Consider the following 62,337-nt stretch of genomic DNA (forward strand, 5'->3'; position numbering starts at 1 on the left):
AAATGCCGAGACAGGTAGGAAGAAGTTAAACGAAACACACATGCTAGGGTGGAGTTTGGACCTGGCAGTTGACTGTGGTTATTGTTTGATCTGTCCAGAGGCAGAGGATGCCGTCCAGCTGTGCAGAACTTCGACCCCTTCGGAGAGATACAGCCTATCAGCTTGGTCCGCCGGTCTACCTTATCAACAGATTAGTTGGAGAAAAGACGGCATTCTGTGGCTTTAACCGGTCAACTTGACGCTTAACTCTTAGTGAGAGGAGCAAGCCTGATAAGGACGGACACAGATCCACTAAGGAGCAGAGAAGTCCCGGACAGTGCTTCGGATCTCTGATGCAGAAAGCAACAAGAATCTCCAGAAGATCTCCACAAAGCTTTTAGTCCCCCAAACCCAAACAGAAGCATCATGTTGAGTAGAGACCTTCCAGACATTGAGGTACATTGTTGTGTGTGTATTTGAGTCTTGTTTTAATACTTGCATATCTGCTGGCAAATAGCCGTGTGATTGTAGGGGAGAATGGGGACACGTTTGCATTTCTCTCAGTATCTCAGAGACTGTTTTGGATACAGTATATATATATATACATACCTCTTGTGAGTCCCCTAACTTTATGAAAGTGCAGGAACACATCCCTGCAGAATACAGGAGAGGTTGACATACTTTGTAGTGAACTAAAAAGTCCTGAAACATAATTTCATCAAATTGCACAAAGTTGTGTTCCAACCTGGGTGGGTGGTCTGTGATACTGTAAAGCTAACGTTATAACGGTAGCTAATGTTCATCAAAGGAGCAAGAGAGGCAGAAGAGCAGTCCCTTTCTGTTAGTGACCACACTAATACCATGAACAAATAGAGTTGACTTCGAGTCAAAGATCAGTCATTCCTGACAGGTTGAACATGAAAAACTGATGTTGGACCTACAGTATACACCACACCAAGACTATGAAAAGGCCTTTCTGCTGTTTGCCAATGCAGTTGGCTTTTTTATGAGATGACAGCAGAGCATGCATGCACTCATCACCCTCTGCTCCCGTGCTATAACGTTACATATGAAAGTACTTACATTTGATCTCTGCTCTGTGTAAACAGCCTGCAGCTCAGCCAAAGTTTCCCAAAGAGTGTTTGTCACGTGACTGTTGGTCTAAGCTGAGTCATTCATGGCTTCCCCCCATCACATTTTGAGAAGAGCAGAATTGAATGGACCTTCATTCGATGGAGGTAGAGATAGCCAGAAAAGGGGAAGAAGGGGAGGGCAAAGGGCCGTGGGTCGGGTGTGAACCGGGCTGCTGCAGTGTGGACTTTGTACAGAGAATGTTTTTCACAGTATCTTTACCGACGTTTGTGCAACACTTTATTTGGGGCGACATTTTTAATGACACATGTAGAATGAAGTGATTTTGATGAAATGTCACATTTTTAAGCTTCGATTTAGTTGCGTTTCTTTTCGGACGCTTTTGTCACACATGATGTGTTCTTGGACCGTCAGAAAGTTGAAAATCCGACATAAAGCCTAATTTATGCAGCTTCTGATAGATGGTGTTATTGTTTTTAAATTAAAAAAAACATGCTTTTCAAACAGGCATTATGTGGTTCGGAGGGTTTAACAATAATTCTGCCACATGTCACAGCAGTGAGATAAAAAAAAAGATGAATATGGCCTCATGGTTTTATGCAACAAGCCATGTGTTTTGTTGTACAAGCTGTATGACAGTGAGGTGCAGTCAGATGGGTGTGTACGTGTCGAGATGGGCCAATAGTTTCAACTCTATGTTTTCAAACTGAGATGAGTTGAGCAAACGATAATGTCATAACTGCCAGATAGTGTAACAGCTTAAAAAAATATTACAAACTCCCTCTCTAGATGGGTTAAAAGTGTAAAGAAACGTGGTTAGAAATGGATTTTAATAAGTTGTTGAGCTCCGTCTCCTTATCTGACTGGTAGGGCTTTTAGGTAAGGCCTCAAACAGCGTAGAACATGTGCTGATCATATTTTACATTTGGATCTTGATTTCCTAATTGGACATATTTCCTGTTGTAACAAGACGTCAGTACAGGATATCATTTATACCTTAATTTCTGCTCTTATGTATTCATAGAACATAAGCATAGTGACATAAGCTCAGTGCACTGACCGTCATTATCTTATCATTCTGAACCCAACCATCCAAACAAGCAAACTTCCTAGAAATTTCAGGGGGGGGGGGGGATTTAAGGACAGATAACAGCAGTGGTTTATGAGTAACAGGTGGAAAGCAACATTGAGACGTTTAAAACGTTTGGGTTAGCAAAAGTCTTGACAAAGTTTTAGAAATGCAACCCAGTTGCCAGAAAAAGCACTAGCTGGCATTGTACATTGTGTAATTTCTGACGCATTACATCTCTAATTAGCCTCATATCACACAATGCGCACAATGACACGGCGGCGGATGTTGGGAAACGATTGTTTAGGAAAGACATCATGGTTTTTGTTCAAATGTTAAAGTAACAACCGCAACAATGTAACTGGCGTAAACAAATGACAACCGCCCTTAGCAGACTTTCTTACATAATGTTGCGTATCGTAAAGTTAACATTAACATTTGGTTTCACATGGGACACGAACAGCGGTCTCCTGGGTGAAAGTTCTGTGTTTATTTTACAATCCTTAAACATATCCTTACCAATAGTTATGATGATGCCAAACATTTTTGTTTCTCAATTAAATAACAAAAGGAGAAAAAAAGGGTCACCAAAAAACCTTTTCGAAACACAGAGTGCCACAGAGACCAATAATATATTCAGATTCTCTTTTTGTCAGTCAGAATCTAATAATTATGGATGTGATTATCTATTTCCCTTCATTTGGTACAGAGCATCCTGGCTCTGAATCCAAGGGTGAAGACTCACACTCAGGTTATGTCCACGGCGAGCAAGAAGAAAGAAAAGAAACACTGGAAGAGAAACCCGGAAAAGAACTGTGATGTAAGACACACACACACTCTGCTGTAGTCCAAAGCATTTATTCAATATTTTCTTCCTCCACATCTGCCCACCCACACATTCTTTCTTCTCCTCTCTTCCATGTTTCCGTGACATCATTTTTCATCGTTCTATTTCGCCCACTCTTCAGTCTTGTGTGAAGTTGGAGAACAACTTTGACGATATCAAACACACAACGCTGAGCGAGCGCGGAGCTCTACGGGAAGCAATGAGGTGAGAATGAAATACTTTCAACTGACATCCAACCTCACAACCTCACTCATTAGCAGGCTAATGATATCCTACAAGGATGAGCTGTTTGGGCATCAGCACACCAATTCTACACCTGTTAAGTTGCTCCACCTATAGGACAAGAAAGTAATAGCACATCAGTTCAGAACTGCAGATGAGGACGCATTGATGTTGCAGGGACGGTCTGTCGATTGGTCCACCACTTTGGTCAGAATTAGATGTTGTTGTACCAACTACTACGAACAAATGGATAGATTGCCGAGAAATTTTGCTCCGACATGCATGATCCCCGTTGATGATCCTATGTTTTTTTTTCTTTGGGCCACCATTTGGTCAACATTTTAGTTTTCAGTGAAATACCTCTAAAGCTGCTGGAAGCATTTCCATGAAATCTGGTTCACACATTCATGTCCACCTCAACATGAATTGTAATCACTGAGCTGATCCTTTGACTCTTTCCTCTCGCAGTAACCTACATTTTTTTAATTTATTTTAATTTATTTAGTTTATATCTCTTGGACAATGCATATTAAATATCATTACTGTAATAGTAATATAATAATTATCAACGCGTCACTTCATTCTCAAGCCCATATATATATAGGGTTTTACTTTTTGGACTGGTGATACTTCTGGAGACTTGTACATTATTGGATGTTGCTGACTTGGCATTATTGTTGCCATGATGCTTGCTGCTTTCTTTGACAAGTCTGAAACAAAGATTTTTCAAAACAAAGTGAACTGTCAAATAAAAGTCAAATCTGTCTTTAGGTGTCTAAAATGTGCAGATGCTCCCTGTCAGAAGAGCTGCCCCACTAACATGGACATCAAGTCATTTATTACTAGCATCTCTAATAAGGTAAAGCAAAATATATACACACGAACACAGTCACGCATCCATGCACAAAGTCTTCTTTTAATGCCGTCTCCAAAGAAGATGCGAAAGAACGAAGAATGAATGAGGAATTCTAAGGAGCAATACTAATGACATGATCTTATCGTTCATGTCTGTGTGTGTACCAGAACTACTACGGGTCAGCGCGGGCCATCCTTTCTGACAACCCCCTGGGTTTGACCTGTGGAATGGTGTGTCCCACGTCAGAGCTGTGTGTGGGGGGCTGCAACTTATTTGCTTCTGAGGAGGGGCCCATTAACATCGGAGGGCTTCAGCAGTTTGCTACCGAGGTACAACATTTATAGCTGTCAAGTTTTCTGTATAAAACCATAGCCTGTATCAAAGAAGCAGACGTAACTTCCGAGTCTGAAAAGTGAAGTGCAGAATCTGCATTATTTCTACTGACCATCAGGGGGCGACTCCTCTGGTTGTATAGAAGTCTATGAGAAAATAACTCTACTTCTCTCTTGATTTATTCCCTCAGTAAACATTGTAAACATGAGTTTATGGTCTCAATCTCTCGTTGCAAGTCTTCTTCAATACAGCATGATGTTCATTTAGTACATTATGGTCCATTTAGAGTCAGACAGACCATGAAGCAGGGGATGCTTTAGGGCGGGGCTACCACAGCAACTGTTCAATCAGGATAGAGGCGTATCCCTCCGCAGCTAGTTTATGACTAAAATAATCATTTGTTTTGCATTAAGGTAAATGTTAAAGCGAGACTTCGTAACTTTTAAGCGAAGTAACACATTCATTATTTTGAATGAAAATTTAATTCATAAGCAATAAATATCACCATTGCTCAATTCAGCACCCTCAGGAGTTTTGCAGATGCAGTCTTACTTGCGTGTGGTATGAGCGCTCAGCTTAGAGTTGCTAATGTTAGCTAAAGTTAGCCGGCCATTGCTGTGTAACTGTCATTATTGAATCTGTGAGCTGATTATGTGATTCTTGAGAGTAAAAGTTCATTCTTGACCTAGCAAATTATAGTTTGACCAAATAATCTTAAATTACAGTCAACCACATCTCACATCAATAGATTGGATGTGAATGGATTTTGCTCAGTTATCAGTTGGGATCGAATGTTCAGGAACGGGAAAATCTCATCAATGGCCAATGAAGTAGACGCTTTTTTGACTTGTAAAAGCATTACAATATATTGTGAAATGAATAACAAGTTGATTAAACCCTCTAATACCAACCACAGGTGGCAGGAGATCAACACGTCCTCATACCTAGACGTTGCGGTTTTAAACCTGCGGTTAATATTTCCAATTTGTCCCAAATTGGTTAGGTCTGGGCAATAAAAGTACATTTTGAGGTTTTTGCAAAAGATAATTGTTTTGGGTTGAAATAAGTAGACTGTTTGTTGTGTAATTTAAGTTTACGTACATGACATAAGTTAAATTGGTTTTGTGAGTTTACTTTCGTACGTAAGTTAAAGTAAGTCAACGTTTTCTTCCACACGGGAGACGAACTGAAGTGTCCTGGGTCAAAGTCCTGTTTGACCCCTCCATCCTCACCGACTCCCTCCCAACACGGACTTTGTCTCTTTTTATACTACGTCACCTGATGTCCTCCTTTGTGCCCATAATAATTACTACACCCGCCTAACAATATATGTAAATCATTTTTGGGTTTGTAATAATTTGCTTGTCCAAACAACCTTTCTTATGGGAGAAGACAGTTTTAAAATGAAGCATCATCACGTCATTGCCAATTGTGGCCACAGTAGCCATTGCTCAGGAAATGCTATATAGGCTACACATAGTCAGCCATGTTGTGTTGAGAGTTATACCAGTGTTATGGTATGAACAGTCTATTAATGGGCTTGATAAGTGTATTATTTTAAATATGGGGGTGTGTTATTTTCTTCCCAGGTGTTTAGCAAGATGGGCATCCCTCAGATCAGGAATCCTGAACTCCCACCAGCCAATGAGATGCCAGAGTCTTACAACGCCCCTATAGCTCTGATTGGTTGTGGCCCAGCGTCAGTCAGCTGTGCCTCCTTCCTGGCCCGTCTTGGATATGATAATATTACGATATTTGAGAAACAGAAGTACATTGGAGGGCTGAGGTAATGTGCCATCATCATGTTGTGTGTCATACTGCATCATATCAAAGATTGTTAAGCATAATATTAGTTGAAATTGTATATTCACATACACACATTATATATATATATATATATATATATATATATATATATATATATATATATATATATATATATATATATATATATATATATATATATATATATATATATATATATATATACATATATATATATATATATATGTATATATATATACATATATATATATATACAGTTACAAAAATACTGATGAATAATTGGACAAAGCAGGCCTTTAGATACAGCAAATGCTTTTGTGAAATGTAGAAAAATGTAATTCAATTTCACATTTCAAGCAAAATAAAAACAAACTTCTGGCATTTATTCAGCAAAATCTAAAGTGTGGCAAGGCCATCTGACGATTTAGTTACTTTGCAACTCAATGTTCAGTCATTTTGGGAAATTGTTTGGTGTTAATGAAGGAGTGTTGGGTCTCTGTGTGAGTGAATGTAGGCCTGTTAAAAATAATCACAACCAGAAAGCAAGGCAGACTCACTGACACTGTTGAGAAGGAGAATGAGACAACGTCAAACAAGGCGGAAAAAGAAAATTCAACAAATGTGTTTTCCTCCATGCAGCACATCAGAAATCCCCCAGTTCCGGCTTCCCTATGAGGTGGTCCAGTTTGAAATACTGCTGATGAAGGACTTGGGAGTGAAGGTATGACTCATAGAAACTCTTATCATACACACACATTTTGTTTTAGTGTCCGTACTGTGTCCATACTATAAAATGCTGAAATACATACAACAATAATTGTTTAGTCTTCTGTTGGTTGTTAGATGGATTTGTAATTATCTTAATGGAGTCAGTGTGTACTAAGATATGATACCATACCTTATATACCTTAAATACCCGATATATTGTCAGTCCCATATTGGAATAGAAAATGGACAATGTTGATTCTTGATATTGGATATTCATGAACATTCAGCCAATAATGATGATCATTTCAATCCCTACACGTTGTTGTTAAATATGTGTGTGTGTGTGTGTGTGTGTGCCAGGTGGTGTGTGAGAAGGGTCTAGGTGTTGACGGAATGACTTTGACGTCCCTGAAACAGGAAGGATTTAACGCTGTCTTCATTGGGATTGGTGAGCGCGTCTTCTTTGCATTTGACCAAATGGATGTGCATTTTAAACATTCATCCGTTTTTACACATTTGAATCCATCTTTAACAGTGGTATACATATAGTATCTGTGTGTGTGTGTGTGTGTGTGTGTGTGTGTGTGTGTGTGTGTGTGTGTGTGTGTGTGTGTGTGTGTGTGTGTGTGTGTGTGTGAGACATAGTGAATTTTTGAACTGTTTCACTGACAATCATATCTGTTCAAACAGTTTGACTGTTTTTTTGTCCAATGTATCTGTGTGTGTCTCCAGGTCTCCCTCAGGCCAACAGAGCTAACATCTTCCAGGGTTTAACTATGGACCAAGGCTTCTTCACTTCCAAAGACTTTCTGCCCATGGTGGCCACTGCCAGCAAGAAAGGTACTGCGGTGAATACACACCCATCCCTGTTCTTCCATCTTTGTGAGGACCCTCATCTACATAATGCATTCCCTAGCCCCTTGCCCTTATCCATCATGACTTAATGCCTGACCCGAATCCTTAGCATGAACCGTTTTCTAGCCTGAAGCTTGAAAGTAAGTCCTAACCCTCAAACAGGCCTGGGAGGAGGTGAGGATTGGCCATAATGTCCTCACTTTCCAAAAATAGCCTCATTGGTTAAAAAGTTGGTCCTCACTATGTAACAAGTAGAAGAACATACACACACAAAAAGCATGGATATAGTGGACATCAACCATTTACAGGAAATATACAACACACACACACAACAGTTTCGTTGGTGACATCATTTCAATTAACAAATATTTGTAGGTATTAAGAAGGAAATCGAACTAGTTCAGATATAAAAATGTTTCAGCGGTGAAAGGTATATTTGCGCGTCAGGGACAGTCTCATATTACTGTGTCTCTCTGTCTCCGTCTCACTCGGTCTAGGGATGTGTCAGTGCCGCTCCTCTCTGCCAGAGTTAAGAGGTATCGTGATAGTTTTGGGGGCCGGCGACACCGCGTTTGACTGCGCCACCTCGGCTCTACGCTGCGGAGCCAAGAGAGTCTACGTCTGCTTCAGGAAGGGATTCACTAACATCAGGGCTGTTCCTGAGGAGGTACGGATGGGGGATGGATGGACAGATATATACGCAGATGGAAACATAGAGAACGCTGAACACGTGTTTTTTTCCCTGTCAGATGGAGTTGGCTAAGGAGGAGAAGTGTGAGTTCCTGCCCTTCCTGTCTCCTCGTGAGGTCATCATGAAGAACGGTCGGGTTGCCGGGTTACAGTTCTGTCGCACCGAGCACACTGAGGAAGGTGATTGGCTGGAAGATGAAGAGCAAGTTGTCAGGCTGAAGGCTGATTACATCATCAGTGCCTTTGGTTCCATGCTCAACGAGCCGCAAGGTAACTGACCAATCAGACGGACTGGCTGACCAACAATTAGCCTCTTTGCTTTGCCCTGACAAATCAGTCAACTAATATGTGTGTTAAAAATGAGAAGATGTGTGTAAACCTCTGTATCTTTGTATTTTGTGTGTGTTTTTGTATTTTTGCAGTCTTTTGTATGTTTATATGTGGTATTTGTATTTTTATAAATATAATAGAATTAATATCGGTATTTGAAGGCTAACTCATACAGCTGATTTGTATCCCATCTGAATTTTATGAACTTACATTTTTTTTAAATTTAATTTATTGAGCACAGGATGACCAGCATATGTAATCAACCAATATGGCTTGTTACAAACTCTTGGTCTCTTGGTCTGTCCGACTTTGGAAAAGGTCCTAGAAAATACATATTTGCATTGTTACACAACAGCTTTGAGCTTTTCATAATTGCAGGAGTTGTTACTGAGTGATGCTGTAGCTGAATGCAGAATATTAAAGCTACTTCGAGGAACTTACATTTTGTGTTGATTGTGGTTGTCCCTGTGGACAAAAGCAGTAGTAGTGTTCCCTTGCACCAGACTCCCTTTAGAAAACCTCTTATTTTCTTGCAGCAAGGGTTTGATAGTCAGCCCCGCACAGTCCTGGTTCTGGTTCTCCCGTGCCTCCCTTCCCCCCAGCGGGCTCAGTAATATGGTCTGGGTCAGCAGCAGCTTAACATCAGTGTTGGTTTCATTTACTGATGAAGGTCATATAGAGGCATCGGTATTAAACTGAGACTGTTTCAGAACCAGGTGTAAGTTCGTCATAGTAACCTTAATTTGGTGATAACATGTTTTCATGCATAATCAGATCCATATTCCGAATGTGTCTGTGTGTAGTAAGTGAGGCCATGGCTCCTGTGAAGATGAACCGCTGGGGCACTCCAGAGGTGAACACCGACACCATGCAGACCAGTGAGCCCTGGGTGTTTGCAGGAGGAGACATCGCTGGTTTGGCAAACACCACCGTGGAATCGGTGAACGATGGCAAACAGGCTTCGTGGCACATTCACAGATACATGCAGGTAAATTGGTCTCAGCCTGAAGCCTGCCCCCCCCCCCCCCCCCCTGCCCAGTTTATTACTGAATTAAACATAGGCTGTAACATATTCGTCCCATCTCTCTTGCTCCTGCAGTCTCTGCATGGACAGACAGTGGACCCAGTTCCGAAGCTGCCGCTGTTTTACAGCGCTATAGATCAGGTGGACATCAGCGTTGAGGTGTGTGGAATAAAGTTTCCCAACCCGTTTGGTCTGGCGTCTGCTCCTCCCACCACCAGCACTGCCATGATCAGGAGGGCTTTTGAGCAAGGATGGGGCTTCGCTCTGACCAAGACATTTGGACTGAATAAGGTAGAGTAAACACACACACACAATATAAAGTACCACCAGGCAAGCACTTAGAGTTGCAGATTAGTAAGCAAACATAAGGGATTCTTACCCACTTCACTTTGGTTATTTTGTAGTTTGTTGTGTGACTTTGTATAGTTTGTTGGTCTAAATGGCAGCACTAACAGAGATGGTAACCAGCAACATATTGTAGGGCTGCACCCAACAATCATTTTCACTTTAGATTCGTCTGCCAGTCATTATTATTTGGGAGATCATGTGTTCGGTCATGTGTGCGTGTGTATCTGTCACAGCTAGTCTCACATACAACTGAACTCATCAGCCTGATTTTAGTCGTTTAATCTGTAAATTGACAGAAAAAAACATCCATCACAGTGTCATAAAGCCCAATTTAGCCCAATTCAGATTGCCTGTTTTGTCCAACCAAAAGTCCAAAGCCTTCTTATTTTCAGTTTACTACTATGATACAATCATACAATCAGCAAGTTTTCATATTTAAGAAGCTGGAACCAGAAGTTTTGTTGGCATCAGAATTGTTACTGATTGATTTTTGTTCCACTGATTCATGACCTGATTGTTTCAGCTCTGAAGTAATGCCATTGTTTGAAGTATTCCGTCAGTAAAAGCTCAAATAAATGAGTTTTAGCTTCTGTTTCAGGGAATGCCGTGTGTTATTAGCTCCACAGGTAATATGTCTGCATTAATGGAAACATGCACATACATGCATGACATGGAAGTGGATTCTGAGTCTATTTACCAATGGAAACCCAGTTACATAAAAAGAACCACTCACACAGACTCCACTGCCTCTGTGAATCTGTGCCTGCAGGATCTGGTGACCAACGTGTCTCCTCGCATTGTGCGCGGTACCACCTCAGGTCACATGTACGGACCGGGTCAGGGCTCCTTCCTCAACATCGAGCTCATCAGCGAGAAGACGGCAGCCTACTGGTGTCAGTCAGTCACAGAGCTGAAGAGGGACTTCCCTAACAATGTAAGTTTCCTCGTCACGGTCAGAGTCATGACTGCACTTTACTAAGAAACATGAAGAGCGTTACTAACAGCAGGCAGAATGTTGCCAAGTGTGGTGACTGCCTATGTGTGTTAAAGTGTTAAAGCTAGGGCTTGGCCAACTTGACAAACCAGCAGGAGCAAGAGTGCGCTAGATTTAAAAAATATCCAACATAAAAACTCAGCCCAGTGTTGCAACAACACTGACAGCCCGTCATTTTGGGCATCCCTCCAAAGCCACGACCCCCCAAATTACCATAATGAACCTAAACAAACATGGTTATTGTTAGTAGTCACAGCTGTTAAGCTAGCAGCTTGTGGAGGACTCTGGTGGCGAGCATACATTCGGGCCAAATGAAATGATTGGAGGAGCTTAATAACGTCCTGTGACAGCCACAGATACCAGATCTCTTTCCTTTTTCCCCTTTTAATTCATTGGTTGCTGTCAGGATGTGATGAAACTTTCAACAAAAATATCTAAGATGTTTTTTAAGAAGATTACAAACAGACAGTGGCTATTTACACTGTCTGATCCAACAGCATGGTGAGATTCATCTTCCACCCGAGTCACTGCGTGTCTGAAATATTACGTGTGTGATTGAAGAACGGACATTTGAAAACGAACCCTCTCCCCGTCTCTCTCTGTCAGGTGGTGATCTCCAGTATAATGTGCAGTTACAACAAGGAAGACTGGACAGAAATAGCCGTGATGGCAGAGGTGAGGAAAACCACATGCCGGTTACAGGATCTATTGTGTAATTATTGAATGTGCACACACAGGTTGCAACTGTGTGGTTTGTGACGGTCTGAAATGGAAATGTGTGTGTGTGTTTAGGAATCAGGAGCAGATGCATTGGAGCTGAACCTGTCTTGTCCTCATGGGATGGGAGAGAGAGGCATGGGACTGGCCTGTGGACAGGTACACACACACACACACACACACACACACACACACACTATTCCGATGTACAGTATATGCACATTTTACTCGTCATAAGCACACAGTTCATTCCGGTTTTTCAGCCTGCTCTGCCATATTATGGAGGATACCATCTCATGTAATCTTTCAAAAATGTATAATTTGATATGCTGAATAATTTGTGTATTATTGACATGTTTGTGTTTTCATGTGTCTGTGGGATTAGGACCCGGTGTTGGTGCGTAACATCTGCCGCTGGGTGCGTGCAGCCACTACCATTCCGTTCTTTGCCAAACTGACACCAAACGTTACCAATATTGTCGACATCGCCATGGCTGCTCATGAAGGTGGACACACTTCACCGCACCACGCTCACTTCTTTTTCTTTCTTCCACTTCATTTCTGCTACTGGACGTCCTTCCATCAATATATATATGGAGCAAATGATCAACATTGAGGATATGTAATGAATGTATGTGATTGTTGTTATTGTTGCGCTGTGTTACAGGTGGAGCAGATGGAGTAACAGCCACCAACACAGTGTCAGGTATGATGGGACTGAAGGCCGACAGCTCCCCCTGGCCGAGTGTTGGGAAGGACCAACGCACCACGTATGGAGGGGTCTCTGGTGAGGAAACGCACGAACATACAAACATGTACGCTATCTGGTGGTTACCGATACTGCTGTAGTAAAAGGGTACTTGTAGAGAATATGTGTGGCAGTTCTTCAATAAAGACAGATTAAAAGGAGTAAATTAAAGCAGCAGAGGATTACCCGGATTTTAGTCCGTAATAATGTGAGTCTAGCGATAAAAACACTGGATCCTACACTTCCCATTCTGCAACTTCATAGCGTCTTTCGTCAGAATCTCTCTGTTCAATTAACACCTCCAGTTCATAACACGGCTTTCTGTTATAAATTTGTAATCACCACGCCCAAGTTGAGACAACACAGATGATATCATTTCGGTCTTTTTTAAATTTTGGAACACTCTTTCCAGAGCCGATGGAATCCCTGAGAGGAAAATGAGAAAAAGTAATTCTGGTGATCCATTTTTTTGGTCTGATCTAAATCGTTTTCTCTCCTGTGTTTATGACTTAAAGGAACCGTATATAGCATTTTGGGGGATCTATTGGCAGAAATGGAATATAATATTCATAAGTATGTTTTCTTGAATGTATAATCACCTGAAAATAAGAACTGTTGTGTTTTTGTTACCTTAGCATGAGCCGTTTATGTCCACATACCGAGCGGGTCCTCTTCACAGAGCCGGCCATCATGTTTCTACAGTAGCCTGGAACGGACAAACCAAACGTTGGTTCTAGAGATGTAATCTGAACCCAAGATCCTAGAAACTAGACCTTTAAGAACAGATGAAAGACAGTTTTGCCAGGGTCACTTTTTTGATTTGCTTTATTTCCACCAGTGAAACAGGCGGGAAAATGTTTTTTTTGTTTTGTGTTCTCCTTGCACTTTAAACACAAGGCACATAGAGTGTGTGTTAGCAAGTTATGTACATTAAAACTCACTTGGAGGAAAACATAAATGCTATTTCGTCCTATTTAGAACAACAGCCTCTTGTGGCTGAAATTAGTACTACAACAACAGACGTAGAAAAATGATCCTGACAAAAAGAAAATCACCTGTTTCACAGATTAACAACAAAAAAGAATAAATTCAGGGAGATTAATCTGGCTTCCATAACAGCCACAGAAGACATTATGAAATCATTTTCACAGTGTTACTTATTGTTATGAACAAACTCAACTTACCGAGTAAACTGGTGAAGTCCATCTTTAATTAGGTAACATAGACAGTGACATGAATACAGATGGACAACAAACACATACCAATTAACATACCCACGAGTTTATACCATGAAGGGAGGGGCTTCTGCCTTATAACCAGGTGGCAACCTCCGGTCTGCTAACTGAAGCTACTCCTTCGGTTGCAAAAAGTCTGATTGTATAGAAGTCTATGAGAAAGTGACTCTACTTCCCTCTTGATTTATTCCCTCAGTAAACATTGTAAACATGGTTTATGGTCTCAATCTCTAGTTTCAAGTCTTCTTCAATACAGCATGATGTTCATTTGGTAAATTATGGTCCATTTAGAGTCAAATAGACCATAAAGCAGGGGATGCTTTAGGGCGGGGCTACATTGGGATCGACAGGTTGCTGACTCAACCAGAGCCGTATAGTGCGTCTCTACGTCACTCCTCCGCATTCCAAATATGGTAACTTCCGTTCGATTGCGAAAAAGTCTACATGGCGACGGCCGCAATCCAAGATGGCGACGGCGAGATCGCCGAACTCGAGACTTCAAAACGACAGTCCACAAACCAATAGGTGACGTCACGATGACTACGTCCACTTCCGATATACAGTCTGTGCTTATAACCAACTGTAACCGTGGTAACCTACCACAAGCAGGTATCACATTTCAGTGGCCTGAAGTATTGAAATGAACTGAAAACAAAGGTTGTCTTTTACGTGTAAGATTTGTAAATACAACAGCATTAGCCTTTAAAAGACCCTGGGATAACTGAGTGAATTAAAGTGACACATGACATCCACACTGAACTAGCTCTTAATATGAATAACAATGTGTGCAGGTAATGCCATCAGACCCATCGCTCTCAGAGCAGTGTCAGCCATCGCCAGAGCGATTCCTGGTTTCCCCGTCCTGGCCACCGGAGGCATCGACTCAGCAGAGGCTGGACTACAGTTTCTCCACGCCGGGGCCTCTGTGTTACAGGTGATGATATTGATGCAGCTCTGATTCCCTCATGCAATAATAGTTTAATAACATATTGTGAAGTTGATGAATACATCTGTTTTTTTAAAGACTGTAATCTGAATTGCCTTACAGTTTAATATCACTGTAGATGATCTTTTATTACTTATACTACAAACATATTCCTGTTCTCCTACATCTGCGCTGTGTTTTTCAGTTTCTTCGAAATAAATGTTGTCTAAATATGAATATATTTGTATTTGAATTATCCAGTTAGGTTCATACTGTCTCTTCAATCCTCCGAGTTAAGTCTTGAACAAGCTCTGTGGATGTTTTCAGCTGAGGGCACCACGGTGTAAACAGTGACAACTATTTTTAAACTCATTCATTCAATATAGCAATTTAAGGGTCAGAAACAGCAGTATTTGACAGAAATATACAAATTGCAGTTATTTGAAGCAAAATTAAATCTTACTTTATATGGTTGTGATTACGTTTTTGTTGACCTCTGTTTGTCTTCCTGCCTCTGACTCCCACAGGTGTGCAGTGCAGTACAGAACCAGGACTTCACAGTGATTGAGGATTACTGTGTGGGTGTGTAACTGTGTTTCTGTATTTATATATATTCTCCTTGGAGAAAAGACATGAAGCAGATCCAGCATATTGGACCCTGAAACAAGCAACAAGCAATAATGACAAACATCACTGGATGTTTTTTATAATGTCATGAACTGTGACGGCCTTTCATTCCCTCAGCCATTGCTGGAGACGTTCTTTTGTTTTTCCATGCATCCATCCCATTTCCATGGGAAAAAAGTTCTTTGCCATAATTTAAAAATAATACTAATTATGACAGTTTCACACAAATGTCTAATATGATAAAATGAAGTGATGATATTTTTGACTGACATTGTTAAAACTGCAACATGACTAGTTGGCTGGCGGATACAACCAAGAGGCAGTTATTCTAGTTATAACAATAAAATGCATGGGTTTAGCATTCAGTCGTGTTATTATTCTAGTTCTTGAAAATCTAAAACAATGACCCATGGGGCCGGTTAACCTGTTGTTTATCTCAACAGGTTGTACTCGAGGGTATTTTTAACTGAAGTCTGTATCGACATAACAGATTGACAAGCTACCTACATACTCATGTTGTGATTCAGCTCTGAAGAGTTCTGCATACCCACTTTGTATGTTCTCCTGAAATAACCACCAACCTAAAAATGGTCAAATGTGTCCAGATGCTTCTGCTTTCGGATATTTAACCTGCACGATGATACCATCACGGTGGATATGTGTGTTCAGGTCTGAAGGCCTTGTTGTACCTGAAGAGCCTGGAGCTGAAGGACTGGGATGGCCAGTCTCCTCCAACAGAGAGACATCAGAAGGGGAAACCAGTTCCCAGACTGGAAGACCTGGTGGGAAAGGTACCACCACTTTCTACCAATACTACTACTACAGTATTAGTATATTAATTATGCTACTATAGTACGACTACCATTGCCATCTGTGTGTGTGTGTGTGTGTGTGTTGGTAGAGCCTCCCTAGCTTTGGACCGTACCTCCAGGAGAGGACAGATGCCATCGCAGAGTACAAGAAAAGGCTGAGAAACGAAAATAATTCTGTGAAGGAAGCCGTCATCAGCCGGGGCGACGCGCCCAAAAAAACTGTCCCTGCAGTCAAGGTATGGCACACTGCACACACTCTACTCCTTCGGATGTATTATTGTTGTATATTTGTGCTTTGGCCTGTGAAATACGTTTTTAACCACTGTGGATACTGTGTGTGTGTGTGTGTGTGTGTGTGTAGGACGTGATAGCCAGAGCGCTGCGCCACATCGGAGCATACCGGGACCTTAACAACATGGAGCAGGTACACATATTCTCACATATTATAGCCCTTTTATATTTTAAGAATTAAACATTTTAAGTGAGGTTGTTGCCGCCAAAATGAACAGAAGCCCAAAGATTATGGTACACAATACATTGTTTTACAACATTCTTGAAATCTTGGCATAACCCAAATAGAGGCCAAATGACCAAATGGGCCCAAAGTGTCAGGACCCATGGGCCTTCACATACAAAATGTAATCTCCAAGTATCAACCAGGAAGAGACTCAAAATGACCACAAAGTAACACAAAACAACTACAATTAGACACAAAGCAACTTTAAAGACAGTGGGAGTGCAAATTGATTCCAAAGCTTTGCAAGGAGGTATCACATGCAATGTATAATATACTGGACATAAATCTACCTCTGCACCCTAATTTCATATTAGACACATATATCCATCCATCCATCCATCCATTATCTCTAACCGCTTATCCTATTCAGAGTGCTGTGGAGACAAATATCCAGTTGATCCAATTTTCCGAAACAAAAATAAATCACTTGTTAACATGTGCTTGCTGTTAATGTTAAACACCTCATAGCTTTATCAGGGATACATGTGAATAGGCTGCATGTAGGTCAGTGGATCAGGGAGATGGTTCCCTTCCTCTCAATGGAGAGAATCACTTATAGATCTTTGACTCTTTATGGAAAATATGGATACGTCTAAAACACTTCAATGGACTGAGGAAACAAGAAATGTTGATGTGATGAGAGGTTGGATATAAACAGGGAGGAGAATATCACCTGTTCTAAATTGTATTTACTTTTCACTCTCTATTCTATGATATCCTACTTTTTCGTTTACTTTTTGACTATTTCTTTATGCATTTGTTTTTGTACTTTTCATTTATTTGGCTTTTTTCATACAATGTTTTGTCAATTATATTTTTCAATGCTGTTTTACATGTGTGTATGTGTATTTATTTATTTGTTATTTATTTATTTATGAATTCATGAAATAAATTGATTATAAATTGATCATAATCATGATCTTTCCCTGTGTTCTCAGGTCCAGGCTGTGATAGATGAAGAGATGTGTATCAACTGTGGAAAATGTTACATGACCTGCAACGACTCTGGATACCAGGTATGTCAGTCAGTCAGTCTGTCAGTCACAGAACTCCCTGTTTTGAAGACTTAACTGGCTCAGTCCTCGCTCACACGACCCGTTCACTGTCTTCACAGGCCATAACGTTCGACCCAGAGACACACCTTCCCAGTGTGACTGACAACTGCACCGGCTGCACTCTGTGCCTCAGCGTCTGTCCGATCATAGACTGCATCAAGATGGTTACCATGGAAATACCCTATAAACCCAAGAGGGGTGTGCCCGTCAGTCCTGTCTGCTGAAGGGAGAGACGAACCAACACTGTCCACCAGTGGCGGCTGGTCAATAGAGGGCCATGGGGCCTGGCCCCACCTGGAGCCACACAACAAAACAAAAAAAATCATAAATTATACAAATTGTCAATATTTGTGTTTTTGAACTATGGAATGTACCCAGTAATGTGTGTAAAATATGATATCTGCGCAAAATATATGCTTTTCCTGCTCGTCCTCTCCGCCTGTGTGCTCTCTGCTCGTGCTCTCTGTCTGTGTGCACGACACTCTGAGAACGCGCAGCTTGGGGGGCCTGATCGTTTTGGCCCAAAAGAGACGGGTCTATGAAGCAGTTTAGCCAATTGCTGATTCAAGATATAAATGAGTGACATACAATTTAGCCAATCAGCGACCTCAAATAGATTCAGCTGTGGGCCAGAACGATCAGGCCCCCCTCGCTGCGCGTTCTCGTCAGGAAAAGTCTCTACAGGCGAGCACTCCTCCTCCAAGACCCGTTTGAGAGGAGAACTTTGAGGAGATTCTGCAGCCAACGAGCTGATATCAGATCAGCCTGACCTCACAATCAGACAGCAGACTCGCGGGAAAGGGAAGCAGTACATGCGGAGCTTCTGTACTAGCTGTACACCAGACAGGTTTGGCTAGCTGGATGACATCATGCTAATCATTTATTTAGCTTTTTAAAACAACGGGGACGGATCCAGCACGGACAGTTACGGGAGTGAGGGATGAGGAGGTAAGGAAACATGAGAACACCAGGATAGGGAGTGAGGGATGAGGAGGTAAGGAAACATGAGAACACCAGGATAGGGAGTGAGGGATGAGGAGGTAAGGAAACATGAGAACACCAGGGTAGGGAGTGAGGGATGAGGAGGTAAGGAAACATGAGAACACCAGGGTAGGGAGTGAGGGATGAGGAGGTAAGGAAACATGAGAACACCAGGACACACATGGAGAACTCTGTCAAGCTGCATATCAGACAAAGTGAACATCTTTTATTCTACATAGTTGTCCTCAGTCTCATCTGCTTAACTTGGTCATGGAGGCATCAACATGTAATAGAGATGTTAAATTCACAGTGAAAACTCATCATAGCTTAATTTAACATCAGCATTCATAATTACACTTCATGTTTACTTCTCCTGATCTTTACCTCCTATAACAAGGTCCATAGGGGCATCTCAATAAATGAACATGTTATATTATATTATATAAGTGTTATTTACTACTTTTTTCGAATACATGTTAAATATTTAACTGCAAAGTAATAATGCGTGTTTGATATTTTAATTTGTTTGCATTAAATCATGCTGGGATGTTTGCTGAAATTGATAGGATGGCCCTACCTAGAACATTTTCCACCAGCCGCCACTGCTGTCCACCTATTTAATAACGGTAATCAGACGTTATGAAGTTGGGTTTTATGATCAGATTAATCTGCCTCATGAGGTTTGACACATTTGTTGTGTCCCATTAATGTAAATCACTTGGAAGAGTTCAAAAGTGATAGAAAAATGACATCTTATGTGTTTATCTGCTTGATGGAGAGTAATAGGTGGAGTTCATTTGAAATTATGATTGTATGTACTGTATGTTAATGTGCTAATGTGAAAATAAATCTTTGATATGGTCTAATTATTCAAATAAAAGTGTTCTAATACAGAAAAGCATCTGAACACTGGAGCACAAACTAACATACGCACACTGTATGAACTGTTACATATCTTACCGTGGATCAAACTGGGATGAATCTCATAGACTTGGTCATTATATTGTACTGACTGGTCTGGTGGAATAAGTATTCAGATATTTACCTTGATTAAAAATGAGCAATGCCCCAATGAACAAATACCCTGTGGGTAAATATCTGCATTTAAAACTGAAGTCCATAAATATTATCAGCTGAATGTACTTAATGTACCATAATAAAGTATTAAAAGTAAAATAAATAATTGTTGACGAATTGTGTTATTTCCAGTGTTGGAATGGTAATATATTGACTTGTGAATTGTCATTTTATGTTACTTTATATTTCTGCTACAATCAGAATGAAATATTCTATATTTGCATCTATAGAGTCAATAATATATGTGCATATATGTGTGTTATATTACACATTACAACATTAAAATGCTGGGCACCACTCTTGAATAGGAAACAACTTGTAACACATGACTTTATTATTATGTATTCAATAATTTAGACTTAACATTATGACATCATAATGGTGTGTGGTTTATTGTATTTGAGCATTCTAGGAGATGAATAACGTTATTATTCTAACAGGACATGAGCGAGACTTATTTATTATTTTCTTTCATTTTCTATAAACGCAATAGACTAACTTCGGCCCACGCTGCATTATTTCATCATGAATCAGTCGGTCGCCCTCCAGAGCAGAAGGTGTCGCTGATGCGCCTAATGTTGGTTACTAACAGCCGTCAAAACCCAAGAAGAAGAAGAACGCCCATTTTGCTCACTCTGTCAAGGCATCGAATTGTGCTGAACTATCAACAGACAGAAGAGGACAAAGAGCTGCAATGGACGGGTAAATGAGTCAATATTACAACGAATGATTCTAGTTGGACTTCCTACTGCTGTGCATGTGACGTGGGCAGAATGAACCGTCCCCCGTGCTTAATTTAAGATGTGCTAACTGTTAGCTCAGCTGCGATCATTATACTGTATGTTACGAAGAACATGATGCTAGCTAAACAACGGCACCAATCTCCCACAGAAAGGAGGCAGTCCAACGCTGTCTTGCTAGTAGGAAACCCGACATGGTAGAACATGATTCTAGTGCACGTTTTACGTTTTCACCTGGGTCTTCTAACTTCGGCAATGTCACAGCCAATTTTGGATTAATGTCGCAGCTAATTTTTGAGTAATGTTGCTGACGTTACTGGTGAGAGGAACATATGAAGGATGAATGTTCGTATGAGTAAATGGGGACAATTATTGGCGGCAAGCATTAGTGTAACAAGGTATTCGCCCCGTGTGTCCTATCCGACGTGGAGTGCCGCGCGCACCTGTCGGTTCGGTCCTTTGTCTGGAGCTCGTGCATGCTACACGTGACCTCCACCGGATTATTGTATACAACGTTTGCTATTATATGAGAGAAGGTGACTGGAACATAAACATGACGACCATATAGGCAGAAAAGATGTGTAAAATAACATAATAATGTCATACAAAGTGAACAGCGTTCATTATTTGTCAGATAAATTGAAAAGCCACAGAATGGCTTAATTGTTACATTTGCGTGGGGAGGTTTCAAATATCTTCAGATTAAATTGTGATATTATTGAACTGGTCCGGATGTATTGTGGGTGTGTTTGAAGTAGCTTTGCCTCCATGATGGTATGAGATGTCTTTGTGATGAACAATATCTATGTGGATGTATGACAGGATATTGTCCCAGTTTATTAGTTCTGGGCAACAGCATGCAATGATGCAAATGCGGGTAAAAATAACCAACATAAGTGTGTTGAACTAATTCAGTATTGAACCTATAAAACTGTTCCATGGCTGCATGAGCTTTATTATGAGTATTAAGAGCTAGGAGTTTTAAAAACGATAATATTGCAACCTCTTTAATTGCATATTTCCTCTTATTTTGTGAAACTGTTGCACAGTTAAAAGAGAAATGCTACAACACCATCATCCAGGATAACAGCACCAGTCTCTCCTTTACTTTGAATTAAGAGGTTGCTTTTCCTTGAGGATTTGAAGTAACATTATTTGCTGTTTTTTTCTCCGTTGACAGTGATGTTGCAGTTGGTGTGAAGGCAAGTATATTTACTTTTTACTTTAGAACACACTTGCATTTACTCTGTCTACATGATTTTGTTCACAAATTCACTGGATGTCATTGGATTTTAGATTTTTAGTATAGGGGCGGGTGGATAGATTTAATACCTGTTTTTTTTTATTCGTGTTGGCTGTGATGTGACGAGATGACAAACTATAAAGATGTATGTTATCCTTTGTGTTAAATGACAGATGGTGTAATTTCATTTGGATAAATGTAAAGCCATTCAAGTAATGTTGTATTATATATTTCATTCAGTAGGGCAGACTGTGATTATACCGAATCAGTGTTTGATGAATGTTTAGTATTTTTGTTACTCTGCCTATAATCGTAATATTTTTGGAATTCGTCAGAAGTTGGGATGTAAATGAAAGTTACATTTCTTTTCCTTTTTCTTCCAGAGAGGCTCAGATGAGCTCACCATGTACAGTAGCAGCCCCACCCCTGTGACCGGTAAGCACCAACATGGTCACAAATGGACTGGACTGGTGAAAAAGACAGAAAGTAGTGCTTTTTAGTGGAAACAAATATATTGACTTAGTTTTGAGGAAAAAACTTTTTTAACACATTTTAATAAAATGGGTTTACAAATTGCGTTTAGAGGGCTTCACACAATTAGTTTCTGTATTTACCCATTGTAAATGGGTCTATGGGTAAATAATAATATTTAATATGATGAGGAAAAATGTCACATTTGTTCTGATTGGTCTAACGTCTTGAATTCTGGTCCGATCATATTTTGGGCAAGGATCTAACAGTACAACTTTGAAATTCTAGATCACATGAAAAATCTAATAAATGATCAAATCGTCAAAAGTATTAAGATTATTCATGATGGTGTGACAGTGAGCCAGCATGCACAATACCAGGGTTCTGGAAGTGAAGCAGCTAATTGGAGCTGAGTCATCATTCATTTTAGTATTTACGCTTGTGCTGTACTCTGACTTCAGCTTTATTCTAGAGTCATGGTACCATATGATCATTTGTGTTCATGTTCAGCGAACGGCAGTGACAGTAAGAAACAGCGACTGGACGAGTCCCCCCCCTCTAGAGTTCTCCACATCAGGAAACTTCCCAATGAAGTGTCAGAGACTGAAGTCATTGCCTTGGGGCTGCCCTTCGGAAAGGTCACCAATATACTGATGCTGAAGGGGAAAAACCAGGTAAACTACAGCAAGACTCCACCAGCCAATACGCTGACGTGAAGACGGAACAGGAACAGTCGTCTCCACACAGTGACACATTGTCCTGGAGCTGATTTGTCATCTATGAGAGCTCACTGTTGCTGTGTTTTTGCAGGCGTTCCTGGAGTTGGGCACAGAAGAAGCAGCCATTACTATGGTGAACTACTACGCAGCTGTCACGCCACAGGTCTGAAATACATCAGTGTGCATTCCTGTTACATGTTATTAATCATTTCTGTTCATGTTGTGAGTGCTACTAACTGAACTGTGTATTCCTCGGATCGTATTCTATTCAGGTCAGAAACACTCCCGTCTTCATCCAGTACTCCAACCATAAGGAGCTGAAAACAGACTCTGCTCTGAACCAGGTATACTAATCCACCAAGCACTGTCCTTCGCCCACACCAGGGTTACGCTGACGTGGGACTTGATGCCTTCCCGTTGGTGATGCATCTTTTCCTTTCCACCCAGAGGGCCCAGGCAGTGTTGCAGGCAGTGTCAGCGGTTCAGGATGGAGGCTCTCCGTCCTCTGACCCTGGAGTGTTGGACCTTGTTCCACCCCCCAGCCCTGTCCTGCGAATTATCATCGACAACATGTTTTATCCTGTGACACTGGACGTTCTCCAACAGGTAAAACCCAAACACCATTCAGGATGATACATACACAGTCCAGTAGTTATTCATGAGGTTCTATTGAGGTTTTTGAATGACCATTGAATGTCTGTTGTCATAGTTTCAGATATCATCACATACTTATGGTGGTTATATAAATGTAATCTATGGTGCTGTTAGACTGCTGCTCGACAGTTATTGACGGCTAAACGCCAACAAATATGGATTACAGCAGAATATTTCATAAGATAATTTATCTTGTGCATAGTGTAAATTGGTCCATGTTTTTTTGTTAGATTTTGACTTTTTGACTTCAAAACGCTCTGAAGTTATTTGAAGTGTTTGGATCCAGTCAGAAACAATTCTACGCAGCCACCACTAGAATCTAATTCGATCAATAGTATAATACTCATGATATCAGTGTAGCCTGATTTGACCTTTTTGGTACAGCCCTAGTGTCTGCATAGCTTTCAATGTGAATGTTGGAATTAGGTTTGTGATTTAAATCAAGCATGGTCATGTTTCCTAGTTATTCTCTATTTGTTGATTCTTCCAGATCTTCAGTAAGTTCGGGACTGTAATGAAGATTATAACCTTCACCAAGAACAACCAGTTCCAGGCTCTTCTGCAGTTCAGCGACCCCGTCAATGCGCAGCAGGCTAAACTGGTAGGATCACACGCATGTGAAACGTCTGGCCGTCACATCAGCAACCTTATTTCCTTTTTTATATTCAAATCCCTCGTTAAATGGCTAAGCAACAGATTTAGATGTGAATCTTTTTGCGATGCAGTAACAGGTTTTGATGGCCTGATGGCCACTCTAAGTACATGTCCAGTGTTGGTGGTTCACTCGTATGTAAAATGAGTCACATTTCAGGTTGAATCTCAGTGATTTAGCAGAAGTCTTCATTCTGCCTGTTAGTGCCCAACATTCAAACCAGTTCACGTCGAACCTTTCAGCCTTTAACATGCGCTGCAGTAGAGCTGCACCAATACATCAGCCTGTCTGACTCATAACTGTAAGATGTCCTTCTTAGGATGAATCTTTGTCACAATCCTATCATTATCTGATTATTGAAACACTATTGTGATTCTTTCTCCCTCTTCCACTACCTCTACTCCAGTCTCTGGATGGACAGAACATCTATAATTCATGCTGTACTCTACGGATAGACTTCAGTAAACTGGTCAACCTCAACGTCAAATACAACAACGACAAGAGTCGAGATTACACCAGACCCGACCTCCCGACCGGGGACGGAGAGTCGGTCAACAAGGATCATTCTCTATTGGGTAAATACACCTCTGTCTCCACCCCATCCATTCAAATCTCCTTCCAGGGTATCCTTACTACTGACCTGTCACACTGATGGCCCCGTTCATGCACGAGGTTATTCCTTTGTTAGTGTGCATCAGTGACTGTGCGTCACAATAGGAAAAAAACACAACACATACAGGGTTTCCTATTTCAAAACAATCAGCGATACCCTGGCAGAGATGCCGTGATGGCTAAATACAGCAATTTCCTGGAATCCAGTAAAATGACAGTTTAGGAGGTAAATGTGGAATTTGTTGTGGCGCGACACGAACACATGGGCTTACAGTGGGAAACAGCAGCGAGCAGAAATACTACAAAAACTTTTCTCCACTTGTAGTTAGAGTGTAAGCAGCACAGAGGCTTTGGTATGTTCATTTGTCATGCGCTTGTGGTACATTCAGCTGAACACTTCAAAAGTAGTATCCGGGACTTCACTGACGGTCGACACCGGAGCTCAGAGCGCTATTGCAGACAGACGGGTGTCTCACTGCTTCCTGTTTCACCATCCTGTCTTCAGCGCAGGCTGTGATGAGGTCATCTGGAGGCCAGACTCGGTTCCTGTGTTGCCCTGTGTACAATAAAGTAGTGCAGTGATACGACTGAAGGTGTGTTTCAGGTGGACTCAGCATCTTAACACAGAACATGACACAGCAGCCGTGTGAATGAAGCGTCCATCAGTATCTATGGGGCCAGAAGCCTGCCTCTAAAAATGCATGGTGGTGTATGAGTCCTGTATTTCCCCTCTTAATAAATAACCCCCCGTGACCACAGAGTCCTCCACAGTGGCCCTCTGCAGAGAAGGGTTCGTGGAGAGGTTAAAAGCCGATCTCCTCTCCCTTGCTGTGCTGAGCCTGTTTTTATTCAGCAACATGAAAGTGAAAGCACACATGTTTGTGATGCATTTAGAATCTGTCTGGATTCCTGTTTGCTGCGTCGGCAGATGATGCTCCTGCTGGGTGGTTTATCAATGTCATTTACATATTCTGCCACCATATATTCTGGGTTTAAACAATATTATAAAGATGTTTGACTAGGGTTGTCACGAGAACCAATATTTACTCTTTATAATACTGTTATATTTTTAACATTTACTGACTTGCTGGTTTGTCTTCTTGTGATAATTGTGCTGTTTGAGGTTAGATACGTGTTGTCCTTGTCTTGTAGGTACCCCATCCGGAGCGCTCGCTTCCTACTCTAGTGGAGGAGGCTACTCATCTTCTCTCTCCCTCTCTCAGGGTGGAGGTACTGACCTTCTTTCTGTTTGTCCATCACTCTGTCTGCTGTCCTCTCTCTTGTCCTCTCATGGTTGTCTGAATGTGCTCGGGCTGGAAAGTGTGTTTTATCTCAATGGCTTCAGGTTGGTTGATGTTCGAGCTCAATAAGGCAAACACCATGCTCAAACTACTAATCAGTGTAGAGCATGTTCATTAATGTAGTAGCTTTTGTAGTAATGTGTATTTTAATCAATATGGTGTTTTCATTTAGATTTCTGTGCATGCGTTTTAGTGTCGTAGCACTCTGGGGTAGTTGTTAGACATTCTAATGCTATTGACCTAAATCCACTGAAGAAGGGAGTACCGTAATCCGGTTTTTATTTGTTGCACTTAACATTAACAAGTGTGTTTGTCTTTTTAGTGTTAAATGTTTGCGTGTACTTCTCTGCTGCTGTATTACATGTGACATGACTCTGACCTGTTCATGGTCTCTTCTTCCCCAACAGGAGCCATCAGTCCTCTGAGCGCCGCAGCAGCAGCGGCAGCAGCCGCCGGCCGCGTCGCTCTGTCTGGGTCCGGAGTGTCAGGAGTCCTGCTGGCATCCAACCTGAATGAAGAGGTACACTAGCCATGCGCATAGCTGTGAATGAGTACTCTGCTCTGAGTCACACATTGTCTTTACTAACAGATGCCATTGGATGATTTTCTGGAGTTGATAGTAGTGTGTATTCCTGTGTGTTGGTTGTTTGTGTGCTAAGCTTCACAGCGTGATTTATCTTCCACCTAGATCTGGGAAATGGACTTTCACGTCCTCAGCACCACATGTCAACATTTACCCAGACGCGCACACATTCATACATTAATGGCAGGTCTGCCTCGCAAGGTGCCTTCTGCTCGTTAGGATCTCATCTAAATGCTCACGCACACTCACACACCGATGGTACAGCCTTCAGGACCTTTGGCTTTTCAGTATCTTGTCCGAGGACACATCGACGTACAGACTGGAGACCAGCTCCACTCTGTGTTTCGTAATTATGATAGATTCATAATAGGCCATAAACTGTCTGAGTATAATACATAGTCTTAAACCATAAGGTGCATTTAATGCACGTCCAACTCCACTTTTGCTCGTTAAATGGCACGTAATCTGGGCGCAATGTAAGGTGCAATGGGCAAATGGGTTGTCTCTTAATTATTCATAGGTGTGTTTTGAGCGTAGCATGAACTAAAGCAATCGGAGTGTCTTCTCCCATTCCTGTGAAGAGCCAGGTGCACTTGCATGGCGTATTCAGCAAATTGGAAAAGCAAACGTCTTTTTCTGCAACGGGAACAGACCTGCTCATGAACAAAGTGGAAGAGCCCAAGCTGACCATCTCCCCCGCTCTGTCCTCTGTCCCGTTCTCTAGATTGATTCTTGTTCTTCATGGACTGTCACAGAGGCTAACTACATTGTGTCTTTATATGAGACCTGTTCCGTTTTCAAAGCTGTGCGGTTAGGTATGACCTTAGAGTTCTGTTTCTTCTCTAACTCTGAATGTGCACCTACTCTTTCATCTGTACCTCTATACCTACAGTATCTGTGTGTGTGTGTTCCATCTCGCTGTCTTTGTCCCTCTCCCTGTTTGAGAGGGACTCCGTGGTGGTTTTCTCTCTTCTGGTAAAGTCTCGGTGCAGCACGCTGTTCTCTCCGGTGACCAATCGGCAGCTCCTGCACACGCGTGGGAGTGTGCTCAATACATACCAGTGGCTCGGTAGTGGTTGAGTGTGGTGTGGCCATTCTTCATGTTGTGAGTGTTGAGTCCAGGGGATAGTTTTCCAGTCACTTTCTCAACTGTGTCATCAAATGGACAGATTAACATCCCTGGTCGGATTTTAATCAGTTTCAGGCAGTACACTGATTCCAGGTAGCTGAGACTAACTTCTCTCACTGTTTAGAGGTTTAATGAGGAACAATGGCCATTTAAAACAGAAAATATATATATATATATATATATATACACACAAAACATGCGGTCACTATCTGAATCTATTTTATGAAAACAATACACCCTTATAAGACAGAGGAACAGCACACCAGCTAGACTATCCTAGATAGCTAACGCTACTTCCTAGTTAACTAGCGAGCTACCAAACAGAACATGGCGTGCCTGCTGCTAACCGTGATGATGGTCACATGTGCTGAAATCCTCTCATGGATTCTCTGTTCCAGTGGACAAGAGGTGAGAAAGGAATGACTCCGTTTCCTTGTCTCATACGTGTTAGTTGTTTAAATAAATGGATTCAGAAAGGAACATCATGTTTATTTGTTTAAAAGTTGTTGAAATTCTATCCTCCATTTATTTCTTCTCGCAGTATGCACGTTCATGAACAGGTTGCAGTAGTTTTGCTAGCATGTTTTCGCGCCTCCTGAAAATTATACTTGTACCCCTTTAACTGCGAGACCCAAAAGAAACATTTTAATACAAAACATCTGCCAGTGATGATGGATTCTATGACTGTCCTGTATTTTAATATGTGATGTGGAAATGATCTTAGAATTGCTCCAAACTTCAAGGTGAAGAATCTTGGACATCCAGATATGATTTTGAAGGCAGTGTGACGTGTCACAAACTGAAACCTTTATCAGTCGTGGTCTCTGGTAACTTCATATAGCGAGCGTCAAATTCAAAGGCAGTTGATACCATGACGACACCCGGGTCTCCTGGAACAAAAGAAACATGTCAAACTGACCCTTGTTCCATTATTTAGTAGTGAGATTTGTTAATGAGGATTTTCGACCTTGAAAACAATGAAAATATCTCATTGTAATCAGATTGGAGTTGCGTTGTTTGTATCTACAGTTCCTCTACACGTGTCTCCGTCGGTCATAGTCAGCAGTCCTTCTGGTACCGGTACCTTCATGGGATCTGGTCGGCCATCTGCTTCATGGCTCTGCCCCCTTTTGGTTTGATATCTCCTGCCAATCCCTTTCATTCTCTTATTTATCTCATGCTTTATTCATTATTTATTATTTTTTACCTTCGTCCCATCTGTTGTTCTCCTCACTGATGAACGCATCCAGCAGGAAATGTGCGTGCGATAACAGAACTGGGAGAAGTGTGTGTGTGTGTGTGTGAATCATTCAGACTCCGTTGATGTTCCACTGATGCTCTGTTTACTGACCTCTGCTTTGGTTTTTGTCCTCCTCTCCTCCTTTCTCCCTTCCCTGCCTCCTATCTTCCCCTCCCCCTCCTCCCGTAACACGTTTATTTTCTCTCCATTCGGCCAAACGCCCTTTAATGTTACACACTCCCCTTAAACCCCTCCCCCATCATGTACGTTTACCCAATTTTGGTTCCACCTCCTTTCCTCTGTTCACTTGTCTTACTCCGGTCTACCCGACTTTGGGTTTGCCGTTTTGACCCTCTCCCCATGCCCTCCATCTTTGCTCCACCCCTCATCACCATGGAAACCACCACCTTCCCCCCTCGTCCAATGCTGGGGGGTCTGATCTCTACCTTCGTCTCTCCTCTTCCTCCTCCTCTGCTCCTCCTCTTCCTGTCCTCTGCTCTGCGGTCTCTCTCTCTAAAGATGGTCACGCCTCAAAGTATCTTTACCCTCTTCGGTATGTTCAACCTCTACTATTCTATCTGTATATCTCTCTCTGTTAATCCAATTTTGTTCACTTTCCTCAGTGATGTCGTGGACACGCTATTCCTCCTTATCTCCATGCATCTACAGGCCTCCCTCTTATATTGTACGCAACTGTCTCTACTTTGAATGAGAAGTGAGTCTGGGATTGTCTGTTTGGTCATCTTATCTCTAAGCTGATGAGAACGAAGACACCAAAATCATTCATGTGATGTCATGCTCATACGAAAATGTGACGTGAAACCTCCAAATCTAATAAACACTGAGGTTTGTGACTGCCAAGCCAGCACCTCCTGCAGCTGCTCCACAATACCAGCTGCAAATAAAACGATACGGAAAACATGTTGAATGTGAAACGGCTGCAGTTTGCAGTAACAATAATTAGCACAGCATGATACGTCATTAGAGCCCTGATGGGACAACACAACCGATCTGTTGGATGAAGGGAAGGAGTAGGGTGGTGCGCCATTAAGTGATCCAGTGCCCATTTGACCCTTCCCTAAGCCCCGCCCCCTGCTGTCACTCCATCAAGCTGTCAGAGCTACCATGGAGCCCACACTGTCACTAACTGCACTCCCTCAATACATATCTGTGGCTGCAGAGAGAAGGGTCCACAACATGTGTTTTTGAGGATATTTCCAGGATGTCAAACTGAATTGGCAGTGAAAACTAGAAGATAAAGATGGAAGCTGAAGCTACAGACCAGTGTAAAAATCACCTGGTGATCCAGACAGAACAACGAAATGAACAACTCTGTTCCTCTTTATTCACTGTTACAACCATTAAAAAGCTAAAGCAGCATGTGTATACATTCAGTAGCTAGCGTAGCATAGAAGTGCTAATGCTAGTTAATGATATGCTAATGTACTCTGCTGATGTTAGCTCCACAGGTTTTTACTTAGAAACGTAATGTTTTAGAGACGGTATATGTCCTTCCAACCTCTCCGTGTAACGAGTGTCACTATCGCACGTTTAACCATGACAAGCTCCAAATCCACCAAAGCAGCCTGAAGATGAAGAAACTCATTTGATGAGTCAATGGCGCTATTACCGAGCTGGATAGTTGTCAGACCCTGGGAAAAGCTAGCCGTAGCTACGCCACCATTGGCCAGTCTGCATTTGAGGGCGGGACTTGGCAATTGGTCAATTGGCAAATACCCAAATTGCTAATCTACGATGCAAAAAAGCCTTCTTATTTCTCATTATTTTGTAAAAGCAAAGACAGAAAAGATTTAATCCTGGCGTTTAATTCCATAAGTAACTAAAACTCAGCTTGGCCTTAAGATGCTAAAATAAAATACCGCTCTCTAATAACACTGTTCTGTGAGTGGACCGTCTCGTCATTTATTCTGGAGTCTCTATGGATTATTGCAGTGTTTATGTTCTCACCACTTTATTGCTTAAGTTGGTCATGACTGTCCAGTGTTCTCACTAAGACTCTCTTTGGTACAAAATCTGGAGAAAAAGGCAATCAAGTGCAGTCACAGTTCACCTTCTCATCGGTCACATTAGACCGTCTACCAGCCAGCAGTATTACAATATCTAGTCCTTCCACTTGTTGGAGCAGTTTTAGCTCAGCTCCACAGATCTTTTAAAGTCTAAAATGATCTGCATAAAAGGCCTCAAAAGAACTTAATTGTTGTTCAGGTCTTCTTTCTGCATTTACTGCACATGTTTCACTGTACAACAAGTCCTTTCTGAGGCTAGTGCATGTGTTTTAAAAGTTGTTTTTCCTCACACTGTCCATTCATGGTAGTACGTTTATAATCACCAGTCTTCAAGCTGGATTTGTGAATCCCCACTTTCAGGTATATGTCAATGGTCAAGCTCAGCTGATGTGTCTCGCTGGTTGACAGATTAAACCACTCGGTATACAGAAGGGTTTGATTGAGTTTCTAGTGGAAGTGAAATGGGAAGATTCCATCTTTTCTTTTTGTTTGTCTTTCTTGCACTAACTTTATTCCTTCCATCCTTCACACCTCTCCTTTTTTATCTTGGTCGGCTCCATCTCTCCTGCTCTGTCTGTTCTGTCCTCCTCATCTTCTGCTCCACCCTGCTCTCTCGCTCTCTCTCTCGCTCTCTTGGTCTGCCTCTCTCGCTCTCTCTCTACCTTCAGGAGTCTATGGTGACGTCCAGAGGGTGAAGATCCTCTACAACAAAAAGGACAGTGCTCTGATACAGCTGTCTGATGGCAACCAGGCTCAGCTGGGTGAGTTTATGCAGCAGCATTATCGGTCACTAGTATCGGCCTGCAAAATAGGATAATTTAGATATTTATATTAGTGCTGGGCAACGATTCAAATGTCAACTGTGCCTTTTAATTTCAAGGTTTACTTGTTGAAAAGCACTGTAGCATCGGTCACTTCCTCAATACATTTTGTGACCACAAAGCAATTTCATGCATGTGATGTGATTGTTGTATCAGAAAACGCCTTTCACACTCATTCCATATTTCTGTCTTTGCTCACCCGCAGCAATGAGCCACTTGAATGGTCAAAAGGTGTTTGGTAAAGTGATGAGAGTGACTCTGTCTAAACATCAGACTGTGGCTCTGCCCAGAGAAGGATTGGATGACCAGCTGCTCACTAAAGGTAAGAGTTTTTCAGCAGTCGGATCAGATAGTCACAGGTCCACGAACAGTCTGGTAATGTATAGTAATTCTATCTTTGTGAGGACAAGTTCAAATAAGTCCGAACCCTCAAGCAGCTCTTTTCAAAGTGCTGTTAAGGGGTTAATTAAGAGTGATTGATCCTCACAAGTATACAAGCACGTGTGTGTTTATCCGCTCCGGCCAAGTCTTTCCTTCCGAGGGTTGCTCAATGTTCACAGCCCGCCGAGCAACTTGAGATGCAAGACTGGAGTTTGAGTTCAGAGACGGAATGCGCATCAGACGATAGCAACCACCGCCTGTACAGTAGCAGCATCAGTCACTGTTATTGGACAGCAAGATAGGGATAATCAAGCTACGATGACTATATCTACATTCAAATCAGAAGTGGTAAGGATCTAAGTCCTCATATGCACACTTGGTAGGCTCAATGGTCCGGGTGTTTTTTAAATGTATGTGTGTGTGTGTATATATATATATATATATATATATATATATATATATATATATATATATATATATATATATATATATATATATATATATATATATATATATATATATATATATATATATATATATATATATATATATATATATATATATATATATATATATATATATATATATATATATATATATATATATATATATATATATATGGCGTTTTGAAAGGTAGATGCCAGACAAAGAAAGATGAGAAATCAATGTACATTTCCTCTGAAACTGAGGGCATTTGGAAATCTTGTCCAAGTTGATGACAATAAGAATGCACCATCATGTCTTAATGTCATTTCATTCATTGGTGGAGTTCTCCTTTAATTACCGGTAAGTTGACAAAAGGTTTTTCTTACTCCAGCTTTATTTGTTTTTCCTGAATCTGTATGGACTACACAGCCAAAGTTCTAATAATAATATTGTATTATAATATTATTTAAATGTTTTTGTCATCGTGTGTGTGCGCGTGTGTGCGTGCGCGCGCGTGCGTGCGTGCACATATATTTTCTTTTTTCTGTTGGACAGATTTTTCTGGCTCACCACTCCATCGCTTTAAGAAGCCGGGATCCAAAAACTTCCAGAACATCTATCCTCCGTCTGCAACTCTTCACCTCTCCAACGTCCGGTAGTACATCCACGACACACGTTCATCAAATCAGTGAGATCACTTTGGCTTCATGCTATTCTGCTTCAGACCTTTAACAGCTTGTCTTTGGATGTCCAGGGATGCAGTTGGAGAGGATGACCTACGTCTTCTGTTCTCCAACAGTGGAGGAACCGTCAAGGCCTTCAAGTTCTTCCAGTAAGAACCACTTCACTGTGACGCTCTTTCGGACACACCAGGCAGTGCACTCTTCTTGAACTGTGTGTCTTTTTCCTCACCAGGGACCATAAGATGGCCCTGATCCAGATGACGTCAGCGGAGGAGGCCATCCAGACTCTGATGGAACTCCACAACTACGACATGGGAGGGAATCACCACCTGAAAGTTTCCTTTTCAAAGTCTACCATCTGAGCCCCACAGCTGACTCCTAAACCTAAAGATCTGTGACAAGCGAGGAAGTCACTACCATTTGTCGTCTCTTCCACGTTTCCTGTTAAACCTCCTCTGTGCTTTCCCCGACCCTTTAATTTGACAGTACGATGTTGTGTATCAGTGAAATGTGCTTCGATGTCCAAAAGCTTCAAACGCAACGTAACACATTAGAAATGTTCAAGTATTTCAGGTAAAATATTGAGAGAAATCCAAAATCCACAGAGCAAATATTCTTGCCCAGTAGAAGCAGCACGTACTTCAGACTGTGAGCATCTTAAAGAGCAACTACAGTGTTGTGTTTATCTCCTGGGGCTCAGCTCGACACCTGGCTGCAGTGATGTAGAAGTACAGCGTGACATCACTGCTGGCTGGGTGTGGCTACAGAACACACGGTTGACCAAAGCCTGCTGTCACTCTTTAGAGCAGCGCAGAGTTTTGAATTGAATCTGTTATCATTTGAAATACCAGTTTGTTTTTGTTGCATTGCCCTATCCACCTGTCCATCTAGTCGGAGTCACTTTGTCCTTGAATTTCCAGTTGAGGCGTTGCTTCCTGTGATCTGTTTTTTCTCTGTACATTGTGTCGCTACTTGAACCACCTACCAATCCTTTAGTGTTCCAAATCAAACCATGTTTTGATCCCCAAACTCCCGCCCGATGTCCGTACTCACCGTTCTTTGTGGTAGTAACTCCAACACATCTCCATCATGACGGACTCATCACCTCCACGTCGTCTACCGCGTGCCGACTCGCTCCTTTTCTGGTAGGCGGCCGTCATCGGCGTGCAGTTTCTGACACACATTCTCAGTCAGCTGGTTCACTCCTCCAAAATGTTCATTTGGTTGTTTTTTTTAAAAGCATTTTTCCAAGCGACAAGCATGAGGGAGTAGATGGGGTTGTTACTAAAGGTTTAAGTTAAATGTAAATATGACCAGTTTTACATTACCAGCACCCCCTTTTATACTTTGTAGGCATGTTGGCGCCCCTTCACTAGAACAGCTTGCAGATTTGGCCATTTTACTGCACTCTAAAATGTAGTTAAAATATGAGCTGGAACTACATTTTGAGGACTTCAGTACCCAGAAATCCTTTAAAGGGAACTACTTGTCGTGCAGTTTCTAAATATCAGGCATTTTTTTCTTAACTGGCACACTTTAAGCTGTTTATACACCATCGGGTTGAAAGCAGCATCGTACCACTTCTGTGAGGACGTTTCCTTTCTACTAGTAGTGACATCAACACATTGCTGACATGCACTAACAGTGAGGATCCAAAGCTCTCATCAAAGAATAGAGGTTCCTGCAAAGTTTAAATCTCAGTCTTTTACAGACTATGATGTTAGTGGGTGCACACACACACATAAACCATACACAGGATGCATGCTGATGCTGTCTGTTTGGACACGGTTTCATGTGATTCTGGTCTTGGTCTCTGGTTTTGAGAGGAGGCCTGTTGGGACCAAAGTACATGTGCCTTTAGTCTGTGGTCTGATTTCATCTGTTGTCTTAAAACGTATTATTTTACCGGTGAAGTCTGTTGATCTTGTGTTGTAGACCAGTAGAAAGTGATTCTTTAGTTCTTCTTAGATAGAAGTGGACCTCCGTTTGTCTAACATGAAGCAGAGATGCTCAGAAAGCAACTGATGTCTTCAAAGTAGCTTTTTATTTCATCGTCTCTGGTTCTTTACTTACAATTTTTCTTTTTAGCAGATTGTCATTTTCTGCTTAAAATTATTTTTTTGTTGTAGGAAAATTTCCAACCAGCCCAAATTAAACACGTCTTTTCTACCAACGAGCCCGTGTGTGTGTGTGGGTCCGGTCTCGGTTCAGGCCTCTGCTCTCATCTGTATCTTACCCGTCAATAAAAGTCCTCTCACTCTGTTCAGTTCTGTCTCGCTGCTCGCACTTCTTCCTCTTGGAGCTGTTCCGTTTCTGCTGAGACACCAAAGCAGGTCGCTGGTTCCCACCACGAGGGCACCATCACACATTACACCTGATCAACTGATGCGCTGGTCCCGTCTGTGCAGTCGGCTTTCTCCTGTTTCAAATCGCTGCCATGACTTCTGAACCTTCAGCAGCACAACACAGTTGTTGGTTCAGTCTTTGTGGTCCGGTCGGAACAGATGAGAAGAGTCTGTGCTCGATAAAAATGCAACTTGTGTGAACGAAACCTTAAAGATAGTCAGACTTTCTGAAGGGATTTTCTTTACACTGAGAATTTATTAATAGTAAATTCATTTTTATATCGCGTAGAGACGAGCTGAGAAAACAGAGGGCTTATTGATTTTTTTACACTTCAGTATCTCCTTCACTGAACATCTTAAAAGCGCGCTCATTTGTTATTTAAAAGAAAAGCGTTGTCTCTTTCAGTTAATATTCATAGGTGCCTGTGTTTTTATGTATTTTAGGTCCGACCTCGGCACATTTGGACCATAACACCAAAACACTTTAAAACTACAGCGTAACCTGCAGTGAGACATCATGTGATCTCTGCTGTGATGCTGTGTCACTAAGGAACCGGCCTGTGATCTAAGAGAGCCGGGTCGATCTGGATGGGGACGTGAAACATGGACATGGTGATAATGGAGCAGTGCATGTGTGCACGAGTAATAAGAAACCCTAAACGTTTGAATGTACAGACTAATAACCTAATACCGGCCTTATTCTGCCTCTGATTGGCTCGTGCTCTGCACATTTAGCAGAATTTCTGAAGGTTATTGCTGGTGAACAAGATTGGTGGAAGGTTGGCAGAGACTAGGATGGCAGCCTTCCTGTATAGTGTTCTCATATATAACTATGATAACCTGATTATGGGAGATCACTGCCTTTTTGTTTTTCAAATGTTGCAATGTGGAATAAAATGACAGACCCGTTTAATTTTTACCGTGGTGTCATAATTAAACTTAATATGAACCATAATGTTGCTGTGGCACACAGATTAACAAGACAACTCAAAGGGTAACTTTATATCAGAGAGTCTAACATCTGCACATTCTGTCTGATGGGCCCAAATGTCACGTTTGAAAATGAATCACCTGCCAGTATCATGTACTGATGGAGTTCCTTTGAAGCAGGTCTCTTGTAAATATCCGGGATGATTCCGTCTCCAGTGTGCTGGTTTAAATCAGAAGTCATGCTGCTGACATGGACTCTGGTTCCGTCACATCCCAAGGTTACCTCATCAACCAGAGCAGTGTGCTGCTTTATTCTAAAGGAGAAATAGTGGGAGCCTTAAGGGAAAGCTTTACTCTCATCTGTCTGTTCTTCTCCTTTGATTTCTTCATCAAACAGTCACTAATGAAGGTCTTATTGTGGCACAGCGAGTTCCTAAACAAGGAAGACAGAGAGCACTAAAGAGAGTAAATATAGACTAATGGACTCATTTTGGTTAATTGCCAGTCGTTGGTTTAATCAGGCGTGATTTGGTCAGGCTGGAGCCTCAGCAGCTGCACAGATTGCTTTGTAATCCTTCTTTATAAAGTGTGAAGTGATCAGCAGGACTAGTAACACACTAAATAGAGCTCCATGAGGGGCCCCTGTCAGATTTAAGGTGAAAACAAATCCTTTTCCGTTCTACAGGGACATGAAAATGTAACCTCGTTCTGTTTTTCATCCTAGGGACTCAGGAGCGACTTTGAGTTTTGCTCCACTAGAGTTAGCTTCTTAGCTCTTTAACGGACCTTTTTCCTTTAATTTTGTCTCGTCATAGCAGGACAAGTTTGTACAATTGACCCTTTGCTAAGTCCCGCCCTCAAATCAGCTCTGACCAGGGGACCAGACTCTCATGTGCTTGTTTGAGTTTCTTCCTCTTCAGCCTGTATTAGTGGATTCAAACGTTGTGTTTTAAATCGTGATACTCGTTACCCGGAGAGGTTGGGAGGAAATATATACGTTTCTACGTGAAAAACCTGTGGGGCTAACATTAACAGAGTACGTTAGCACATCATTAACTAGCATTAGCATGAATATGTATCTTTATTATTTTAACCTGAATCAGTTTAACATCCATTCATTTTACCCAAAATGATTTAATATGTTTAAAGAGTGCAGTTAGTGACAGTGTGGGCTCCATGGTGGTCTGACAGCTTGACGCAGTCGCAGCAGGGGTTAGTAAAGGGTCAGTTGATCCCATTCACCTCGACCACCGTAGTTCTGCTACTCGCTTGGCACACGGGAAAAGTGTCAGTTGGTTGCAATCTGCAACATCACCTCTCGATGCCGCCACATCTTACACATGCATCGTTAAAACACAACTAAAGTCATCAGCTGGAAAAAGTATATATCTTACGTCAGTATATATCATCATAGAATGATCAATAAAACATCAAATTGACTTGTTAGATGCAGACTAAAATACTAATCCAAGTACATTCTTGTGATTAGCAAGCTATGTAATTTAGCACTGCTATGGCAGAGAGACAAAACCTCTAATAAAACGTGCCGTTTTCCATCTGAGTGTTGGTATCTGCGACCAGATGGGAGTAGAGTGGAAACTGGGTTGAGGGGGTGTCCGGGGTCATGTGCTTTGGTGATTGCCATGCGAGCGACGGCTCTGTTATTGAGATCAGAGAGGTTGGGGGATTGGTGGACCAATGATTTTAGAAGCAGTGTGGGACACGTTCTTGTTGGAGACGGACAGCATGGTGAGAAAACAAGGGGAGTAGAATTGGGGGCAACAGAGAGTCTTTGCTGGCAGCGTTTGTGGATGTCAGTGGTGTGTGAGTCCAAACGGAGTTTATGGTACACTGTGATTCAAAACTGCCAACCTGCTCGACTCTCCCCTCGGGGATGTGTTTTATTTTATGAGCATTCAGCTGTAGATAGTATCTGTTACACCACTGAATGAAATGACGCAATATAAACACCTTGTAGCGATCCATTTATTTTCATCGACTTATGCAGGACCCAGTCGAGAAGGCAGCATGCTAAGCAGGGAATCCAGACGTCCCTCTCCCAAGCTACGTTTTCCAGCTCTTCTTCCCAGGTCACATGAGATATATAATCTCTCTAGTGTGTTCTGGGTTTACCCTGGGCCCAGAAAAGCACTAACGAGAGGTTTATAACAATCAGTAGCACCTATCACACCATCCCCCACGCCGCACTGTGACACTTTAACCCCGTCACGGTCAGCCTGATTCAGAAATGAAGACGTACTAAACCTGTCGACATCTAAGAAGTAGAACAGCAGAGCCGTTGTATGTGCTTACATCAGCTTCTGTGAGGACTGCTGTGCAGAAAGGAGTTTTAAAAACCACGACAAACCCTGGTTCACAGCTCAGCTCAGACAGCTAAGGTTGGAAAGTGAAGAAGCGTGACGGAGTTTGGACAAGGTTAGGTTTAAAGAGTCAAAGTACAGGTTTAGCAAGGCAGTGAGAGGCAAACTGAGTATCTGAGAAACTCCAACAGTAGCTCTCAGCAAACAACTCTGCTTCTGTCTGGATGATCACCAACTGCAAACCTAGAGCCCCGCCCCCCCCATTACCGACTTTCACCTGGCCAACCACCTGAATGACAATGGGAAGTCTTTTCAGCGCCTTGTACTGTCCCACCTTGGAACCCTAACCCACTCCTGGACCCCCGTGCGGTTCACCTACAGAGCCAACAGGTCTGTAGACTATGCAGTCAACATGGTTGTCTGCTTCATCCTCCAGCAGCTGGACTCGTCAGGAACTTCAACACCATCATTCCGCCTCTGCTGCAGTACAAGATCTCAGCTGGGGAAACATGCCTTGCGGACGACACAACCCTCATTGGACTCATCTCTTGTTGGGATGAGTTCGACTACAGGTGGGAGACTGACCATCTAGTGACCTGGTGCGGACAAAACAACCAAGTAAGCTCTGAAGCCAGTGGAGACGGTTGTAGGTTTTAGTCAATCATCCATCATCACCCAGGACCTCAAGTGGGAGCTGATCATCAGCTCTGTCATCATAAAAGCACAACAGAGGATGTGCTTTTTGAGGCAGCTTAAGAAGTTCAACTTGCCAAAGACAATGATGGTGCACTTCTTCACTTCATTGTGTCTATATTCACATCCTCCATCACCATCTGGTACACCGCAGCCACTGCCAAGGACGACGGCAGACGGCAGACTGCAGCGCATCATTCGCTCTACGGAGAAGATGATTGTCTGCAATCTGCCATCCTTCCAGGCGGGCGGGAAATATTGTTGCCAATCCATCTCACCATGGACACAAACTCTTTGGACCACTCCCCTCTGGCAGGAGGCTGCTATCCATCAGGACCAAACTGTTTCTTTCCAGCTGCAGCTGGCCTCATCAATAAGGTCCATTCCACCCCACAGACTCAACATCCATCACAAAGAGTTACATTAATGCACATCTTTGGACATCGTTTGAATTATCATCTCTGTAAATAATTGCACACACTCATACAATATACTTCTAACCCTTGCACAGTCGATGGACAATATTTTGCCATTTAGTTTCTTGGCTGTTTGCAGTACTTGCCTATAAATTGAATTTTCTCTTTTGTTGTAACACCAACGCAAATTCCCCATACAGTATGTGAAAAACATAAACCTGAAATAAACCTGTTACTTATTATAAATGCAGTGTGGATGCAGTTCATCTGTGATCCATCCGAGGTCAGTGTGAGCCAGGTCCTGAAGTCTACTCTAGTCTGTCTGCAGAGTAGGAAACAAACTCAGAATAATTATTAGAATGGTTTATGGAATTAGAAGAACATTTTACTGACACCACAGAGACAGAAGACATGCATCTGAAACCCCTGTATCACCAAGAAAACACTGGTTATATATATATATATATATATATATATATATATATATATATATATATATATATATATATACACAGGAATAACACAGTGATAAAAAAGAGTTTCTTTGAAAAAAGACTCAAATATAAAAAGGTGTAATCTTTTATCTGTCATCCTTCAAAATGTGTCATAAAAGAGCCCTTACTACATGACCTAAGGGACACACACGTACACAGTGTATGAGAGGAGAATGGAGAGGGATAGAGTTACAGTGAGACTGTCTCCAGGATGACATCATCAGGCAACGGTTGCCTCATACAGCTGGTGGATGGAGCTTTAAACCAGGTGCTACTGTGCTGAGCTCAACAGGAGGCATTCAGCTGATGGAACACTGGCGGCCAGTTTGGAGGTCCAGACTGTTCATTTACCAGACTCACCTGTGGGCTGAAGTCATCCAAACCGATCCACTACAGGAGCTAAGAATAACACAGTATGTCATACAACAGTTCGTATACATGTCATAGTATAGTATGCCATCAAAATTGATAAATTAGTATTCAATTCAATTCATTTAGTATAGCCTAAAATCACAAATCACAAATGTGCCTCAGAGGGCTTTACAATCTGTACACACGTGACATCCTCAGTCCCAGGACCTTCACATCGGTACAAGATAACAAAACATAGAAGTAACTATTGTATATACTGTAGTACATACTATAATATTGTATGTCATAAAACGTCATTACAAAGCCATAGTATCGTGTCTTAAAAAGCTATTATATAGTATGTAACAGAAAGTCATAAAATGCCATCGTATAGTATTTCATGAAGTCTTAAAAGTGATAGTATGTCATAGAAAAACACAAAAAGTGGTATTAAAGTATGCCAAAAAACGGACAAATATGTATGTAAATAAGTATGTTAAAATACCAATTGTGTAGTGTGTCATTAAAAAGCAACAAACCAACGTTCAAGGTGCATGCCGCCACCTACTGTACCGGAGTGTGTAACATTATGACTGTATGTGTCACGGGAGTTCACAGATAGGACCCAAAAGCAAGACCACAGGAGACAGAAGTGAATGTTAAACAGGTTTTTATTTATAGACAGGTGGGTGCAGGTGTGGAGCCCGTGGTCCGACACCCGAGTGGCAGATCGACGGTGTGAGTCCCGTGGCTCGACACCGGAGGCCTGGCAGCTTGACGGCGATTGTAGTCCGTTTAACCCCAGGCGGGTAGAGTGACAGAGTGTAATCCGTAGACCACAAGGAGAGCAGAGCGGCGGAGCGCAATCCACAGACACAAGGAGGGCAGAGCCGTGGAGTGTAATCCACAGGGTTTCAGCGGGTTGAAGACGGTACGACCTGACACTCCCAGACTGCAGGACCAGAGTTTATATAGTGGCAGGCTACTCATTAAGGGGCCCTGAGTCTGGTGTGTCAGGCTGCAGGAGGTGATCAGCTTGAGTGTCCTCAGCCGTGCACGATTAAGGGTGCGCCCCTGGGAGGTGTCTGAAGGCAGAGGACAACCAGAGCACATGGCACACCACAACAGACAGGGGAATCCTGGATCCTGACAGTACCCCCCCCTTAAGGCACGGATTCCAGACGTAACACAAGACCCAACACAGGGCGGGTGGAGGGGGTCCGGAGGAGGGATGTCCCCACAGCTATAAGGCCGACTAGGGTGGGCGGCGGGGGTCCGGAGGAGGGGTGACAGGATCTGACCCGCCACGGGGCCGCCGAAGAGCGTCGGCCCCCGGTGCTCCGGCGGACGGCCGGGAGGGCAGAAGGGCTCCGGACACGGGTGCTCCGGCGGACGGCCGGGAGGGCAGAAGGGCTCCGGCCACGGGTGCTCCGGCGGACGGCCGGGCGGGCGGAAGGGCTCCGGCCCCGGGTGCTCCGGCGGGCGGCCGGGCGGGCGGAAGGGCTCTGGAGAATAGGATGCTGGTGCCGCAGTGGCAGGTACTGGAGGTCTCTGCTGCTCCGCGACGGCAGCGGGCACTGGAGGCCGCTGCTGCTCAGAGACGGCAGCGGGCACTGGAGGTCGCTGCCGCTCAGAGACGGCAGCGGGCACTGGAGGTCGCTGCCGCTCAGAGACGGCAACTGGAGGTCGTTGCGCCTCTGGGACGGCGGCCGGGTGTGGGAGAGGCTGCGGCACGGAGGCGGCGACAGGAACTGGAGCGGACTGCGGCGCTGAGGCGGCAGGAACTGGAGCGGGCTGCGGCGCTGAGGCGGCAGGAACTGGAGCGGGCTGCGGCGCTGAGGCGGCAGGAACTGAAGCGGGCTGCGGCGTAGAGGTGGCAGCGGCAGGAACTAGAGCTGGCGCTGCGGCGGCAGGAACTGGAGCGGGCTGCGGCGTAGAGGCGGCAGCAACTGGAGCTGGCGCTGCGCGGCAGGAACTGGCGTAGAGGCGGCCGCGGCAGGAACTGGAGCTGGCGCTGCGGCGGGAACTGGGACTGCGGCGGCAGGAACTGGAGCTGCGGCGGCAGGAACTGGCGCTGCGGCGGCAGGAACTGGAGCTGGCCCTGCGGCGGCAGGAACTGGAGCTGGCGCTGCGGCGGGAACTGGAGCTGCGGCGGCAGGAACTGGAGCTGCGGCGGCAGGAACTGGAGCTGCGGCGGCAGGAACTGGAGCTGCGGCGGCAGGAACTGGAGCTGCGGCGGCAGGAACTGGAGCTGCGGCGGCAGGAACTGGAGCTGCGGCGGCAGGAACTGGAGCTGCGGCGGCAGGAACTGGAGCTGCGGTGGCAGGACCAGCGAGCGGCTCTGGCTCCGCGGCCGCGAGGTCCGGGGATAGCTGCGGCTCCGAGACCACAGCTGGGACTGGAGGTCGCTGCTGCTCCGGGACGGCAGCGGCAGGACCTGGAGGTCGCTGCTGCTCCGAGACGGCAGCGGCGGGACCTGGAGGTTGCTGCTGCTCCGAGACGGCAGCGGCGGGAACTGGAGGTCGCTGCTGCTCCGAGACGGCAGCGGCGGGAACTGGAGGTCGCTGCTGCTCCGGGATGACAGCGGCGGGAACTGGAGGTCGCTGCTGATCTGGGACGGCAGCGGCGGGAGCTGGAGGTCGCTGCTGCACTGCGACAGCAGCGGCGGGACCGGGAGGTTGCTGCTGCTCCGGGACGGCAGCGGCGGAAACTGGAGGTCGCTGCTGCTCCGGGACGGCAGCGGCGGGACCTGGCGGTTGCTGCTGCTCCGGGACGGTGGCGGCGGGAACTGGAGGTCGCTGCTGCACTGCGACTGCGACGGCCGGGACTGGAGGTCGCTGCGGTACGGAGACGGCGGCGGCCGGGACTGGCGCAAGCTGTGCCGCAGAGGCGGTAGGAACCGGAGCTGGCTGTGGTGAAGAGGTGACAGGAACAGGAGCTGGCTGCAATGCAGTCTGACTACGGGGAGCCGGAGTCGACCGGGCCACCGAGTGTTCCGCTACCCTTGCATGGCTCCGTCTCCGGCTGAGAAGGTGCTTGACCCTATACTCAGAGTTCCCCAGAGGGTCAAAAACTCTCATCAGAGCAGTCACAAAGTCCACATACCCCACAGTATTAGGCTGGTCGCTGCTCACTGTGTACATGGCCCAGTCCAAAGCCCTTCCCCGCAGTAAGCAGACCACGTAAGACACCTTGGACCTGTCTGAGGCGAAAGTCAGGGGCTGTCGGTCAAACACCCGTTGGCATAGCACCAGGAAGCCTTGACACTTCCCCAGTGTTCCATCATAGGGACTCGGAGCCGGCACGGGGGATTCCCAGACCGGCGGAGCGAGGACAGGCGGGAATAGTGCGGGTGCTGGAACTGGTGGAGACTTGACTGTCCGGGCTAGTTCCTGCCCGCACCAGCCAACCCGAGAAACCTCAGCAGCGAAACGTCTCATCTTCGCCAGGGAACGTCTCGTCTCCTCCAGCAGCCTGGTAGTGCTGTACAGCGCAGCTGCTCCTGTGGTTGCTGGGTCCCCCTCAGAGACCTCAGCTTCCATGGATTGCAGGGCTTGACGCATCTCCATGAGCCTCTGCTGGTGTGCCTCCAGCTGCGTGCTATATCCGGCCAGCGTAGCTGCTCCTGTGGTTGCTGGGTCCATTATGGTCAGGTCGTTCTGTCACGGGAGTTCACAGATAGGACCCAAAAGCAAGACCACAGGAGACAGAAGTGAATGTTAAACAGGTTTTTATTTATAGACAGGTGGGTGCAGGTGTGGAGCCCGTGGTCCGACACCCGAGTGGCAGATCGACGGTGTGAGTCCCGTGGCTCGACACCGGAGGCCTGGCAGCTTGACGGCGATTGTAGTCCGTTTAACCCCAGGCGGGTAGAGTGACAGAGTGTAATCCGTAGACCACAAGGAGAGCAGAGCGGCGGAGCGCAATCCACAGACACAAGGAGGGCAGAGCCGTGGAGTGTAATCCACAGGGTTTCAGCGGGTTGAAGACGGTACGACCTGACACTCCCAGACTGCAGGACCAGAGTTTATATAGTGGCAGGCTACTCATTAAGGGGCCCTGAGTCTGGTGTGTCAGGCTGCAGGAGGTGATCAGCTTGAGTGTCCTCAGCCGTGCACGATTAAGGGTGCGGCCCTGGGAGGTGTCTGAAGGCAGAGGACAACCAGAGCACATGGCACACCACAACAGACAGGGGAATCCTGGATCCTGACAGTATGACAGTTATCATTAAACACAATCATTATTTATTGTCATTATTATTATTATTGTTAGTTATTATTTATAAATACAATTAAAACAAAAAATAAACAGTCTTCGTGTAGAAGTTATATTCTGGATGAGAAACCTGTTCCATTAAAAAATAATAATAACGGCCTTTTAAGCTGAACTTCACTGTACTGTTCCAGCTTATAGCTGTGTTTATACTCGCGCAGATGGTACGCGAGCTACGAGCATGAACGGAGGCATTATTACTCTGTGCGGTGCATCATTCCCCGAAACACCAGAGGACGGAACAACAAAGTGAACTGTGAAGAATCCAAAAGACAACGAGTGTAACTCAGAGATATGAACATGGACTGAAGGTGTAACCAGCAAAAAGCCACAAACCTCCACAATGGCGAGGAGGGATAGTTATCTGTAAAATCATAACTATACTATTACACATATTGTCGAGAAGAGTGGAGCTCAAAAGCATGCATACACGATCAGGGGAAGGTCAGGATATAAAAAGCATAAAGCATATACTCAGAAATCAATAGTTAAAGTGTAATCGAAAGATAAAGTGTATGATCGTTACATAACAAATGTTTAATACATAGAGTGATTTAACAAATGTAAACCTGATAATAATAATAAGTGTATCTGAGTATAGTGCAGTCTGAGTGTAGAAAGTACGGAGAAAGAGGAAGTAAGCAGGGTGTTTGCTTCAAGGGATGGGGAAATAATGGTGGTTGAGAAGAAAAGACACAAAGCACAATAATGATGAAGGATGAGATCAATAATCATTTTATAAGCAAATGTGTACTAAGTAAACTGATTTAACAAATGTAAAAACTGTGATTATGATAACTAATCTGTGTTAGAAATGTGTGAGTGTAGGAAAAGGGGAAGTGCAACAGATGTTGAACACCCAGACAGGGAAGTTGGGGTGATTTCGTCATGCACACACACACAAAATGTAGGTACTTTCGAAGCACGTGCACCAAATCAATGATGGCATGTTAATCATGGGCTGAGGGAGGCCGTGTTGAGGAAGTGGGGGGAGAGACACGAGAGGCAGCCCAAACGTGTTATAAAAGAAGTAACTTGCAAACAGCAAGATGGGAATTCACGATGGGACGCCGACCGAGCCATCCATGGAGAAACGCTGGACCTCGTTCGACAGCCGCGTCGGAGGACTTCATCTCTGTTCACGGAAAGAAGACCGCCGTTCGTGGACAATACGATTTAAAGACGGAGGTTTTCCTCTCCCCCCTGCTCGCCTCTAACAACTGAACAACGGAGAAGACGCAGCAGCCCTAGAAAGACTTTGTACTGAGTTTTGAGGACTGTTGAACAAACTTCGCTGCAGAGCAGGAGGACCGAGGGTCTGGCCGGACCTTCGCTCCTAACAACTCCAAAAGAACCTTTTCATCGCACCATTGAAGATCCAGCTCCAACCGAGCCATCTCGGCATCTAAAACTAATGAGTATAATCGAAGAAGAATCAAGTGTAGTAACATTTTATGTGAGCTGTAGCTTTAACCCTTGCTAACTCACTAAATATAACCTGCAATAAATATCTAATCTGCATTTAAAGTAAATTTCTCAAGTGCATTTATTTGCTCAAGTAGTAAAAGTTCCTCGTGGCAGTAAAAAGGTAAAGCCATTGTATGTCTAACAACTGAGTTCTGAATGGTTATCCTAGTGACCGAATCCACTTAACAATCCCTTACGGTTTTAGAAGTAATCCTAGCCGTTAAAACCTAACCTGGCATTTACCAAGAGCACGGATCCAGAAGAGGGAAGCTGCCATAACCGACGCGACCGAGTGCACTCAGACCGGAGGAAGCAGGGTAGACGTCGGGAGTAACGGCAGTTAGCAGAGCCAGGCGAGTTCCCTCGCAAGAACACCAGCTCGACAATCTTTCAATAGAGAGCTGAGTCAGTAAGTAGCCCCGTATCGGGCCAAAGAACCTCAGGATCTAACAATATCCATGAAGGATGAGACAGGCTGAGGAGAAAGTTTGTTCTTAAAGCAATAGTTTGACTTTTTTAAGTACTGTCTTTGCTCTGTACTGTATTTCGTCTGTAGGAATATATAATTGCTGTGTTGTAAGATTGACAATAAAACAATGAATTCCATTTGGTTGTTATCTGTTTTTAATATGTGAATTGGTAAAAATGTGCTTGAAATAAGAAATTCTGACTTTGAAAAGTAGTTTCTTATTTCAAGCACATTTTTAGTTTAGTTACAAAAGTAGTTTTGTACTTGTCAGTGGTGATCAAACAGCCTCATGATTATGGCAATTCTTGCTCAGAACCAGTAATACAATCTCAGTAACAAGTTATAATACCTTATTAAGATAATTAACCACTGAAACGCCATAAAAACTGAATGGTAAGAAGAAATATCTTGTCAGACAAAAAGCAGCATATTGTATATTGCCTTGGTTTAAGATATTTCATATTATTTAGATTTCAATTTTTGCAGTGCAGCCAGATCATCACGAGTATCATCACCACCAATAGTGTCATCACCACCAACAGTGTCATCATCACCAACAGTGTCATCACCACCAACAGTGTCATCACCACCAACAGTGTCATCACCACCAACAGTGTCATCACCACCAACAGTATCTTCACCACCAACAGTGTCATCACCACCAATGGACCACACAGACCCCCCTGCAAGGAGAGAAACAGGAAACATGAACAACATGTATTCTTATTGTCATTGGTGAGAACATCACTTCAGCAAAGGAAAAGAATTAAAGACTTCAGTCATCGTCTCCTGAACAATGAGTTTTTGTTTCCTTTAGACAGAGCCAGGCTAGCTTCCCATGTTTCCAGTGTTTATGCTAAGCTAACTGCCACCATTTCATTTTATTTCTGTATGATTTATGCCTGCGAGGTTATTAACAAGCACCCACACCATAAAATTAGACCCAATAAGATCTGGTCTAGAGGTAGAAGTCAAAGATCAGAAGTTTTGAGCATTTTAAGTGATTATCATTTCAGGATCTTCATCGCACTGATGGCAGCCCCACTCATGAATTAGCCTGCACTGTGCTCCTCCACCGCTCCACCCAAAGTCTCAATAAAAAGACAGATAGAAATATGATCAGAGAAGATGATGGTGAGTAATACTCTCCTTATCTTTACTCCTACCCTCCTCTCGTCTCTTCCAGCTTAATAAATGAACAGACTACAAATATTGACATCTAATGCATATTAATGAATACATATGAAGTGTGACAGATAAATTGAGATTGTGATGAAGTGATGTGCAATATGCTCATATAGTTTGTTTGGTCTGCTGACTGTTTCTTGTACTGTATTGTCGACATACTATCATTTCACTGAGTTTAAAGAAAACTGATTTTCCTTGTTCTGTATTATTTTCCATACTACAGCGTACTGCTATAATCATTCATAAAGCATATCTAATTATATCCAACAGGAATCCCTTGTATGCGATTATAAGTGGCCTCTTATTCATCATATGTCTACTTATAAATCAAGTCATGATAACGTAGTATTGCTGTCGTAGACTAACAGTGATTCGTGCCTTCTGAATGTCCGGGGATTTCTAAATGCACAGTTGCTAAAGGGGCGTCAAGAACGGCCGCCAACAAACCAACAGCCGCTGACATGGAGTGGATTCAAACAGGCCGATCACAAGCGTTTATCTGCATGTGTGGGCAAGTACGGCGGTGCAACAGAGGAGTCTTCAGTCTCTGGTTGAGTGAAGCCTTTAGAGACTGACTTGTGAGTCTAATTATACTTCAACGACATAAAACTTTGCCATCGCCTTCACAAATGACCTATTTCATCATTTCTGATGCGGCGTCTCTAGTGTACGAACAGTTTTGTCCTTTGGTAAAATGGCCCCTGTGACAGTGACAAAGAAAATCCACCAGGTTTCATCTCGACAACTAGAAGTACTTGGTGAAGATGAGCTCATGGTTTCTCCCTGGCACAGAAATATATAATAAATATACACTACCAGGACTAAGATACCCACTTCTTATTCCCAGCTGAGCTTTACTGCATCACAGGTTGACCGTATCATGCCTCATAATAATAACAATGTGATTCCACATTAACTACAATGAAGCAAAGACCAAATGAAGAGTTAGTTTTGTTTTTGTACTCTCCCACTCCTTCCTTAGCTGGCTTCTTACTTCCTTAACACTAGGCCTACAGACCAGTCTGAAATCTCTATGTCAAAACCAGGTGCTGTGGTAAATGCCAACGGATAACACTGTTTGACTTATTCATTTTTAATTTAAAAGGATAAAATGAACCACTTGGTTCTTTGCACTAAAGTACAGTCTCTAAGAATTGGTTGCTTTTTACTGGACTTGTGAGTAACTTCTATTACCAGGTGATGAGCTCCGTGGTTTCCCGTGGTTCCCCTCCCTCAGGCTGGTGGTGGTCATCCTGAGGGTGCCCTCCCTCAGGCTGGTGGTGGTCATCCTGGGCGTCCCCTCCCTCAGGCTGGTGGTGGTCATCCTGGGGGTCCCCTCCCTCAGGCTGGTGGTGGTCATCCTGAGGGTGCCCTCCTTCAGGCTGGTGGTGGTCATCCTGGGCGTCCCCTCCCTCAGGCTGGTGGTGGTCATCCTGAGGGTGCCCTCCTTCAGGCTGGTGGTGGTCATCCTGGGCGTCCCCTCCTTCAGGCTGGTGGTGGTCATCCTGGGGGTCCCCTCCCTCAGGCTGGTGGTGGTCATCCTGGGCGTCCCCTCCTTCAGGCTGGTGGTGGTCATCCTGAGGGTCGGTGGCACCACGGAGGACAGCAAGATAAATCAAAAGGATCATTAGAAAAACAACAATGCAATTTCAAATGTTCCTCTAATCTTAATTTTGTTTGCAGCGGTGGAAGTATAATAATTAATATACTCTTGTTACTGGAGCAAATTGTTTGGTTTTTTAAAGCTATACTTTTTTGAATATTTTTAACAATCAGTAACTTCACTTTTACTTTTGTACTTTCCATCACAAGTATTGCACTTCACTACATTTCAAGTGACAGAGTAAATTAAAAAGTCCTAATAAGATGTCAGATTGGAACAAAAACAATCATCAGCAGCAGAGAAGAAGCTGCAGGAGGGCGGAGCTCCAGAGAGGTAACAGTCTGGGAAAGTTACATGTTCAAGAGACAAATGTTGTACTCTCCCACTCATTCCTCAACAGAGAAAAAAAGTACATATTTATTTTACTACTAATATAAAATATACAATAGTCCATGGTCAAACATTCAGTTTGTGATGTCAAAGATATTTACCGGTATGTGTGTGTGTGTGTGTGTGTGTGTAATGACAGCCCCACACTGCTAAATGCTAAAATAGTTAAACACATCACAAGAAAAATCACCAGTCGATGTTGATTTTAATGTATATGTACTTACAGAAGGTAATGCGTAAGTGTAATCATCATACACCACAACTCCACCAATACCAGTCGGGTTGGTCTCACACTGGACCTAAGAAGGGAATGGTATATATTTATTTTACTACTAATATAAAATATACAATAGTCCATGGTCAAACATTACGTTTGTGATGTCAAAGATATTTATAATGTGTCTGTATGTCCTCGTGTGTGTGTGTGTGTGTGTGTGTGTGTGTGTGTTAGATATGCTGTACAACATGAAAGTAAAAAAAGACGAATATACTTACTGAAAGAGAACACCCCTCCTCGTCTATTATTTGAACCTGAGTGTGGAACAGCAGAGCAATGACATTTTACATCAGAATTACAAGTTTGTTGTTTGACAACAATTCATAGGCCCATTTATATACTATATAGAGATATAATGAAGTTATGAAATGAGCAAATAAGAAAATCTAATCATTATCATCAGCTAATCTGTTTCAACCAGCGCAGAGAGACCCAACAGTCAGAGAAGTTATTTCACATGGCGTTCTCCAAAAAGAGAAACGTGGACAGAGAGACCAGAGTCTTTAACCAACAATGAACAGACTTGTTTGATCATTCTTCCTACGGGTAGAACCAGTATGTCTGGACTGTTCAGAGGCGGGGGGAAAAAGAGCGGGAATGTGAAGCGCCACTCCGAGACAAAGAACACATCTTTTGAGCAAACGTACCCACAAAATAAAAATGAAGGTACAGAAAATAAGCCCAATATGTTGTTGACTCCATAAAGATTTTGATACAACTGCTATAGACGTTGAATTTTAGAAGCTTCTGGAGACCTGTTCGTCGGATGAGCGTAACATGAATATTGAAATCAAACTCTCCGTTTGACGGAATGAACTTTAGCAGGACTACAAAAGTCAGTCATTAGTTTACGCTGGGTTACGCTGTCATGAAAATAATTAAGATACCACCAATAACCTTACCATTTCAGTGTTCAGCTTCAATGTGGAGAGCAAGACGTTTTTAGGCCGCGTGCTCTACTGAAGATGGCCGACTACGCTATGTCACTCCTTCTGATTGTTGTGACGTCTTATGGGAAGGCGTGTACAACACGTGACCTCCGCCCAGTCTTCCGATGTTTCCTCAATATGTGTAATGTGTGTTATATCTAAAACAGCCAGCAGATATCGCTATCTCACCACTGGGGGGGGTTGTCTGTGCATTGTATTCACGCTTCCTTGTCAAGTTTCTCCGAAAAAGAACGGTAGACAAGAGAAGAGTGTAACGCAGTAAACAGAACTGCATTCAAGGCGTCTGCTGCCGTTATTTGGTGCGGAACACCATCATACACTGACGGGAGGGCAACACATGCATTTGCCCAATAATTAGGTTCTGCTGCAAATTTTTGTGCGTTGTTCCTTGACCAATGCTACACCCTTCCACTTAGTTTCCAAGTTTTATAAAAATCGAGCAAACAGACAAACAAACCGAAGCTGAAAGATAACAAATACACTTACTAAAATGTCCAAGGCAATTTTATAGAAAATCTACTTACGTGGTAGGTTCACCTTGTTGGGAAGTCTCATTGGTAGTGGCAGTTTGTCTGACAACAGCACCTTTTGAAGGTTGGGTTTTGCAAATCACATGCAAACCATGTAACAAACAATGGGCTGTCCCTCACACTGTCCCTCACTTAGTTACACAACAACAACTGAAAGCCAACCCCTCTCATATTACAAATGAAATGGGTTGATCTCGTGCTACAGCAATCAATGTGAGGACAAAGCTGACCAAAACCTTCTGCACATACAACAACAATAAACCTTGGTTTACTGCAAAACTCAGGGAGCTTTGTCGGGTCAAAGAGGAGGCCTACAGAAGTGGGGACAGGATCCTGGAGAACCAGACCAGAAATCAGGGTAGCAAAGAGGAGCTACTCTAAAAAGTTGGAAAACAGCTTTTCAGCCAACGACCCTGGGTCAGTGTAGAGGCCTGTAGGACCTCACCAACTACAGGAGACCATCCCCCCACACTGTGAAGAATCATCAACTTTCTGACGACCTGAATGTGTTGTACAGCAGGTTTTTACCCCCCCCCCAACTGCTCTGACATCAACCACGTATACCCCCTGCCACCTCCTCACCTCTCCCAAACGACCCCCCACCTGCACTGAGGATTTCCGAATAGGATGTGAGTCAGCTCTTCCACAGACAGAAGATCAGGAAGGCACCAGGCCCAGTCGGTGCGTCCCTCTCCTGCCTGAAAGTCTTTGCTGACCAGCTGGCCCTCATCTTCACGCAGATCTTCAACTGATCACTGGAGCTGTGTGAAGTCCCCTCATGCTTCAAACGCTCCCCGATCATCCCGGTCCCCAAGAAATCCTCCATCACAGGATTAAATGACTAGAGGCCCGTCGCCCTGACGTCTGTGGTCATGAAATCGTTAGAGAGACTGGTGTTGACCCAACTTAAGGACATCACAGCCCCCCTGCTGGACCCCCTGCCTACCGGGCAAACAGGTCGGTGGATGATGCAGTCAGCATGGGACTGCACTACATGCTGCAACACTTCGATTCCCCAGGGACATCTGTTCGTGTTTTCATTTTGCGTTCAACACCATCATCCCGGAAATATTTGAACCAAAACTTTCCCAGCTCACTGTGCCAGCAGATCACAAACTTCCTGACAGACAGGACGCAGCAGGTGAGGCTGGGAAAAATCACATCTAGCAACAGGATGATCAGCACCGGCGCCCCCCAGGGATGTGTACTCTTCCCACTGCTCTTTTCACTCTACACCAGGGATTCCCAAAGTGGGGTGCGCGCACCCCTGGGGGTGCGCGAGCTGCCTCTAGGGGGTGCGCGAGAGGAAAAATGTAATGGCGGTGCAGTCCTGTCTCCTAAAAATTACGTTCCCCCAAAACTAAAATGCATTCTCAATTACGTTTGACCACAAACGTATTTTCTCCCTGATTACGTTTGTGTTTGACGTACAAATAAGTTTCTCATCAACATATCTTTGCTGTACTCTGGTCTTTATGTTTCTGTGATCTGCCTCGCCTCTGCCCCGCCACCCACGAGTTATTGACCCGCGGCCTGTTCCGAGGGCTGACAGACCTGACGATCGGGTGCCTCGCGGCAGGGACGGCTGGAGACCTCGCGTCCCGGCGCCAACGGGTGAGCGCCGGCCACTCGGAACCATAAAACCAAGTCCCGGATTTCACCCGGGGACATTCTGGAGGTATTGTGACCGGGTGATGTGCCTCGTTGCTGGGGAGGTGCGTGTGTGTATGAGCGCATTTCTGCCAGAGACAGGCGGCGTGTTGTGGTAGTATTCTGACCGCGTAATAGGGAGAAGGAGAGGCGGTGGTGGAGAGGGAAAAAAATGTTAAAGAGATGGTGGAATGTATGATTGGAGAGAGAGAAGCGAACAAGTTGGACGTGATCCCGGTGTCCAACAACACTGTCGCATCGATGCTTTGTCCGAAGACATCCTGGCTACATTAGTCGGTCGCGTGAAGAAGAGTGAGTTTTACTCTCTGCAAGTAGACGAGTCTACAGATGTGGCCAATCTGGCCAATCGTCCGTTACCTTCGTAACGTTACGTCCGTTACCTTTTCGAAGGCACGGTGCAGGAAGAGTTTTTGTGTTTTTTATCTTGTAAACAAACGCCACGCGCGAGCAAACTGTTCTCTCATTCGTCCGATTTTTATGCGGCTCTGTTGCTTTTTTTTTTTTAAAGGTGTGTGTGGGGGGGGGGGGGGATTGGGGGTGCGTGAACCCGGTCTGGATGTAGAAGGGGGTGCGTGGCCTAAAAAGTTTGGGAACCGCTGCTCTACATCCTCAGGCTACATCCACACGAAAACGATCTCCGTCCATACGGCTTTTCAGCACCGTATTTGAAATGATCTCTGTCCAGACTAAAATGCCTGAAAAAGAATTTTTATCAAGTGTGAAGAGACCAGACATGGGTCACCTTTTTCACAGCAGACATTTTGACATGTGATAGCAGGTAAAGCACAGCTGGACTTCATGACTTTAATAATGGCCACATTTGTTTTAGATTATCTAATTACAGAGCATTGGTATTGTGCATGAAGTCTTAGCCATTCGCATTTACAGAGATCGGGGGCTTCTGGGACAAGATCACTCGTTAGTTTGAGTGAGTTTGAGCCCAGAATTAGACTAGATGTCTCAAATGAGATACAATTTTTAAATTATTAGCACTCCAGCCACTCTATCTGTTGAGAGGATTTTAGCTGAGTGAAATATAATGTTTGGGTGGTGAGGTCTGAGGCGTTCTTATGTGGTGACATGCTCCACAGAGTCGTGTCCCCTAAGACACAGAAAGAAACATTCATGTAAATAAGCCGTTTGGTTTGGTTTTAAAAGATGAGGTAGAAGAAAAACTGTAAATTGAGAATGTTTCTATTGTATTTTGTGCCTACAAAAGTGTGTTGGATATAAAGGGGTATTCCGGCATTTAGTGCTGCACTGCTCATTGGGTCAAGTTTCAAAAATCTGGATCCAACGTTTCCCATAATGCAACCTAATAGTGTCTTTAGTTAGACCCACCTTGTAGAATAAATGTCAGTGGAGTGCTCCTTTAATGAAGACAGGAACGCCAATCCGACAAACAGAGAGACTGCTCGTTAGCTCAGAGCTTATTGTGTATCAACTGCTTTGTGCTAATTTGATTGAAAATGGAAAATTTGCCGAAGGGCAAGGTAGCAGGTTAATGCTGCCATGACTTTAACAATACACACCACTAAATATTAGAACTGGCTAAATATCTATTGGTCCAACTAATAGATCAAACGATTACTAATTTATAGGGGTGTAACGGTTCACAAAACTCATGGTTGGGTTGGGTACGATACAGTGGAGCCACGGTTCGGTACGTTTCGGTTCAGTAGAAAACTGACTTCACACCTAAATGAACTGAATTTAAAGCTGCATGACAATTGAGTGAAATGAATTTTTCTAGAATTAAGTACTTTATTTTAAGATGCACATTGTTCAAAAGCTTTCTGTTTAATCAGTTATTCTTTAATGCAGCCATTATTTTACTTGAAATGAGAACATTTATTTATGTATTTCTATGTGTTATTTATAATCCATCCGTTAAATTTTAAAAGTGAGAATAATAATTGTTAAAATATAATTGGTGTACTTTCTTTATTTGATTTGACAGTTGTTGACTACACATAGACGTTACTACTACTAGGCTTCTTGAATATATATATATATATATATATATACACATTTTCTCAATCTGGACCTGGAATTTGAATTGAATACCCCTGGACTACCCTGTAAAGAAACAAGTCAAGTGTTAAATGCACGATAAAGAAATGTTGAATATCTTAGACAATTTGGCTGCAAAATATTTAGTCTCCTGTTACTAAAGCATCTAAAAGTGAATCGGCCTTTGTTGTTTAATCCCTCGACATTGAAATCGTGTTTTTATCAGTGAGTTATTTATGAGTCACGTGATCGCGCATGCCAAGTTCCAAAAATTCAGAGATGCACAACTGGCACCATTTTCTGGCGCGCCTGCTTCACTAACATGAGAATAAACCAAGTTTCAGGTTTGATTTGTAGCTGTACACTTGAGATTCACACACACACACACACACACACACACACACACACACACACACACACACACACACACACACACACACACACACACAGCTGAGTTCTGTGTGAACGTTCTTCACCCTCAAACACATGGAAGTGAAAACCTGTTCAGTAACTGAAAACCTATAAATCTCTTTCATTTGTTCACAGACTGTCATGCACATCTACAGATCTCCTTTTGGACTTGGAAATAAAATCTTTCTATTCCGATTTATTTTTACACGTTCAAATATTTGAGTTGATTTTTTCAGAACGTTTTTACTCGTTGGGACTTTTTATTTATTTTATTCATGACCCACTGCTGAATCTGTCCATCTAAATACATGTCAGGTGTCAGCTGGACTGCAGAAGCACATTTCTCCAGAGATGTGTGTCTGTGGTCTGTGAGTGAGCTAACACTGTGCTCCAATGAATGCTGGGATTGACTTCAGCCCGAGTAAGGAAGGAAAGAAGGAAGGAAAGGAAAGGAATAAAGACAGGCAGGCATCTCTGCTCACACAGATCCATGACCTCCCGGCTAGCATGTAGCCTTCCTGATGACCTCAGAGCCCCCTCCCCTGTCTGTGTGTGTGTTCAGTGATGTGGATGATCCACAGCTCTGTGGTGGACCTGCTCCTCCCCTCCCCCTCCATACCTCCACATTCCTCACACGCAGACCTCGATGGTGAAGGGGAGGGGAGAGTGGGAGGGGGGGTGGTAGGTCATTAGACAGCGGGGTGAAAAGGAGAGCAGGAGGAGCAGCACACACACATACACACACACACACATACACACGCACAAATACACATGCATACACACACACACACACACACACACACACATACACACGCACAAATACACATGCATACACACACACACACACACACATACACACGCACAAATACACACACACAGGGACTATAACATACATCCATGACTCGTGACATCATATTTTCATGCTGTATTGACTCCCAACAGAAATCCAATAGTAACTCCAGTAAACTCCAGTAAACCAATTACTAGAAAATACATTCAGTTAAAAAAAAAATCGAAATTATATACTTTATGTGAAAACAGAAGTTGCCGCCTCTGCCAACCAGTCAAGTTGCAGTAACCATGTTTGTCCAAAATGTGATCACTTCATCGTTTCATGCTTTTAGACATTTGTGTGAAATCTTCATAATAAGCATATGAATTCTTGTGTCATGGTCAAGCATTTAGGAGTCGACCGCCCCAGAAGGGGGAGCAGCGGTGGAAGCTGAGCTAAGCCAGTCAGGACCGGCTGCTCCACTACTCAGCATGCTCCTGGCTAATGTTCGGAGACAGGAAGATAAGATGGATGACATCAGACTTCATGCTAACCCAGCGGCAGGAGGTGTTTTAGGTCTTGTTTCGGGGTTAGTTGGGATTCACAAACTAACTAGCGGAGGTAGAACAGCAACTCCTGTGTTCTGCAAGGTAAAATCAGCGTTTTTGTCAAAGGAGTCGTGTGTCTTTGAAGACATCACAGATAACGCCTTCTGTTTCCCGTCAGAAAGGTCTGTCTGGTAAAGAAGCAAAAATAATAACATCAGGTGTCTAAAATACATCCACAGCAGTACATTACTTTGCTCCTGTGCTGGTTCTCCTGTCTGTTTCTGTAAACTCCTTCTACTGCAGTAAAACACCGACTATGTAGAAGAACCTCATACAACCAGCATACTAAACATCCAAACTATCCCTTTATGTGAAAAACAAAACGGACCATAACTAGAACAAACGCTCCTTTTGCACGTTCTTGTTCACCTATCCACTGCATGTGGAGATCCGTGGTCCGAGAACGTAAGGTCAATCAGACCAACATTTGTTTAGTATGCGTCATGTGTTGTTCTTTTACTGTTGAAATGGATGGAAATAAGACTTTTAGGGGTTGAAAAGAAAGACTGAAAAGTTCAGAGCACCTCTTTCCAAAGAAACGATCTTTGTTTTGACTAATCACTTCTTTCTCTCGTGAACTCACCTGCATGGGAATCTCTCATGCGCATTCTTTTTCATTTTTACCATCAATAAACATACAAACATTGAAACTTGTGGCAAACAATGCTTGCTCTCTGTGTGAAGGAAGCGGAAGTGTTTCACCAATCATTCAGTGACCTTTGACCTGCAGTGAAACCAACGTGTTTCAACCTAAGAGACACGAGATTAACTTGATTTAACTGTAATGTACTAACTTGAACTTGAACTCTTGTTAGCTGTTAGATACTGTCGGTGGTCGAGTTGTGATAATAAATCAGTGGGGTATCTTTTAATACGTCCATAGTCAACATCTGGAATCCTCCACTCCTGTCCAGTGAACAGGATGCAGCCATGACGGACTGGACAGTGAAAACATAGCACAGTTTATAATCTATAATGCTGATTATTGAATTCAAAGGCCGCTTCAGGAGTCATATGTAATGAACACATGATATAATGAGATTAGCCCTGTCTTCAGCTGTCCGTCCGTCTGTCCGGCCTCCGTATCTCTCATCCATCACCCCTCTCTCAGTCAGCCAATCGATACCTGATGTCAGGATGAGGTAAGTGATGGCTTCAGAGTCATTAGGCGATATGATAGGCTGACACAGTGCCTTCAGCAGCCGCAGCTGGAAATGGATGGACCCCAGACACCCTGGGTCGTATTTCACCGCTCTCACAAACACACGCACGCACGCACGCACGCACGCACGCACGCACGCACGCACGCACGCACGCACGCACGCACGCACGCACGCACACACACACACACACACACACACACGTTGGCCCAGTGAGGATCTCGTATCTCCTCCCATAGAAATGGATTTCCCCCCTGCAGACCACACAGGGCTGATTCATATCTCTATTGATTTAGATGAGGAGATGAACTGAATGGGATGAGATGAAATCAGCCTCAGAAATAAATTACAAATGAATCAAATGAATCTGTTCAAGATACACACATAGGGACAGTTACATAATATATATATATATATATATATATATATATATAAATATATATATATATATATATATATATTTATATATATATTTATATATATATATATATATATAAATAAACATATATATATATATATATATATATAAATATATATATATATGTATATGTATATATATATATGACAGAGCCATTGCAAAAGCGTGAAGCTTTAATCTGAAATTATTTATGAGATAACACAGCTAAAATTGTCATGAGTCACCTCAGAAGGTCGCCACAGTAAAGAACTGTGGTAGTGCTGCAGCAGCTGGATGTTTCCAGGAAAGCACTCAGTGACTGGTTTGGCTGCTCATCTTACCAGTCTGTTACTGGAATTTCTCAGTTCAGGGGGAATCAGTACAGGAAACTCCTAAAGTGGATCCCATTAAAAGCACAAAGCAGGACAGCGAGGCTGCTGCGTGAAACACTACTCTTTATGTTGGATGTGTTTTTAACAACCAATGAATTCAATTTATCAAGAGGATACAGAATCATTAAGAACAAGGTTTTTTTTAACTATGTTATAAATTACATTCAGAATATACTATATATCATGATTATAATATATTAGTGCAGTGCTGTTGTGGTAGTATTTCACATCATTAAACCCATTTTCCCTTTCACAAAGCCATGTGCTGACAGTCATTACATGAAATTTCATGAAAAATAAACTTGATGCGAGTCACATTTTTTATAGTGTACTACAATGTGACAAAATCAGTGGCTGGTTTAGTTTATCTGAACATTGTTAGCACAACTAAAAAAGAACAACTTCAGCAGTCATTCACATATTCATATTTCATGCTAATTAGTACTGAACCATATAGCAAACAAACAGCCATGCTAGGAGCACCACTCTAGGGGTTGGTCCACCACTTTTTAATTGATTGATATATAATTTGGTTCAGACGTTCATGTTCCCCTCAGGATGATTTTTAATGTAAAAATATTTCCCATCAGCCTCAGCTGTACTATGTGGTTTGTGCTAATTAGCAAATGTTAGCATGCTAACACGCTATACTAAGATAGCGAACGTGGTGAGCATTACCTGCTGAACACCAGCTTGTTAGCATTGTCGCTGTGAGCATGTTAGCTTGCTGACGTCTCCGTACAGCCTCACAGAGCTGATAGCATGACTCCAGACTGTAGTCTTGTTACTCCTACTTGGAGGGGAAATGTAGTTTGGAATGAAAATGCTTTGGGCATAAAACAAACATCACTACACAGGCCTATTACTCTGCTAATTGCTTGATGGTGATCGCTTGGTGCTGACCAGCTGTCTCCGGTGTTTACAGACATTTTCAACACCTCCCTGGAGACATGCCACGTACCAGCCTGCTTCAAGGCCTCCACCATCATCCCTGTCCCTAAAAAACCCAAGGATCACAGGACTTAATGACTGCAGGCCCGTCACCCTGACCTCTGTGGTCATGAAGTCTTTTGAGTGCCTTGTCCTGTCCCACCTAAAAACCCTCACCGACCCACTCCTGGGACCCCCTGCAGTTTGCCTACAGAGCCAACAGGTCTGTAGATGACGCAGTCAACTTGGCCCATCACTTCATCCTCCAGCATCTGGACTCCCCAGGAACCTGTGCCAGGATCCTGTTTGTGGACTTCAGCTCTGCTTTCAACACCATCATCCCCTCTCTGCTACATAGCAAGCTCTCCCAGCTGCAGGTGCCTGACTCCACCTGCAAGTGGATCACAGACTTCCTGTCTGACAGGAAGCAGCACGTGAAGCTGGGAAATCACGTCTCATCCTCCAGGACCTTCAGCACCGGTTCCCCCCAAGGCTGCGTTCTTTCCACTCTTCTCTTCTCCCTGTACACCAACAGCTGCACCTCCAGTCACCAGTCCGTCAACCTCCTGAAGTTCGCGGACGACACCACCCTCATTGGACTCATCTCTGGTGGGGATGAGTCCGCCTACAGGTGGGAGACTGACCATCTGGTGACCTGGTGCGGTCTGAACAACCTGGAGCTCAATGCTCTAAAGACAGTGGAGATGGTTGTGGACTTCAGGAAGAATGCAGCCCCACCAGCCCCAATCACCCTGTGTGACTCCCCCGTCGACGCTGTGGAGTCCTTCCGCTTCCTGGGCTCCATCATATCCCAGGACCTCAAGTGGGAGCTGAACATCAGCTCCATCACAAAGAAGGCTCAGCAGAGGATGTACTTCCTGAGGCAGCTGAAGAAATTCAACCTGCCAAAGACAATGATGGTGCATTTCTACACAGCCATCATCGAGTCCATCCTCTGCTCCTCCATCACGGTCTGGTACGCTGCAGCCACAGCCAAGAACAAAGGCAGACTGCAGCGCATCATCCGCTCTGCTGAGAAGGTGATTGGCTGCAATCTGCCATCCCTCCAGGACTTGTTCACTTTGAGAACCCTGAAGCGAGCAAGAAGGACTGTAGCCAACCCCTCTCACCGTGGACAAAAACAGTTTGTGCCCCTTCCATCTGGTAGGAGGCTGAGGTCCATCAGGACCAAGACCTCACGACACATGAACAGTTTCTTCCCATCGGCAGTCGGCTCATTAACAGAGCCCGGGACCCCCACTGACTCTGCCATCTTCAGGACAATTTCCCACCGGTCACTCCCCCGCACATCCCTTCTATCACACTCGACACTTTCACACTACACCGCTTGTGCACTCGACTTCACTTTATTTTATATTTCACTTTATCTTATATTTCACTTTATTTATATTTTACTTTATCTTATATTTTCTGTCAAATTTAATTTGTTTCTACTTTGCATTGTTGATCGTTGTTGATTGTTGTTAAATGTTACGCACCTCCCGTCATGTCAAATTCCTTGTATGTTCAACATACAATGACAATAAACGGTTTCTGATTCTGATTCTGATGATGTTTCACTTGAAATGCAGTAGGCTATGCTCCAATTAAGACAAACCACAGGGACCCAATTCACAGCAGGCCTCATCTGTAAATCCTGAGAAGAGAGAACATACCCTACCATTTTATCTGCAATTTCCACATCACCTTATATCATCTTGAATACCTTCATAAAACCGACCCAGTCTTTGAGAATGACCGCTCGAAGACATGATTGAT

The 62,337-nt window shown here is 43.4% G+C and overlaps 2 protein-coding genes across 2 annotated transcripts; both read left to right on the forward strand.

Moving 5' to 3' along the window:
- Nucleotides 1–405: 405 nt before the first annotated feature.
- Nucleotides 406–18,150, forward strand: dpydb (dihydropyrimidine dehydrogenase b; the record flags this gene model as incomplete). The annotated part of the gene is made up of 25 exons (XM_079285654.1): nucleotides 406–435; nucleotides 2,850–2,960; nucleotides 3,109–3,191; nucleotides 3,981–4,068; nucleotides 4,233–4,394; nucleotides 5,988–6,184; nucleotides 6,823–6,904; nucleotides 7,252–7,339; nucleotides 7,624–7,731; nucleotides 8,244–8,413; nucleotides 8,496–8,706; nucleotides 9,570–9,754; nucleotides 9,866–10,081; nucleotides 10,908–11,072; nucleotides 11,739–11,807; nucleotides 11,925–12,008; nucleotides 12,235–12,355; nucleotides 12,517–12,636; nucleotides 14,624–14,766; nucleotides 15,285–15,339; nucleotides 16,054–16,175; nucleotides 16,286–16,432; nucleotides 16,558–16,620; nucleotides 17,652–17,729; nucleotides 17,828–18,150. 25 exons carry the CDS (start codon nucleotides 406–408, stop codon nucleotides 17,990–17,992), a joined length of 3,063 nt encoding a protein of 1,020 aa, XP_079141780.1. The 3' UTR covers nucleotides 17,993–18,150.
- A 2,322-nt stretch (nucleotides 18,151–20,472) lies between these two features.
- Nucleotides 20,473–35,770, forward strand: LOC306789628 (polypyrimidine tract-binding protein 2-like). The gene is made up of 17 exons (XM_079285656.1): nucleotides 20,473–20,528; nucleotides 21,747–21,772; nucleotides 22,197–22,244; nucleotides 22,791–22,954; nucleotides 23,091–23,162; nucleotides 23,272–23,343; nucleotides 23,447–23,605; nucleotides 24,144–24,254; nucleotides 24,712–24,880; nucleotides 26,070–26,147; nucleotides 26,626–26,738; nucleotides 29,690–29,723; nucleotides 31,866–31,958; nucleotides 32,224–32,340; nucleotides 33,381–33,480; nucleotides 33,580–33,657; nucleotides 33,741–35,770. The coding sequence occupies exons 1-17, from the start codon at nucleotides 20,521–20,523 to the stop codon at nucleotides 33,868–33,870; spliced, it is 1,572 nt and encodes a 523-aa protein (XP_079141782.1). The 5' UTR covers nucleotides 20,473–20,520; the 3' UTR covers nucleotides 33,871–35,770.
- The last annotated feature ends 26,567 nt before the right edge of the window (nucleotides 35,771–62,337 follow it).

This window comes from Melanostigma gelatinosum (genome assembly GCF_949748355.1).
Source record: "Melanostigma gelatinosum genome assembly, chromosome: 15".
Taxonomy (NCBI): Eukaryota; Metazoa; Chordata; class Actinopteri; order Perciformes; family Zoarcidae; genus Melanostigma; species Melanostigma gelatinosum.

What these genes read in the sequence shown, in the direction of transcription:
- LOC306789628 (XM_079285656.1), top strand. An exon ending in TGCTGAAGGGGAAAAACCAG is followed by an intron (nt 22,955 to 23,090) that starts GTAAACTACAGC and finishes GTGTTTTTGCAG; the next exon opens with GCGTTCCTGGAGTTGGGCAC. An exon ending in ATGCGCAGCAGGCTAAACTG is followed by an intron (nt 24,255 to 24,711) that starts GTAGGATCACAC and finishes CCTCTACTCCAG; the next exon opens with TCTCTGGATGGACAGAACAT.